Here is a 70858-nt window from a genome sequence, read left to right on the forward strand (position 1 = left end):
GAAATTCACGAACATTTTTTTGATTTAACGAACATTTTTCGAGATGCATGATCATTTTTTGAATTAGTAAACATTTTATGAATAAATAAACTATTTTGTAAGTCATGAATAGTTTTTTTATTTTTAGGATAATTTTCAATTCATAAACATTTTTTGAATTGGCGAAATTTTGTTCAATTTCATTAACATTTTTAATACACAACTTTTCTAAACAAATCATGAACATTTGTTGATTTCCCGAATATTTGTTTTCAAAATCAATAACAATTTTTATTATGCGATTATTTTCTGAATACAAAAATATTTATGAATTACTAAATGTTTTATTTCAAAATTCTCATAATTTTTAATTTTAGCAATTTTTTGAAGTCATGAATTATTTAGAAGTGAAAAAACAAAGATGGAAAAGGAAAATAAAAAATTAAAATTAAATTAAAAAACAGGCTGCCCGGACCTGGGCCGGCCCAATGAGGCACGCTGTGTCTTGTCTCAGCGCGCAGAGCGTAGTATAGAAGGTTCCTACTGCATGGGCCGGCCCGGGCGGGGATTCCCCTATGTGAAACGTTTTTTATCACTTATAGGTGGCATCGGTGGGTAATATTTTGCAATTTTGGGCGCAATATTGATGACGTACCGGCAGAAGCAGTAACCCATTTATTACTAGGGCGCTGCTACGGGTCTGCCGGCTGATCTTTTTAAAAGATCAGCCGGGTCACGGCCATCAGATACGGCATCATCAGGCAGCTATTAGCACCCTCGACCATTGCAACAAAGATAATGTTGCAGAAACCTTCGGAACGTAGGTTTTGGTGCAGAAATCTTTGCAACAGAGGTTATGTTGCCAATTTTTTGCAACAAAGACCATGTTGCAGAAAGGTCTCCAATTTGTTTTTACAACATAGGTTATGTTATTGTTCTTTTTTTGCAACATAGATCACATTGCAGAAATGTCTATAATATTTTTTTTGCAACAAAGGTCATGTTGCAGAAACTTTTTGTAACAGAAATTACGTTGGAGGATATGTTGTTGCGTCTCAGCTTGGGAAGGCGGCAGCCATGGACGCCGATGCTCCTCCTAGATGGTCGTGATGTGGAACGACGAGCGACGGCGGGCTTCAACAGCGGCGTGCCTAGATGCAGCCCACCGGCCGTGCGCGGCCGGCACGCAGCACCCAAGTGGTCGGCTTCCAGCATCTACAAATCAGCTGCTAGTGCATACTCGCAGGCCACTATACTGGCCACAGCCATGGGGTGCTACTCGTCATGGACGAGGTCAACGCTTGAATTGAGAGATGCATCTGAGCATGCAAGCTAGATGTAGACGAATGAGGATAAGAAGGGAGATGAGCGGTGATGGCTTCACCTCACATGGCGTGGCGCGTGTCTAAGGCGGCGGACGGTGCGATTGTAATCGGGCGGTTGACGAGAATATTTTTCCTTACTATTAGGTATAGATATAGATATATGAGATGTCCCTTGGGTGTCTCTAAAAGAAGTCTCTAACCCATGCTTTATTTTCTTTTGAAACTTTACATAACTTATGTCTTTTAAACTGAAATAATGTTTTATATTACCTTTCAAATTCTCTCACACAAATTGATCGAAGCAAATATCACAAGTGATAAAAAATATTCCAAAATCATTTCAGTTATTTCAGAAATATTTCAATTAATTCAGAAAAGATTTATGCTATTTCAATTATCTCAAGAGTTTTTAATTATTTTATTGTTTTTCAGCTTTTTTTGACTGAAATAAGTGAAACAGTTTTTTTAATAATAAACATAGTTCGAATCACTTTTTTGAAATAATGATTTTTTTTCATATATCACTTTTTTGAAATAGTGAAATACCTGTCAGCGGAATAATAAGAGATATTGCTATTTTAACTTTCAAGTTGTGCAATGCTCTCCAACATTAATGTGGGCGCAAAACTGAATGTGACATTGCATGGGCACTTGCAGATGTTTTGATGATGCCATGGAGGCGAAGGAGGATGCTTTTGTGGTCAGAGATGGTAAGCTACATTAAAATTAGTTCAATTTTCCCACTTTATTCTCTGTAGCTCTGCGCATTTTTTGCATACGACCTATATGAATGGTACATTCATAGGGGCATTTGATTCCTAGAAAACTGCCTCTTCAAAATGAAATATAGTCATAATTTCAACCGCAAAAAAAAATAGTCATAATTTGTACTGGTACAAACAAAGGCAGTCAGAACTCAGAACTGGCACGTTATGTTCGTCTCACTGGTTCTCCAGCAAGTAAAGTGGAGTACTTTCGATATTTTTTTGAATGAAAGAGTACTTTCGATATTTGAGACGAGAAGGCAAAATAGATATCTGAGGCGAGCCCCTCATCAAAAGAAAAAAGAAAAAGATATCTGAGACGAGAAAGCGAAAAGAATTAAAGTACCTTGCTGTGCAGAAATCTAGCTATTGCGAGACGACGGAGCTTGCCACCAGCTAGAGTCACAGGCTGCTAGCTACCTCTAGCTTGGAATAATGAACAGCTAGCCCGATCGGACTCTTCATTGAGCATGCATGTGTGCTTTGGTGCAGCTACGAATGGTAGGTCTCGGATGTGTTTACCACGCATACATACACCCATCTAGATCTAGCTACCTAGCCAAGTAGAGTAATACTAATAATGATCCACAAAGAACATGCGAACCACCGCGTCCGAAAAGCTTGGCTTTTAGCGGTTCCTTTTGAGTTTTGAGGACGTGCGAGTGCTCCCCTTCCGGGCTGTCGGTGCATTCCAGAGCGAGCTGCGTTCGTCGAGGGAGGGAAAGAAGCAGCGCCGCCGCCACCACCAACCACCACCATCGCCACCGCTCCTTGGGATTGATGCAGGTGAGCGCCGCCGGCCCCCGTCGATTTCTTGGAACGTTTTGCTTTGTTTTTTACCGGATCCGCGACTCGATTTCTCCTGCCCGCGATCCACCCTATACTGTTTACTTGGGGCGAACGGATCCACCATCGCTGCCCGCAGCCGTTCCTTGCTCTAGTTCCTCCCCTCTTATCTATCCACCTTTCTTAGCTTTCTACCGTAGATGTTCCATTTTTCAGGCTTCCTTTTCTTAAAGAAGGATTTGGAGCCGGGGAGCTCTCCCTGTTGATCTAAACAAAAAATCTAAACAAATCTAGAGAGCTCCCCGGCTGCTCTAGTAGGACTTTTTTGGAGCCGGGGAGCTCTCCCTGTTGATCTAGACAAAAAATCCTACTAGAGTAGGGAGGCGCTGGCATCTTGTGTGGGAGCAGTGTCATCTTCTACGGATTTTAACCAAAATTGTACTAGTCATACTTCTTATTACCCTCCGTCCCACGATAAAACGTTTTTGCTAACGTCTTGTGGGACGGAGGGAGTACGATAGAGGGCAACGAAACTACTCTTTTGTTTTACAAAAGATATGCAGCGAAGAAAATGAAAGCGTTCATGATTATATCAAATGCTTTAACAGTAAGACTCAAAACTTCCTTTGGGGGTTCTATAAGAAAGTATACAGAACCCAAAATCTTCTCTTCAGCTTGTTGGTTCTGTAACAATGGGATAAAATCGCAGGTGCTCCAGCTGCCTCTAATTGACACAAAATTACTGACATACACAGAGTGGTGCTGCTACTCGCCAAGCTCTATTTACCTCTATGCACGTGCAAGTTATATCCAAACTAAGTATAGCGTAACCACCAAAATAAACACCTTCAGAAGATCACTTAACTGCTAACTACAGAATTATGCTTACAAAACAAAGACGTGTAGAAGATGTATTCGTTGGAACTAGTTTCATTGGAACATTTGCTGGAAACAACTCTGAAGAAAATTACTTCAGTATTGCTAATTGCATCCACTCTTTGCTTGCAGGACGAACATAGGTGTCCACACTCCAGCCACCATGAGCTTATCTGCCATTGGGATAATTAGTGCCCTCAATGAATGTGTCACTTTGTTTCAGTGGGCCAAATCTGCCATTTCATCTTTGCACTCCCGATGGAGTGGCTCACAGGAGCAACATCTTCAGGATCGTGTATTGCAGTTGGAGAGTGGCCTGCAATGTCTCAGGGATACTCTTCCTGCAATGTACAGCCTCATTAATAAAGCAGAGTGGAGAAGCCACAACGACGGTGTGGCTAGTCTCCTTCCTAATCTCAAGGATGCAGTGTCTGAGGCCGAGGACCTTCTTGATGAATTCAGATGGTATGAGAAGAAGGTGCAAGTGGAGGGCAATGCAAGCCAATTTCCTTTCATTGACTTCTTTGATACTGTCATCCAAGGCAGCTTCAACAAACTGAATGATGTCCAGTTGAGGTTGAACCATCTTTCGAGACAGATTGACACTATGGTGCTTCATGGAGTTACACATCGCTTTGACAAATTAGTCAGGCCAGAGACCACTTCTTTGCCAAATGAAACAAAAATATTTGGTCGTGACAAGGAGCTGAAGCAGGTATTGGGTTTTCTCAATGTACCTGCAAATTCAAAACGCAGGAGAGCAACTAGTTCAGTCAATGCATCAACCAGCGCACCAGTGAGCAACCAAGTTAGTACTGAATCAAGGATATATAGTCTTCCTGTTTTGCCAATAGTTGGAATTGGTGGTGTTGGAAAAACTACTTTGGCCCAACATATATGCAATCATCAACGAGTGAAGTCTCACTTTGAGCTGATAATTTGGATTTGCGTCTCCGATGACTTTGACGTGAAGAGGTTAATTAAAGAAGTTATACAATCTTGTACTGGAAAGGTGGTAACAATTGATAATTTGGATTTTCTTCAGCGTGCTCTCTCTAACCTTGTGACCAATAAAAGGTTATTGGTAGTCCTTGATGACATGTGGGATGACGCCTTGAAGGAAAATGAGCAGTGTTGGAAGAGGTTTATTGCACCTTTTAGAAGTGTCCAAGAGGGTAGTGCGATGTTGGTCACCACTAGATGTCCAAAGGTTACCGAGGGGGTGCGCACAATGGAGCCCGTCATATTAGAAGGTCTAAAGGATGACGTCTTCTGGAATTTCTTCAAGTCATGCATATTTGGATCTGAGAATTCTGACAATGATCCTGAATTAGAGCATATTGGCAGAAGTATACTTCCTAAATTGAAGGGTTCTCCATTGGCCGCCAAAACTCTAGGACGGATGTTAAGTATGGACCTTCAAGCATCACATTGGAATTTTATACTTGAGAGTGAATTATGGGAGTTGAGACAAGAGCAGACTGACATTTTGCCTGCACTTCGGTTGAGCTACATGTATTTACCATTCTATTTGAAGCAATGCTTTGCATTCTGCGCTGTGTACCCCAAAGATTACAGATTTGAGAAGGCATGCTTAGCTGAAATTTGGGCAGCAGAAGGCTTTGTGGAACCTCAAGGTGGTGTTCCAATTCAAAATATTGGCTGTCAGTATTTTGAAGACCTTGTTGCAAGGTCCTTCTTTCAAAAGGTTAATGGTGGATATGTAATCCATGATTTGCTGCATGACATGGCACAAATGGTTTCAGAGCACCATTGCTTCATCTTAAGAAATAAGAGTGACTTTGATAAAATTCCCCAGAATGTTCGTCATCTGTATGTACTCTCTGGCAGTGAATTTGACGATTCCGACTTGTTGAGACTATGCAAGTATACGAAGTTGCGTACCTTAATTTGCAAGAAGAGTTTAGGGAGAAAAGCAAGCTTTGTAATGGACCACTGGTGTACTAAACTTCCGCGCATGCGTGTGATTTCTTGTGCCTCTGTAGATGAGTTACCAGATAGTATTGGCAACTGGAAGCATCTTCGGTACCTTGAAATCTGCAGAGCTGGTCTTCTCATGAAAAGGCTTCCTTCAACTTTGTGTTGGCTATATCATCTGCAGATTTTATATGCCAAGAAATGCAAGCTAGAAAACTTGCCCGATGACTTTGGTAAGTTGACTAGTTTGCAGAAATTCGAATCAGATGGATTAACATATTATGCTGGGGATCAAATGACTTTTGATCTAGAAAAATGTGAGGAGGGAAAACGTATAAGTTTAATAAAGAAACTTAATCAGTTTCGTGGACACTTGAAGATAGCTAATGGTGGCATGCTAAGTAAGGATCAGGCAGCAGAAGCTGAACTAAAGAATAAGAAATATCTTGATGAGTTGACACTCAATATGAATTCACAGAGGTCTCAAACCATCCAGGAGAATGTGATAGAAGTGCTTGAAGTTCTGCAACCTCCTATCAGTCTCAAGTCTCTGTTACTCCAGAATTATGCTGGTGTCTCACTCCCAAGCTGGCTTTTGCCACAAAATTTGCCAAGCTTAAAATCACTTACTTTTGCAGGTTGTTTTGAACTCAAGAGCATATCATCTCCCATGATCTCACAGGGCATAAACTTAAATGAGATACCTGCAGTTGGTATTTTCCTCTCCCTGGCAGATGTAACCATTGATGGGTGCAGGAATATATCAAGCCTCGAACAGTTTCTATGCTCAGATTATGTGCCAGCCATCAAGAAAATAAGAATTGAACATTGTGAGATGTTAGCATCAGTACCTACCGAAAAGTTTGGAGAATTTCATTTCCTTGAAGAACTAGTCATGTGTCATTGTCCAAACATCCGGCTCCAAAGATTGGTGTCGCCGTCCCTTCAGAAGCTACATCTCTGGCGTGCTGGTCTCTTTTGCAATATTGACTGCTGCTCCCTCACCTACTTTGATTTATCATGCGAGTCTGTCACGTCCATCAACCTGCAAACATGGAGTCTTCCAGCTCTGCAAGAGTTGCACGTTGCGTGCAAAAATCTTACATCTATTGGAGACTCCCCTATTTTTTCCATTTCTACAGGCACCAGCACCACTAGAGCATTCTCGTTCCTTAATGTTATATCATTTTGGATGTGTCAGAAATTGTCAGCCCTTGATGACTTCCTAACACAAGAATATGTACCTGCTGTTGAGAAAATTGAAATCAAATGTTGTAGGGAGTTAATGTCCCTGCCAGGTGAAAATTTTGGGAGTTTTCCCTATCTGAAACATTTGGTGGTTATTGAGTGTCCAAGTCTCAAGTGGCAAAGGGGATTCACGTTGCCATCATCTCTCCAAAGGCTCAACTTGGCGCAATGTGGGGATATCTCTCCATACGTTCCCAGCTGCCTACTGAACCTTACATCCCTCGTGTCACTGAGGATGATTGTGTGCCAGGGTATAACATCCATTCCAGGCGACATTTGGCGCAGTAATCTTACATCACTTGAGGAATTGAGGATTTCGGATTGTCCAGACCTAGTTTCATTTGGTGGAGCAAAGGCAGTAGTAATGATAAAGAAGGTATTGATATGCCGGTGTCCAAACTTAAGGGGAGTAAAGGAGATCAATAGAGAAGAGCACTAAGGTATTTTTTGCTAACGATTGTTTCCCGTCCAGTTTCTACTTCTATATACTGAAAAATAACTCATGTATCATGCAGTAGCAATCCAATTTACATCATTATTATTGGGGTACACTGCTTGACTGCTTGTTGATGAGTGATGCCTACATGTATTGTATGTCCTGTTTCTAGGAGTATTTGTTACTTCCAATGTTTAGCCCGTATAGAGTCATGATATGTTGAATTTCCCGAAAGAGTAGTGTGATGTTTACAGAGATTGCACACGTGTGACGGTTTGAAAAAACTTGCTAACCTGTGATGTATATGATGCTGCCGTGTTGTGTGTATTAAGACGAAGCTCTTCTTTTGTTGCCAAAATCTGTTTTACTGATCATGTTCTGTTCTTGAAGGAACTGAACCCCATAGCCGCATTACCTGGAAGTTGGAAGACCCGAAGACAACCAGACAGTGCGCGCTTCATCTCGCCGTCTCCATCTCTCCGCCCGCGCCTGCTTCTCGCTTGTTGCAGTTTTAACCAATTATTATTTCTCATATTTCTGCTGATAACTATCGGTTCCCAGTTTGGACAGTCATAATCTGTTGTAACTTGTGAAAACGACAGAGCGGCCGTGCATCTCTAAGACACATCGCACCTGTTGCATTTGTGTGTTTTGGTGCGTCTTTACGTTGGAAACATCTTTACTCTGGAATTATTGATAGGTTGTTTTCAAAGGAATTGCAGTGTATAGCAGGGCTAGCAAAGGCTGTGTGCTCTAACTCACTAATGTCGTACTCCCTCCGTCCGGAAATACTTGTCGGAGAAATGCATAAAAATGAATGTATCTAGAACTAAAATACATCTAGATACATCCATTCCTCCGACGAGTATTTCCGGACGGAGGGAGTACTATATGCATGTGAGCTGAGAGCCTGAATCCTGCTGACTACAACATCATTTTTTTAAGACGGTGGGGGTTCAGAAGTAAGGAAAACAGTTTGGCCTCTGGGGTTCAGGCTACTCTTTTGTGATTTTTTCGAACTGCAGCCAAGTGCCCAAGTTGAATGGAATGGCCCTTGTCTTGTAGGAAGAACCTGCGGTTTCAGGTTTCAGAACGTATGGCATGCACAACGGAGTGAAAAATCAGGAAAGAGAAACGGTGATGGATAAAGATTACCGCTGCTGCAGCCCACATGGGGAAGGGAGAAGTCAGGCGGCCCGGGTCAGAGAGGGACGCATACTGCTCGCTCGTCGATTGGCGTCCAGGTTCGTGGATAGCAGGCGTCTGCGGCTGCTCGTCGTTCGCTGCATGAGCAGGCTGCTGCGGCAAGGATGCGCGCGGCGGCCGGAGGTAGTGGCCGAGGGCGCGTGCCTGCTTGACTCGTGGACGCGGATCGGTGGTAGCCTAGTACTGTAGGTAGCACCCACCGGAGATACCCGACGACAAGGACGGCGCGGCTGCGGAGATGGAGAAGATGGGGAACGCGGCGCGGTTGGTCTTTGCCAACGCAGCACCGCCAGGTGGGCCCCTGGTCCAACTCAGAGCTGGCCAAACGGGCTGGCACGTCACGTTTACTAAACGGGGAGGTCCTATATGACGCTCTTTGCGTCAAGTTGCTGGTGTTTCGCACAGAGCCTCCACGTTTTCTGTTTCTACTGTTTCACGAGCGAGCGAGCGAGAACTCAGTGTCTCTGTTCGCTCCTCTTTTGCAGGGATTCGAACCCAGGACCTTACACTATACGAAAAGTGGTATTACTAGTTGAGCTATCAATCGTTAATGATTCTTCAGCAGCGCCAAGCTTAAAGAACCAAACAGGCAGCGCAGTCCAAAATATATATCTTGAATTTCAAAAGCATTTTTATTTAAAAAAATGAAGGGATCTGTGACACACAAGCAAATTGCAGATTTGCAAAAATAAAAACGAAATATTTGCAAAAATCAGGAACATTTTTTTGAAACGGGAACTTTTTAAATTCCACGGCAGAAATTGAAAACGCGAACGTATTTGAAAAATGTGAAAACAAGAACATTTTCTGAAAATTTTACACTGAACAATTTTCAAATCTCCTGAAAAAATGAAAACATGCACATTTTTTAAAATTGCGAACAATTTTGGGAAACGAGAACATTTTTGAACTGCCCAATTTTTTTTTGAAATTTGTGAACAAAAAGTTGAAACTAAACAATTTCAAAACTCCTGAAAAAATGAAAACATGCGAATTTTTTAAATTTGTGAACAAATTTTGAAAGCGGAAACATGTTTTGAACCGCCCGAACACTTTTTGAAATTTGTGAACAAAAATTTGATACTGAACGATTTTGAAACACCTGAAAAACTTAAAACATGCACATTTTTAAAATTGCGAACAATTTTTTGAAAACGGGAGCATGTTTTGAACCGCCCGAACATTTTTTGAAATTTGTGAACAAAAGTTTGGAACTCAACAATTTCGAAACTCAAAAGTGAGAGTGTGCACATTTTTCTGAATTTTTTTTGAACAATTTTCAAAAATGGGAACATTTTTTGAAATTCCTGGGCAATTTTTGAACAAATTTTGAAAGCTGAAACATATCTCTTAAACCGAATTTTTTTTAGTTTGTGAACAAAGTTTGAAAAGATGAACACTTTTTTTAAATTCTAAAAATTTACAAAATTTCTGAACAAAAAATTCAAACAGGAACATTTTTTTTGCCTAGACGAACAAAAAAATTGAAACTGCAGAAAATGATTTTGAAAAACATGAAACGTTTTTGAAGTTGTGAACAAATTATGAAACTCCGAACAAAGTTTTAAACCATGAATTTTTTTTGAATTTTTGAACAAATATTTAAAATGGGACATTTCATGAAATTATGAACATTTTTTGAAACAAAGCGAACAAATTTCGCAAGTTATGAACAAAATTTGAAAACATGAACATTTTCTGTAAAAATGAACAAAATTTGTAAAAAGCGAACCATTTTTGAAAAAAAAATCTGAGAAATAAAATGAAATAAAAAGAAAAGAAAATCAGAGAAAAAAGAAACAAGTAAAGAAAATAAACTGAAAAGGAAACAGGGAGAGAAAAGGAAAAAAAATAGAAAAAAACATAAAAGAAAGAAATCTGGTTCAGGAACCTTCTAGAAGGTTCCCAAAACCGTAAAAAATCGGCAGAAGGTTCCCAAAACCGGGAACGCTGAAAACGCGCAGACGGGCCGGCCCAAAAACTGATCGCCTGTGCGAAACAGCATCTGTTTGCCGCAAAGACTGGCGAATAGGGAATTGCTACTAAACGGCGGCACAGTAGTCTTGCGCTATGCTGTTTTTGGGGCCAGATTCGGCAGTGCCGGCCCCCGTGCCCAGCCTCAAGGCGCATGGCCCCCTGACATGCCGCATGCCGGGACGCGACCTGTTTAGCCCGTGCCATGCCATGCATGGTGCGCTACCAGGCCAACCCAGCTATCCCGGGCTGTTTGGCCAGCTTTGATCCAACTTAACAGTCAACCCTTATATTGTGTTCATATCAGTCTTTATTAAACCCATTAAGAGGCGCTAGAATGATGGCCAACCAGCTATGCCGTGTGGCGCATGCTGGTTGGTCACGATGAGAACGTTTTTTTAGAGTTTTTTAAATGGTAGGGAGACTTTCGAGAAAAAATATTCTAGGCTTTTTCTTTGTCCTTTTAAGATGGTTATGATGTCCACCTGATGCAAGAATATTTTTTATTTTTTTGATATGATGGAAAGGTGTGCATATCTTCCTCTCACCCATTAAGAGGCACTAGAATGGTGGCCAACCAGCTTCGCCATCTGGCACATGCTAGTTGGTCACGGTAAGAAAGTTTTTTTAGAGTTTTTTAAATGGTAGGGAGACTTTCATGAAAGATTTTCTAGACTTTTTCTTTGTCCTAAGAGCATCTCCAACAGACGCCCAATATCAGCGTCACGCCCAAAAAATCGCAAGTTTAGCGTGCGCAGAGTTAAAAAAAGCACTCCAACAGACGCTGCATAATAGAGCACGCTCTAAAAAATCTTCAGCGCGCCGGATGAAACCGGACTGGAAGCTGCATATTTGGGGCGTGAGCTCCAGCGCGCTAAAATTCCCACGCGCGCTGAAAAGTGCCCCGTGCGCCCTCCTCGCATGCGCCTGCCTCCAGCCTCCTCGCGTGCGCCCGCCGCCGGCCTCCTTGCGTGCGCGCGCCAGCCGGCCACGGCCACGGCCACGGGCGGCGAGCTGGGCGCGGCCACGGGCGGCGGGGCGGGGGCGCTGCCACGGCCACGAGCGGCGGGGCGAGCAAGCCGCAGCCACGGCCACGGGCTGCCAGCTGGGCGCGGCCACGGGCGGTGGGCGCGGCCACGGGCGGTGGGCGCGGCCGCGGCCACGACCACGGGCGGCGGGGTGGGGGTGCGGGTACGGCCACAGCCGCGGCGGCGAGGCGAGCAGGCCACGGCCACGGCCACGGCGGGGCGAGCAGGGAAGGAGCGCGGCCACGGCGGCGAGCAGGCCACGTGCGGCGGCGTGTGGCCATGACCATGGCGGCGAGTATGCCACGGGCGGCAAGCTGGGTACGGGCGCGTGTGGTTTATTTTGGGCGTCTGCTGGAGATGTAGCTTCGCAGTATATTTTTGGGCGTCTGCTGGAGATGTTCGGTTATCCAGCACGCTTAAACGCTATTTTGGCGCTGTAAAAAAAATTTAGCGCGCGGCGTCGTAGGGCGTCTGTTGGAGATGCTCTTAGATGGTTGTGGTGTCCATATGATGTGAGCATATTTTTATTTATTTATTTTGACTTGATGGAAAGGTGCACATATCTTTCTCTCAAGCGGTCCGCAATGGCAAGCCCCAACCACTAGTATAGTTACATGTGAAACATGCCCGGTCAAAAATGGCTAACAGCGTTATCAGTAGCATTTTTCAAAAAAAATTAAGAAATATCAATAAGTATCAGTGAAAAACATTAAAGTGATAGCGGCTGGAATCCTAATACGTATTGGACTAGTTTTTTTTTCGTATTTATTCAAAAATCTTATGAGCGTCAAATTGCAGACTTCTACCTGCCATGCTCATCTTTTGCTAGTTATTTTGCTTACCTTACTTTGCACAGGAAAGGCGCGGGTGAGGGAGAGGGTTTTCGGATGCGACCGGGCTGTCGGACACACGTGTGATAGCGGTTCAGACGCCCGTAAAGTTCACTTGGTTTGTCTCCGGTTTGCGAAAAAACGAACATTCAACCGGTCCATAAATGGATGGGTTACTGCATTGCATGGCAAAACATGCCTGAACCATCCGATCCAAATAAATGTAGGCGGTTTGAGGTTTCACGTTGAAGATGCCCTAATCAAACATAGGAACAAAATTGACTCATACTAAACATAGGAACGAGAGCAACCATGCTAGTGAAATGGGACCATAACATTCCGAGAGTTTCACTTCGTTTTGCAACCAAACACATGCTCGGTGCATTTTACATAGCTCCAGGGGAGTAATGCTACACACGTGATTTTATGGGTTGACTGTGACGTGGTAATTTGTGGTTAGGTATCAGTTGGGGAAGTGGCCCTCTCCCCCGCCACCTGAAATTAGGGGGAGGGGGTAGTATGTGAGAGACGTGGTCTGTAATTAGCCCATAGTAAACAGTTGGTTTAGCATTTTTGGCTCTCCAGGAAACGACAACTAAATTCTCCATTTCACTCGCTCAGAGCAAGTATAGGGCGAGTAAGCAGGCCATAAGACTTGCCACCACAGTTTTGTGATGATGTGGAGGGGAAAGGAGAGGTGAGAGAAGATGAGTGGGCTATAAACTTGTACTTCCTTCGTTTTTGAAAGGGTGTACTTCTAACTTTGTTGAAGGGTTTGCAAAAATATATCAATGTTGGTGAAACCCAATAGATATATAACAAAAATATATTTTATCATGAATTTAATGCTACTAATTTGATAGCATAAATGTCCGTCTATTATTATATAAATACGGTTAAACATAAAAAATTTGATTTTCCAACCAAGTTGAAAGTACATTCTTTTTAGAACTAAGCGAGTAGACAACTGCAGCACGAGCTCCAACACATTTGAGAGAAGGTGAGGTCAAACATTAATTATAGAGCCAACGCTATTATATGAATGTGCTTTTAGGTTGGATATATATGATGTGGCACAAAAGTAGAGCTAGCAGTCGGGGACACGAATTTGGTGCTTCCGGATGCCAACGCACCCTTTATATATATATATATATATATATATATATATATATATATATATATATATATATATATATGACAAATATTTCCTACAAGCAGTGGTAGTTACCACCACTTGCGTTTTGTATATTGTATGTAGTATCTGTTGAAACCGAGAGTATATACGTGTAGTATGTAGTATATAACAATGATTAGATAGTATATATACAAATTTTTAGGTACTATGTATCATTTTTTGAGTATGCTCTTTTTTACATACAAATATGTACGTATTTCACAAATATAACAAAAACTATGAGCTCACATGCAATTTTTTCATTTAACTTGTTTTGAAATATCTTAGATATAATATACAAACATATTTAATATAATAAAATAGTATATATACTACCACATGGTAGTATATGAGACATGTGGGGTAACTACCACCGGGTGATAGTATATATATATATATACTAGTTTAGTAATTTCAAAAAATTCAAACCCTTTTTTGTAATCAAATATGATCAAGTACTCGTATAAAAGTTTGGACAAGAAATGATTCCTACTGACCTTAGGGCAAAATGACAAAATTATGACGAATATATAACATAAATAGTACTTGTATATAGTGTTTCTTTGGCGAATTTTTGATCTAGGATACAATGAAAGTCATTCTCTAACTATAATACTTGATCATGTTTGATTTCAGAAGAGATTCAATTTTTTTAAAACTTTTTTAAACTGTTAAATTGTTTTTGCATATAGGGTGCGCTGGCACCCGAGAGCACCGATGTATTTCTCTAGCAGCGAACGCGAACTTGGTGCTCTCGATGGGGGAGCAGCTGAGCACACATGCTCCAAGTGAGCAGCGCACCACCCGGTCTCCAGTGCTGTCGGCTGGCCCGCCAGATCCGGTCAAACCCTAACCATCGATCCCCTTCCTCTCCGTCTGATTCTTCCGCCCGTCATGGACTCGCCGGTGCTACCAACCGCCGACCGCCGGACGCACCTCTCGCTCCTTGCGGACGATATCCTGGAGGAGATCTTCGGTCGGGCGTATGAGCGGGTTTGAGGCGCCCGACTATACATGGGAAACTCATGCTCTGGAAGTGGATCCTCTAACATGAAGGAGGGAAATCATCTAAGTTACAGTTCCCTAACGTCCCCCTTCACTTTCACATGATTAAGTCTAAAATGACTTGAATTAATTTATAAATTAAAATTTTAGTTTATACATTTACAGAATTTACATACAAACAAAATTATGGTGCAACAATTAATTTAAAAATTATTTATATGAACATTAACTATGTACTTTGTTAAAAAAAAACATTAACTATGTACTCACAATACTTGCTACAGTAGATAACAATGTTGGCTTATTTCTCTTCTTTTACACTAGCGTGCCCTGCTTCATGTCAGAGGATTCACTCAGGCTTTGTACAATGAGAGATGCTTAGAGCGATGCTTAGAAAATAAATCAGGTTTTTCTGAAGCACCGGTGCCTATTTTTACGAAAAGACGCTTAGTTAAGCGTATATCCTGTACAAATAAGCACCGGTGCTTAAAAAAAAGACTGGTTTATTTCTGTAAGCATCTTCTCTAAGGCCTCGTGCTCTGGGCAGCAGCTTCCTCTCCGCTCCAAGTGAGCAGCACCGCAGCAGCACACGACCCCCTCTCCACTCTTCAGCGCTGCCGGCCGGCCCGCCAAATCTGGTCAAACCCTAACCACCGATCCCCTTCCTCTCCGCCGGGACCTGCCGCCCGATTCCTCCGCCCGCCATGGACTCGCCGGTGCTACCAACCAGCGACCGCGGGACGCACCTCTCGCTCCTAGCGGACGAGATCCTGGAGGAGATCTTCCTCCGCCTGCCCACCCCGGAGGCGCTCGCGTGCGCGTCCGCCGCCTGCGCCACCTTCCGCCGCGTCATCACCGACCGCCCCTTCCTCCGCCGCTTCCGCAAGCTCCACCCGCCTCCCCTCCTCGGCCTCATCAACGACAGGGGCGGCGGCTTCCACCCCGCCCAGGCGCCGCACCCCTCCGCTAGGCTCGCCCGCGCCCTCCTCGACGCCGCCGACTTCACCTACTCCTTCGTGCCCAAGCCCAAGGAGGGGTGGCTCAGCCCCTGGCATCCCCGCGACGTCCGCGACGGCCGCGTCCTCCTCGACTGCAGGGTCCCGGGGAGAACCTTCAAATCCGCCCTCGCCGTGTGCGACCCCTTGTCGCGGCGCTACGTGCTGCTGCCACCGGTACCCGAGGACGACATAACCGCCCAGGAAGGACGCCCTGCTGAATTGGCGCCAGTCCTCGCCCCGGTCGGTGACGATGAGGATGAGACGTCGTTCAGGGTGATATGCATGGCGCACTACAGAACCAAGGTTGTCGCGTTCGTCTTCTCGTCCGTTACTCGGCAATGGTGTATACCTGCTTCTCCCAGCTGGAGTTCTTTGGGCACAGACAGCCCCCATGGGCTGCAGAACAGTTCTGATTCGGGAGGATGCCGTGGCTTGTCAAGTTTCGACCATGTGCGTGGCTGCTTCTACTCGGCGTCACCTTGGCTGGACAAATTTCTTGTTCTGGATACACGGAGAATGGAGTTTTCCACTATCAGCGATCACAGTGGCTTCCATGAGCTGCTCAGACGTCTGCCTGGCCAGGCACTTGCAGAACACGGTATGCATCACCGAACTCGGCCTGGCCAGACCAGAAGTCTGCCTGGCTTTGTAGTTGGTAGAGAAGGATCCCTTGAGTTGTTGTCTCTTGTTGGTGATCACAGTCCAAATGGATCGTTTCGTCTTGTTTGTACCACTCAAAATAACAGCGAATCTCCCAAGGAATGGCGGCTGGAGAATGTTATATCCTTGCCTGGCCAATATGACTATTTCACCGTTGGCGCAGCTGAGGGATTCTTATTTCTCGGAGGCACTACAGAATCTCAGCAGGACTGTCATGAAACTGAATGGGTGGATACTTGGGATATAGATTATTTTTCAGTGGAGGTCCAGACTTCAGAGCTTAAGAAAATCTGTAGGATGACAAAGCCATGCTTCAACCACGAACGTGTCCACCCATACTTCGGCTTCCCACCATCGTTGTCAAGACCGACTATATGAAGTTGTAAGCTTGTTCTCATACCAAGTGCTTGCTTATTTTCTGTAGATTCTCTCCTGTGAAATGGTAAATCTTATTCTGTTTTTGTTTGTGGTGTTTCGCTGTCCTAATTGTGCATGTAGGACGTTATTGGTTGGTTCAGTTTCTGTTGGGAGAATTTGTCAAAGTAAGGAAGATGGTCATGGTTTGTTTCTGACGTGTCCAACAATGTCAAGTGACTGGGCAAGTAACGAAAAAATTCGTACCAGGAAAGGCATTTATCCCACTAAATTTGCATAACCTGAAAAGCATTTTTGTACACAATATATTACCTTTGAAAAACAGGGGAACTGGCTTGGTTTTCCTGGGTACACTGCACCTCTGGTCCTCTGGTGGTAACCAGACCCAGACTGGTTTAATCATTTGGATCTTAACTTTTTGCTGTTCAACTGTTGGTCCATGCTGTGTTTGATTTTGCTAGTTTGAATTCCACCAATTGAGCCTATCCACGCCAAATCTCAGATGTGAAATCTTGATTGTGGTTTACCAGTTTTGATGTTATATAAAAACCAAGACTATCTATTGGAATGGTAGTGCATGTTATAGGGCTTAGTATTTACATATCTTTCACTGGAAATGTTGATTCTCGAAAGAAGAATGTTGCTTGAGGGCCTTGAAGCTTTTATCTAGCATTGAAATGTTGTGTTTCTATTAATCTATAGTAGCATGTTTCAGAACTAGGATTACATGTCCCTGGTGCTCCTGAAACACGAATGAGCACCTTATGTGCCGTTTACTCTTTACTTTCCAGTTTTGCATAGCTGGTCTAATTTTTTATATTGCTCCCAAAATGTCATAAGATGGCCCTGGGATTAATCTGAGAGCACAGCGGAAATAACTATTTTTATTGCACCCACATCGGTTTTCTTCTTTGTTGTAACTAACTAACTATTGATATCTGCAGGAATGAACCCATTTTGCTTTCGAGGTATGTTATCTAGGCCATGCGTCTGCTGCGGATATATGGAACACGGTACTGCGAAAATGTCAGCTCGATGTAGTAATATTTGTTTGAAAATAGTGTTATTTTTTTGTTTTGCGGGAGATGGAAATAGTGTTATGTTCAATGTATTTAAGCAAAGACATGCTGTGGCTTTGTCTAGCATTAATATGTGCATATACTGTTGTTGTGCTGGGACAATGGGCTTCACCACTGCGGTGACCTCGTGTATACCACTAGTAAGAGACATGTTGTGTTGAGACTTGAGAGAATCACTACTTATTATTGTATTTAATCTTCTCAACAAGTTTATCATCTATAGCTTCTATGCTCTAGGGCCCCATTTGCCTTTGGAGTGTTGTAGGAACTCTGTGATTTTCCATGAGGAATAGCTTGAGATATATGAATTTTTGAGAAATTCAGACATAAATTTGACCTTATAGAAAATCCATGTGTGTCCTACATGTTCATTATTTCTCAAATTCTCAAAAACAATCTTGTGAATATCTAAAGAAATCTTGTTGCTTAGTACGTGTCATTTCTATTTTATTCTTATGCTTGCAGTTTTTGACTTGTGTGTGCTATGGTACATGCTTGTCACCCCATACAATTTTTGTGGGAACTTAACAACGAAAATAGAAGCCACAAAGGAGTAATTACAACTAGAGATGATACCCCGGGTGTTGCCGTGGGAATTGGTTGCAATTATCTAAATGAGATTTGGTTGTATGAAACAATTTAGATTAACAATATGAGATTCTAAACTAAAATACTTATAAGCTACTGATTATTGTATAGTTGTAAAATATATATTGAACACGAGTATCATGCATGATGCACGTTAAAGGTGGATCTTTTTCGTGAATTGTTGCATGGTGAGTTGGCATAGTTGCATTAAAAATGCATTTTTTTCACGCATTTTAGCATAGTGAGTTGACAAACATGGTTGTATGGTAAAAGAATTTGGAGTTAGTGAGGACCAACTATTTAGCTTGTCGACATATTTGCATGTACAAGGTGGAATTTACTCTAAAATGAAATAAAAGGCAGAGCACTCCTATGACGTATATTACCCTTATTAAAAAACTCGCTAGTGAATCATACTATGCTACCAAAAGAGAGAGAGAGGAGAGAGAGAAAAGAAAGTTGCTGTCGCTAGTGCATGAATCTGAAGTATTTGGCGACGATGGCGTCGACGAGGATCTGGTAGCCCCTCTCGGTGGGGTGGTAGCTGTCCCAGAACAAGTACTTGGAGGGGTCCTTGCAGAGCGGGCTGGCGAAGTTGCAGAGCACGGCGGCGGCCAGCCCGAGGTAGCCGCAGCAGGCGTCGTGGGTGTTGGTCAACCCGTACGCCTCGGGCCGGTGGACCACGTCGGCGAAGATGATGTAGATGTCGACGTTCACCAGCGTGACCCCGGGGAGCCTCGCGCGCAGCTTCGCCATCTCCTGCCCCACCCTGTGGTTGAAGAGCAGGGCCAGCTGGTTGCGGTCCGTGGCGCACTGCTTCCGGAGCCCGCCGGCGATCATGCGCTGCGACGGCAGGCACCCCACCGGCGGCGCCCCCACCAGCGCGATCCGCTTCGCGCCCAGGTCCGCCAGCGACTGCACGTAGGCGATGGCGCGGCTCACCATGTTCTCGGCGTACCCGGGCTCCGTGATGCCGTCCGCGAAGGTGAAGTGCTCCACGATGTCGTTGGTGCCCGTGACGATGAAGTAGAGCGTCTTGTCCGGGATGCTGCCCCCGACCTTCTCCTTGTACTCCTGGAACAGCTGCAGCTGCCGCTCCATCGTCAGCGCCGACATGGTCCGGCACGTGGCGTTGTCGAAGCCGTTGCCCGCGGAGGCGAAGCTCACGCCGGTCTGGAGCTCCTCCATGGAGAGGCCCTTCTTCAGGTACGGCGGCAGCAGCTCCTTCACGCCCAGCGCCGACGCTGCACGCACGCACGCATTTCCAAAACAAACTGATCCTTGGCTGTTTGGGAAATTATACCGTGAAAAATACATTTTCATGGCAAAAGTAGTAGTGGGTAATGGTGGTGGGTACATACCTAGGAGGTCGACGCTGATCTTGCCGTTGGAGAAGCGGCCGGTGTGCTTGTGGCCGGGGAAGTCCTTGCCGTAGGGCGGGAAGTTGGCCCGGATGAACGTCCGGAGGTGGTTGTTGTTGCCCGTGTCGGCCACCGAGTCGCCGAACGCGAGGATCGCCGGGAACTTAGGCGGCCCGGCCGGCAACGGAGGCGCCTTGGGCGGCCCCACCGGCACCGGAGGTGGCCCTCCCGCCGCAGGAGGAGGCTCCGCCGTGACCACGACTCCGGCGAGAACCAGCAGGGCGGAGATCACGCCAGACACGGTGGCGACCGCCATGTGAGTGGCAGCGAGAGGTGTGAGCCGGAACCACCGTGGACGTACACCGCCCGAGATTTGTGATGCGGTGTGCATAAATAGGCCGCGCAGCTGCTCGTTTCACCAAGTGACTTCGTCTAAAGGAAAACGGCAGTTGCATGCGAGATCATGAAGAAGACCCGGTGTGCTCGCATGCATGCATGTCCTTCGCAGGGTTACATTTGTGCAAGGATGCGATACATGCTCTCTGTCTCTCTGGGTTTTCTTCTTCTTCGTCTCTGGATGAAGGCTAAATTTGCCCAAGTCTAGGCCGGGTCAGGGCAAGATGGAATGACGAGTAATTGACAAAAAACTATCACATTTCACGTTACCATCCCACAGAACTACCACATCTTGAAAACTGACCAAAAACTTCAGTTTAGTGCTGATTTCGTGACAAAAAACTATCAGGTCGAGTTGATGACAGATTGAACCGTTTTAAACGCCTTTTTGACAGATCTGGCCCACCAGTCAGGACGGCGGCCGCGCTAACAGCTAGCGGCGCTCACCTGCCGCCCGTTAGCCGCGCGCGTCTGTCGGGCCCGGTCGGACCAGGACTAACCTGGCCGACCGGCTCGCTCGTCGTCCTCCCCCCTCACTCTCCCCCGAGCTCACTATCCTAGCCCTAGCTGTCTTCGTTCATGGCGGCGGCGGATCCAAACTCCGACGCCGAATCGCTTGGAGGAGCGCCCCCCGACGTGCTGGGCGGCGGGGATGCTGTCTTCGTTGAGGTTGATAACTGGCTAGGCAGCATTAGCTTTGCGGTCGAAAACCAATCCCAGCCTCAATCTCAGCTGTCCCAGACGATTGTGAGGCGGAGTGTAGCAGCAGCGTCGAAGAGAAGAAGCGCAGCTCGAGGCCGGCGCAAGCTTCCTTGTCCTGCTGGCGGCGCGAGGTAATGCAACAGATCTGTAATTGTTTTTCTGAAATGGTTTATTTTGTTAGGAATCATGATATATAGGCTAGTTGCATAGTTAGATTTACATTAGAACCATGTTTGGGCAGAACGGGAATTGAAATCTGTTGGAAACATTAACAATTTGTTTTTAAATCTACTGCTCCTTTCAATCCTTTCAATCAAGGGGATTTTAAGGTATGAAATTTCCAAATATTCTAGGAAGCATCAACAGTTTTTAAAATTCTGAACAGCTTTTTAAAAATTATGTTCACTTTCGAAAAACCGCGAACAAAAATATGAAAGGGAACATCTTCTAAAATTCACAAATATTTTATGAAAACACCAACTTTTTTTTTATAAAAACATGACAACATCTTTTAAAATTCACAAATATTTTATGAAAACACCAACTTTTTTTATAAAAACATGACAGCATCTTTTAAAATTCACAAATATTTTATGAAAACACCAAATTTTTTTACAAAAACATGACAACATTTTTTTAAACGGGAACATGTGTTGAAAATTCATAAGATTTTTAGAAAAGGTGTATCTTTTATACAACAGTATTATTTTTAGTTTTGAAAATTTCACTAAAACATGAATATTTTTCAAATTTGGAGCATTTTTACAAATGCCGCTTTCTTTTTAGAAATTCCGAACTATTTTGAAAAACAATATTTTTTTAAAAAAAGGGCAACTTTTTCAAGCGAATATTTATCAAAATATCAAAAAAATGGAATTATGAACATTTTCCAGGATTTGTTTTTTAATTCTGAACTTTTTTGAGATTTTTTTATTTATTAAATTCTAAAAGAAAAATAAACTTGAAAGGGGAAAGGAGAATAAAAATAGAAGTAAAACACGGAAAAATAAAAAAATTGGCCAGCCAATTATTGGTTGTCCTATGCGAAACTCCGACTATTTGTCGCCTACTGTGGAAATAGAATTTTCTCAGCTGTGTGGACAGAAAAGTAAGTGGGCTGGCTTCGCTGGGCCACAGCGCGCGGCCCACGTACAAAAATTCTTTTTTGTAACAGACAAACGCATAAGAATTTAGTACCACCTTGAGTAGAAAAAAATTCTTTTGGGCGATGAATGGATGAAAAAATTGGCGAAGCGCACCTTGCTTTATTAGTAGGGGTATCCCAAAGTTAACATTAACCCAAATTCATTTAATCGGTAACAGTGTTGAGATCTCCAGATAATCCAAATTCCAGTTGCTCAAATTGTCCGTAATCGGGGACACGGCTAATCGATTAGTTTAACACTCTACACAGAGTTTTACGCACTTTTCCCCACAAGACCCGATCGCCTCTGTTATAGTCCTTGCACTGGCTAGTGTTTAAGATCTGGATGATCAAGTCATAGTTTTTTCGTAGAGGTCCCCTTAACCATGGGCAGTACCCACCCCGGCTATAACCCCCTCCTTTGGCAGTACCACTCAGTAAGTTTTGCTATAACTTACTCAACTATGACAGAGCCCATAATGGCTTGTGGCTGCACATGTAAGCTTCTAGTCTTGAAAGATCCATGTTCTCTTTGAGCCTGGATGGCATTTCATAGGGTGATCACAGGTAGACACCCGGATCCCCTGGGCAAATCCTAATAGACATTAGGTGCCCCGACAAATCCTGAGAGAAATCAAGTGCCCGCAACCAATCCACACATAGGTGTGTTGAAATTGTTGCCACCTTAAGGTTAACCCAATTTATTACTCACAACTTTCGTAAAAATCACTCATGCCAACCCCGTCTACTGAAGCATAGCAGCATAACTAATTCATCGGTTCTCGGGGCTTGGTAACAAAGGTATTGGGTTCCTACCTCATGATACTACTCTAGGGCACAATTTCCATATACCTACTTGATGCAAGTTTAAGGGTGGATCTAATGCAATAAAAAATAGGTAGTAAAAGTATGATCAAAGTGACTTGACTGGTACTTGTTGGTGAAGTTCATCGCACTCATAATTCCTTATAATTCTACTCGTCACACTCCCAGAAATCTATTGTAACCCAACAATTGCATACATATAAACAATCACCCCAAAACCGAAAGAAAGCATAAAGAAACATAAAGAAAACTAAAAGAAACTATGAAGAACTTAGGGAAAAACTCAAGAACATCAAACAAAAACAAATAAGGCTCTCTGATCTAGAAATAAAATTTTAACAGAAAGGAAAAATATAAACTTGTTAGTTTAACAGAAAGTATTTTGCTCAAAGTTTAATTTGCAAAAAGAATCAAATTAAAAGCCTTTCTAAAACAAAAATTATGGCCTAATCAAGTTGAAATATCTGTTCCAAAACAATTTTAAATGGTTTAAATTTTTTACTTTTATTGATCTACTGGATAGGTATATAACATATATAAACAGTAGGAAAAATAATTACTCAAAAATATTTTTTTATATAAAAGTTAGGCCAAATTTAGTGTTTAGATCAAATCTGATCAAATTCAAATTTAAAACTCTCATACATATACACTTTCTGTTCCACTGGAAGGATGACAAACTTTTGGAGATGTGGGCTTTGGAATCACTCAATCTGGATTTAGTATGAAAAAGTTGTGGCTATATTAAAAACAGAACTTATGTGAGAACGGGATTTTACTAGGGGTCTGACCAGGGAAACGTGTCACATTTTGGTTGGCTGAAATAGTATTTGCTCGGGAGTACCTAGTGGATGGTCGACACTTAAGAAATCTGAAGTTAGTTGACTAAATCCCAAATCGGTTTAGATCTACAGTGAACCGGCCGGTTAACCAACATAAAGAAACGAAGAAGAACAAAGGGAGTACAGAGAATAGGGAGGAGGAGGGACGTGCTCACCGTGGGGAGCATGGCCTAGCAGGGAAGATGGCAACAGCGTGGCGGCGGCTCCGGCAAGCAACGACGGCCAGCGAGGAGGGGGTTGGGGGTGGCGCGTCGAGGGAGTTGGTCCTCGGGGACGTCGGTGCAGAGCGGGGGGTGCTCATTTCTTTGGTGAACTCACGTGCTCCAGTGTCGACGTACGAGCTCGGGTAGGCTGTTGTGGTGATTTTTTCATTTTCCAGTGTGAAATCTTCTCTCAATCCCCCAGTCTTTTCTTTCCTAGGCACAGGCTTACCTGGTTGTTCTGTTGTGGAATCGAACCATAGAGCTAGCGCAATTGGGATTTAGAGTCCCATGTGTGAAACTAAAAAGGATTTTCAGTCCTCTGTTCTACCAGTCAGAACCTAAAAGGACACTTCACACTCGATTTGACACAGCTAGACTGGAATCACTGTTTGTCAAGAGCACGGACCCCAGGAGCGACAAGTGGATGTCAAATGGGTGAGTTGTGACGAACGAAGTTGATTGGCAGAAGAAGAATGCCTAGGGTGGCTTACCAGCGTCGGGAACGGCTAGTGAACTTCGATGAACTACAGCGAAATCCAACTCGTTCTTGCGGTTGATATGAGAGGGTTTGGGCGAAGGGTTTTGGGGAAATCGGTCGAGGGGAGGCTCGGCTATTTATAGGACATCTTATTAGAAGGAAAGAATGATTTGAAGACCGAATTCAACAAAGAACGAGATCCGGTTTGTGTACCTAATGAAAGAACAGATAAAGAAAGAAGGACGAAGAAAGGAAACAAAAAATAAAGGGAAGGAAGGGCGATGGGCTCCGCCAGGAGGGAAAAAAGGGGGAGGGACGGCTGGAAATAAATAGCAATCGAACTCAGGAAAAATTGAAATTTTGCACAAGAATACTAGAGGATATGTAGATCCCTGTGAATTATTATTTTTTCAAAATAAAATATATAAATATTTGTAAAAAAATTGCAGAAGCAATCTAGTGCTAAAAATAAATTCAAAACGACTTTTTGAAAATATCAAATGTCTCCAAAAAAATTCAACTATTTCTCTCATGGGGGGAGTCATTTTACCCCTGCCCGTATTTAATATCTTTTAGGGGAAAATATTTTGAATAAAACCCAAATAAACGAATATTCAATAAATCAAGAAATAGCTATGCAAATGATTTCAATTTTTTTTTCAAATTTGATTTGTTTGTTTCATAATTCATTTTCCCAATATTCTTACTGATGTTTGAAGGAGTCATATTTCATTCTCTCTTTATTTTATTTGAATAAATAAAAATGATTTTGAAACTCACATGGGAGAACTCCAAAGGAATTTTTTTTAAAAGGTGTTCCAAATGAACTATCAAAATGATCCCTTTAAACTTCCAACTCTCTTTCACTTATGTTTGAAGAAGTCCTTTTATCTTCTCTCATGAAATCATTGAATTGCGTAAAGTTTCTAGGGTGAACTATTTTCAAATGGAATTCAAATCCCTTTTTCATTTCTTTAACGGAAGAAGTCATATTATCTTCACTCCACGGTTTTGTGTTGAAATTAATTTGAATTATTGTAAAGATACAGAATGCAAGAATGAATAATAGGAAAAGTCCTTTTATTCCCTCTCATTTAACGTTCAAAAATTTTTAAATTTCCACTCAATTTCAAACAACAACCACACAAGCAATCATTATTATTTGATTAATATAACATTTGAAAATTTAGAATTTTGTGATGTTACACTAGGTTAGCACATTTACCGAGAGTAGCACTCGAAAAAGATAGCAGTGCTGAGCAAAGATTAATACTCAACATCATTAAATTCCTCTTTTTCATGTAATCCTATAGCAGAAACAGATATTATAATAATAAAATTATCTCAAAAATTGCAGACCGGTAATTTCTAGGGTGCTGAAACCCTAACAGTGCAATAAATGTCTCAAATATTGCATTCGGGTCCGAAAAATGCGGGGGCTTCGGACGTGTCATGCGATAGCCTCCTTTGAGAGCACGAGAAATTTCGAGGCCAACGGAGCAACAGTAGTCACACTTCCTTTATAAACGGACATGTTCCCTCTCGATACCCAAAGATTAGCTTAGAGATGTTGTAGTTTCCAAGCGGCCTCAGGTGAACCTTATTCGAAACGCGTCCAAACTTTTATGAAGGAAAAGATGTACGCAATGTGATGCGTTGATCAAACAACGTTATGCCCATACGCGTGACGGTGCGAGAGGTGTTTCCAATCGGATAACCGACGTTGCCCTTCCACAGATAGCTTCCGGAACATACAACATGACACATGTGGTAAGCAAATCCAAATTATTAAAAAAAAGAACGAAAGCTTCGGGAACATTTTGAAATGGGCCGCCTGAAATTGTGGAATTATAACCCGCTGGCTCACCTCGCACAGCCCCCCAACACACACCAAGCTGAGTCCCCCAACCTAATCCCCTTCCTCTCCACCCGGCGGCGGTCGATCGGCCGCCCACCATGGCACCGCCGGCGCCGTACATCGTCGACGAGATCCTGGAGGAGATCTTCCTTTGCCTACCCACCCCGGCCGCGCTCGTCCGCGCCTCAACCGCCAGCCCCCGCTTCCGCCGCATCATCACGGCGCGCTCCTTCCTCCGCCGCTTCCGCGCTCTCCATCCGCCTCCACTCGTGGGATTCGCCCTTGAGAAACGTGGCTTCCACCACGCCCAAGAACCCCATCCCTCGGCCCCGCTTGCCCGCGCCCTTGCCGACCGCGCATATTTCACCTACTCCTTCGTCCCCAAGCCCGATGATGATTGGCTCACCGGCCTCAGCCCCTGGTGCCACCGCGACGTTCGCGACGGCCGCGTCCTCCTCGAGTGCAGCTACCTGTGGGACATCAAGCCAGTCTTTACAAACCTGGCGGTGTGCGACCCCTGGTCACGGAGATCCACGCTGCTCTTTCCCATACCAGAGGAGATGACCGCCCAGCAAGAGCGCCTTATCGAGTTCGAGCCAATGCTTGCTCCCATTGGCGAGGATGAGGACGAGGTTGAGGATGAGACCTCGTTCAAGGTGATCTGCACGGCGCGCTACGAAACCAAGCTGGTCACGTTTGTCTACTCTTCCGTCGCCGTTGAATGGTGTATAGCTGCATCTCCCAGCTGGAACTCTTTGGGCACAGATGAGCCCCCTGGGAAAGGCTTTTCCCATTTCAGTTATTTGCGTGGCTGCTTCTACTGGAGCTCTCTTTGGAAAGACAAGCTTCTCGTGCTCGACACACGCACAATGGAGTTCTCCACTGTCAACATTCTCACCGGCTACCATGTGCAGCTTATAAACCAGCCTGGTCAGAGTGTGTGCATGTCTACCATTGTTGATGGTACAAAAGGAGCCCTTGAGATGTTTACTCTTGTTGGTCATTGCAAGCCTACCTCGTTTTATATTTATCATACAAGTCAGCAAAACAATGGCGGACCTTCCAACGGGTGGCAGCTGAAAAATGTTATAGCATTGCCTCCCCGATGTCTCTATTATACCGTGGGTGCAGCTGAGGGATTCTTATTCCTTCGAGGTGTTCGAGAAGCTCGGTGGGGTGACAATGGGGTCTTTCCTGTTGATGATATCGATTTTTTCTCTCTGGATGTCAAGACTTCAGAACTTAAGAAGGTCTGCAGCTGCAGGGAAACAATCTTTAATCATCCCAATCGTGCTCGCCCATTATTTGGCTTCCCGCCATCATTGTCGAAACCGACCCTATGAACTACAAAGCGGTAAGCCTGTTTTCATGGTATTGCTTATACTTTTGTAGGTTTTCTCTTGTAAAGTTGTAGATTAACGGCAAGCTTATTCTGTTCGTCCTTATGAATTATGGACCTTTGCTGTCCTAATTTAGAATGTACTCCCTCCGTCCCAAAATAACTGTCTCAACTTTGTACTATCTCTAGTACAAATTTGTACTAAGCTCAAGACACTTATTTTGGGACGGAGGGAGTAGAAAGTTAACGGTTCATGTGATTGTTAGAACTTGTCAAACCAGGAAAGGTTACGGAATATCTGACCAATCTATGATAACACTCTTCGAGTGCATAGTTTTAGCTAAGACCTTTGAAGAACAAGAGTAGAAACTAGACAAACATACATCCGCAGTGAAATAATATGGTAACACATGCAAGTTTTCAGTCACATCTTTATCCCACAACCAATACCCATCAGCTTTGCAAATTTACTCAGGTTGAGTTAAAACCCGCTCAGGTTGGCTGGATTTTCCCGTCCCAGCCCTCTGAAGTAAATCAGGTCATTTTGGTCCTTGCATTTGAGTTTCTCTGTGCAACTGTTTGACCAAGCTGGATCTGATGACGCTGCTCTCAGTGCCACAATTGATCCTATTCAAGCTAATCTCATGCTTGATTACAACCTCTAGGAATTTGTCAAATTATATGTAACCATGTTGTCGAACAGGTGAAAAACTAGTTTGTTGGAGCCAATCTCAATCTTGTTGGGTATATGAGTCTTGCTCAATATCGTGCTGATAAGATTGTTGATGAAAACTTCATAATTCTGGCCTTAGGAGTTAATACTCTCATCGTGTGTCTTGTTGAAAGTTAGCTACATATGGTTTAATTTATGGAAATAACACAATAGGCGTCTTTTCATAGATGGATTCCTTGAAGAGGATCAGGTGGTTTTCCTCTCTGATGAGCGATTGCACTGGGCAGCGCCAAGCAACAATCAATGGTCCTACCTAGTTGTGTCACCGGTAGCAAGTGATCTATGTTATGCACTTTGTGAGGAAGTGGTGCCCCCACTGTCCTAATTAAAGGGTTCATCTGTACATTAAAACTCTTCTCCTCTGAATCTACTATCCACTGTATATCTAATACTCTTCTATCTACGGACGAGGATTTGCGGCACGCAAGTGCGGAGGCACTCAGGGCCCTGGTGCCAACTTTTTATTTTGGCTTCCGATTTTCAAAGTTCTATATCTTTTAAACAAAAAATCCCAATTAAGTTATGTTTTCATATTCGTGTTTCTCGTGACCAGCGCTTTGAAATAAGATCCATTTTGAATATATTTTGATGACTTATAAAAAAATGTTAAGTTTTGAATGTTGAAACTTAGTACGAGCGACCGATAAAAATCAATTATTTTGTGTCTACAACTGACAGAAAAAATTGCTTAAAATATTATTTCTGAAACTTGTTGAAACTTTGCATTTTTAGATGCAAAAACCGTAAGTTTCATCGTTGAAACTTAAAGCTTTTTGAGGGATTTTCTTTTTTAGTGTGCACTTGTGCGGGATTCAACTACTTCGCGAATCGCGAGGCAAATCGAGCGGGCGAGAGGGCTTGGCAGGTGAGTGCTCCTGCACTTACGTACCCCTGCGAATTTCCGTATACTATCTACTATCTATCTACTACTACTACTACTACTACTACTACTACTACTTATAAAAGCATGAGTTTGGTGAATCAAAATGATATCAGCCATTCAACCACATATATCCAACATCTCATGCTGGTCCGATGATGTATCCATCACATCATCCATAATATGGAAACATTAATTGTATTAATCATAATTTCGAAATGGCATTAATTAATTGTATCAATCTTGGAGTAAATGTAGCTAATCTTTGAAATAATATTACTATCGAACTGGATGTGTGTTGCACATGGACGGTTACTAGTGAATCGATGTTCTCCTGCTGGTTCTTGGTTTTTATTGTGCTATGCATAATACAGATCTTTGGAAATTTATAATACTTAGTTTCTATATGTTTTACTCCAAAACTGTTATAAGCTGGCTGTGAGACTTCTCCAATCATGAATTAGTTTGCTTGTCATTTTGTGCCATCTGTACTGATCAATTACGGTTAGTGGGTCTTATTCTAAAACCGCAGAAGCAAAGATTTTACATCCACATCGGCTTTCTAACTAAATATATCTGCAGGGGTGAATCTCACTTGCTTTCGGGATCTCTTACCTGGGCCACGCATCTGGCGATATCGAGTAGAGACGGAGGATGCTTAAGATGATGCGGTGCGACCAATATGCTGGCTGGATTTAGTACTGGAGTGTTGGCAATGTTACTTTTGTTTAGCACTAATATGTAAGAGACGTGCTGTTTTCCTGTGACCTATTATTACGGTTGTGTGCATTGTCACTCTCTGCTTGTTATTGTATGGATCTCATTGTCACTCTCTGCAGTGTTCAGCTTGTTTACGATCTACTCCGTCCCATAATGTAAGACCTTTTTTGACACTGCACTAGTGTCAAAAAACATCTTCCATCATGGGACGGAGGTTGTAACTTTTGTGGCTTGGAGCCCCTTTGAAAGTTAGGATTTTTCAAAGGAATTTTGCAGTGTTTCTATCCATATGAATTACTTTCTTTATGAAGATGTAGTCGTGTGAATTCTGTAAGATACCCATGGAGCGGCTGAATCCATAAATATTTGGAGGAATTTAATTTAACACGATAATATGGAGGAATTCTCACAAAAAGTTTGAACTCACAGACTAAGTTTTTCTTTATTTTGTATCTAGCTCTCCCAACCTTTTCCTTTTGAAATTGTTAAGCTGTCATTTTTTCTGTCTGATCAGTAGACGCATACAAAATCTAACAGACTCCTATGGTCACACCCATTGTGTCATAATGCGAAGACACTGTGAATTGTATTATGCAACTTTTGAAACACATAAATGCATTTAGAAAAAGCAAGACTTACATGGCCATATTTTGGGCACCCACTAATATAAAATGAATGGGCAAATATGATTGCTTTTTTGTTTCCATATATATTGTTGGAATTTTCATTTTCGATTTCTTATGTTTTAGATGTTGGATCGTGTTCTTAATGACATTTAATTGAGAATAAATGTGTGCTCTCTTGTAGAGTAAAGTTGTGCTCCACGCGATGAATCACTACCAACCCGAAGAGGAAAAGGGTAGGTGTTATCATGTGAGAATCACTCATGTGCTCACATAGACAACACATGTGTGCTCCATGTGTGTTCAGCACATCAAACCCAAAAACGAGAATAAGGTGTACTCCCGCACGAAGCACATATGTGCTCCCACATATAGCACAAGTGTGCTCCCATGGTTTGAGCTCATCGAAACCACAAAAGGGAAAAAAGGCATGTGCTTCTACACGAAGCACACATGTGTTCTCTCTGAAAGCACGGGTGTGCTCCCCTACGGTGGAGCACAATCAATCTAGAAAGGAAAAAGGAAAAAAAGATATGCGACAAAATCTTTTTGTCACATGTCAAACGCGAAGTGCACCCTGATCGTGTTTCGTCACACCACTTGTCATGTTGGGCAGTGATGTATGGTGACCTTCGCGAAGGGTATCCCATAACTAATAATTTCGAAGAAAGAATTGTTCTATGCTAGCATCTTTTTGTAAGAGAGAACGCAGGGTCTTGCTAGAAACCCTGTAGAATTGCATCGATCAAGAAATCTTGTTTTTTTAGCAACATCGAGAAACCTTGTAGAATTGCAATGTATGGTATGAAATTAGCCCATATATAGAATAAAATGGGAAGCTGGGAATCGGTCGCTTCAGATTCACAAAAATAGGAAGCTGGAAATCGGTCTCTTCGAAACAATGAACCACAGCCCATCATGGCTTCCTGGATTTCAACTTCGTGAAGCTATACCACCATTCGGGCTGGCTTCGGGCAGATTTTATTTTTGAGGGATCGGGCAGAATTTTTAGAAGTGTGGAGTAGGAGAACATCAGAACGGGCCCTAAGTAGTGGCATCGTTCCTTTGGCCCAAAAAGAATTTTGCGTGCCAAAAACTCAAAACACCCGGACGCTCATTCCCCCGCCCGCCGGTAATTCCGACCAGAACCTAACCCTGACGATCCACTTCCTCCCCCGCCCCGGCGGTGCCCCCCGCCATGGCCCAGGTAGCGCCGCACCTCGTCGAAGAGATCCTGGAGGAGATCTTCCTCCGCCTTCCCACACCGACCGTGCTCGCCCGCGCCTCCACCGCCTATGCCTCCTTCCGTCGCATCATCACCGCGCGCTCATTCCTCCTCCGGTGCCGCGCCCTCCACCCGCCGCCACTCCTCGGGTTCGCCATCGAAGAAGGTGGTTTCCGCCCGGCCGCCTTCCTTGGGGCGCCCTAGTGCCGTGGAGGATTCCCCAAATTGACCACGAGCTAGGGTTCGCCGCCGCAAGATTCTACCACCATTACTTGTCTGGGTTAGGAAGGATCTATTCCTTCATGAAGAGTTCACTGTCGAGGACTACTATCCTGTAGGTAGTGCTGATCACCTTCCTGTTCCCAAGCAATTCAGCTTCTTTAGAGATTGTTGGGCCCCAAGCAATTCAGCTTATCTAGAGATTGTTAGGCTAGGAGGATTGGGAAAATCCCCTTTGCTGCTATTGTTAAAGGTATGGCTGGAGGTGGGAGAGATCAGAGCTCGCGTGAAGGGGCAGATATGCCGCAGGTAGAGGCTACAATGAAACTGGTAGGCCTACTGCTCCCAATCCCAATACTCAGGTGTGTTCTAACAATCAGAATCAGCCGGTTCGCCCCCCAGATCCCTCAAGCACTGCCGATTTCTATCTACTCAAAGCCTCCAATTGTACCTATAGTGCATCCTACTCCCATGGTGCCTCCTAGACAGATGTTTGCTAGTTATCCGCCTGGTGGATGGAATAATCCGTACCAACCCATGGGGTAGTCGCCACAACAACCTCAGTTCCCTTATCAGTTCTTGCCTGCTCCACAACAATCGTCGTAAACTTCAGACGGGAGGGAAGAGGATAGAATGAAGATAGGATTTTGAACGAGTTGTTCTATCAGTAGGAGGCCTGCTACGCCAAAAGCGAGAAAAACTCCATCCCTTTCCTTTTGACATCCCCATACCATCACAACCGGGGGGAGGGGGGCATGAGGACACCAACAAAGGAATCCTATCACTATCAACTATTTTGTTACGACCTAGGATAATAAGCTCATGAGCTTGGTCTTACTACACCCTAAATGAAAGAGATTTGTTCGGGCTCTGTTTCGGCCCGCTCAAATGGAATCTCAGCCGTTCTAGCAAAATTGTAGCAACCACTAAGCCATTAGTGATATTTCGTGTAGCGATCTCCCGTAGTGGTAGATCACGAAAAAAATGAGGATTGCGTCGTGTGGAGACTCTCCGGCCATGATAGTGCTAATTTTGCCTGCAATTTTAATATTTGAATACAATAGAGAAAGTTGACATGCATCTCCAACAATTTGTCATCCTACGACATTACAAATTGCCATGCTATCACTAGTAGAAAAGAGGGCTTTGGATTAGGCCGGGTCAGCCCATTAGTCTAGGTTCAGTCCAGAACCGAGACCCATGGGGGCATTGGTCCCGGTTCGTGAGCCCAAGGGGCTGGCCGGGCCACGTGGGCCATTGGTCCTAGTTCGTCTAGACCTTTTGGTCCCAGTTGGTGGGACGAACCGGGACCAATGGGCCTGGCTCTTGGCCCACCACCATTGGTCCCGGTTGGTGGCTTGAACCGGGACAACAGGCTGCCCTTTAGTCCCGGTTCGTGCCATGAACCGGGACCATTGAGGTGCCTATATATACCCCTCGCCCGCGAGCACAGCACTCCACTGCTCTGTTTTTCTCTGGCCGGGAAGGGGAGGGCTTTGTGGTGCTCTAGCTCACCTCCTATGCACATGAGGTGTTCGATGAAATGCCCGAACCACACTAGTTAAGCTTTCTCCTCTCGAAGCACGGTCTCCGAACTCTATTTTTCGCGAGATTTGTCTATGATCGCATTTGTTTTCGCATTGAAATGTTTTACATAGTTTCAATGTATGGTTTAATTAATTTAGATGCTCTGGAGAGCTTTATGTTGTTAGATGAGAACTATTTATGTACTTTGGTTTTAATGTGATGATGAACTTCTATTAATTTGGTCACTTAATTATCTATTCATGATGTTCTGTAATGGTTTTTGACACACTTAATTATATATAATGCACGCAGATGAACCGGCAATGGATGTACGATGACAGACACACCTTCGAGTACATTAAGGGCGTGCATGATTTTCTCGAAGTGGCTGAGGCAAACAAGCAGAATGGTTTTATGTGTTGTCCATGCCCTAAATGTGGGAATATGAATTCTTACTCTGACCGGAAAATCCTTCACACCCACCTGCTTTACAATGGTTTCATGCCACACTATAATGTTTGGACGAGGCACGGAGAAATAGGGGTTATGATGGAAGACGGCGAAGAAGAAGAGGACGATGACAACTATGTGCCCCCTGAATACGGTGATGCTGCAACGGGGGAAGCTGCTGAAGATCAAGAGGAACCAGATGATGTGCCCAATGATGCTGCAACGGGGGAAGTTGTTGAAGATCAAGAGGAACCAGACGATGTGCCTGATGATGATGATCTCCGCCGGGTCATTGTCGATGCAAGGACGCAATGCGAAAGTCAAAAGGAGAAGCTGAAGTTCGATCGCATTTTAGAGGATCACAAAAAAGGGTTGTACCCCAATTGCGAAGATGGCAACACAAAGCTCGGTACCGTACTGGAATTGCTGCAGTGGAAGGTAGAGAATGCTGTGCCTGACAAAGGATTTGAGAAGCTACTGAAAATATTAAAGAACAAGCTTCCAAAGGATAACGAATTGCCCGACAGTACATACGCAACAAAGAAGGTCGTATGCCCTCTAGGATTGGAGGTGCAGAAGATACATGCATGCCCTAATGACTGCATCCTCTACCGCGGTGCGTACAAGGATTTGAACGCATGCCCGGTATGTGGTTTATTGCGGTATAAGATCAGACGAGATGACCCTGGTGATGTTGACGGCGAGCTCCCCAGGAAGAGGGTTCCTGCGAAGGTGATGTGGTATGCTCCTATAATACCACGGTTGAAACGTCTGTTCAGAAACAAAGAGCATGCCAAGTTGATGCGATGGCATAGTGAGGACCGTAAGAAAGACGGGAAGTTGAGAGCACCCGCTGACGGGTCGCGGTGGAGAAAAATCGAGAGAAAGTACTGGACTGAGTTTGCAGGTGACCCAAGTAACGTATGGTTTGGTTTAAGCGCGGATGGCATTAATCCTTTCGGGGAGCAAAGCAGCAATCACAACACCTGGCCCGTGACTCTATGTATGTATAACCTTCCTCCTTGGATGTGCATGAAGCGGAAGTTCAATATGATGCCAGTTCTCATCCAAGGCCCTAAGCAACCCGGCAACGACATTGATGTGTACCTAAGGCCATTAGTTGAAGAACTTTTACAACTGTGGAATGGAAACGTTGTACGTATTTGGGATGAGCACAAACAAGATGAATTTAACCTGCGCGCGTTGCTGTTTGTAACCATCAATGATTGGCCCGCTCTCAGTAATCTTTCAGGACAGACAAACAAGGGATACCATGCATGCACACACTATTTAGATGACAATGAAAGTATATACCTAGACAAATGCAGGAAGAATGTGTACCTGGGCCATCGTCGATTTCTTCTAACCAACCATCAATGTCGAAAGAAAGGCAAGCATTTCAAACGTGAGGCAGATCACCGGAAGAAGCCCGCCATGCGTACCGGTGATCACGTACTTGCTATGGTCAATGATTTACACGTAATCTTTGGAAAAGGTCCCGGCAGACTAGCTGTTCCGAATGACGCTGAGGGACACACACCCATGTGGAAGAAGAAATCTATATTTTGGGACCTACCCTACTGGAAAGACCTAGAGGTCCGCTCTTCAATCGACGTGATGCACGTGACGAAGAACCTTTGCGTGAACCTGCTAGGCTTCTTGGGCATATATGGGAAGACAAAAGATACACCTGAGGCACGGGAGGACCTGCAACGCTTGCACGAAAAAGACGGCATGCCTCCGAAGCAGTATGAAGGTCCTGCCAGCTACACTCCTACGAAAGAAGAGAAAGAAATCTTCTTTGAATGCCTGCTCAGTATGAAGGTCCCGACTGGCTTCTCGTCGAATATAAAGGGAATAATAAATATGCTAGAGAAAAGGTTCCAGAACCTAAAGTCTCATGACTGCCACGTGATTATGACACAACTGCTTCCGGTTGCATTGAGGGGGCTTCTATCGGAAAACGTCCGATTAGCCATTGTGAAGCTATGTGCATTCCTCAATGCAATATCTCAGAAGGTGATCGATCCAGAAATCGTACCAAGGCTAAGGAGTGATGTGGTGCAATGTCTTGTCAGTTTCGATCTGGTGTTCCCACCATCCTTCTTCAATATCATGATGCACGTCCTAGTTCATCTAGTCGACGAGATTGTCATTCTGGGGCCCGTATTTCTATACAATATGTTCCCCTTTGAGAGGTTCATGGGAGTCCTAAAGAAATATGTCCGTAACCGTGCTAGGCCAGAAGGAAGCATCTCCATGGGCCATCAAACAGAGGATGTCATTGGGTTTTGTGTTGACTTCATTCCTGACCTTAAGAAGATAGGTCTACCTAAATCGCGGTATGAGGGGAGACTGACTGGAAAAGGCATGCTTGGAGGGGACTCAATAATATGCAGGGACGGATATTCTTGGTCTCAAGCACACTACACAGTTCTACAGAACTCTACCTTGGTGACCCCGTATGTCGATGAACACAAGAACAGTCTGCGCTCCAAACACCCGGAGCAGTGCGACGACTGGATTACATGTGAACACATCAGGACTTTCAGCAGTTGGTTGGAAACACGTCTCAGAGGAGTACCTTGAGTTCTTCAATCAAAAGGCCCTCGATAAATTAACGGTCTTTTGCTACTGCCTGTAAGTACTATTTCTATCATTAAGTCTCTATATATAGCTCAGCTCTTTCATTGCATGTATTTATAATTAATTATCCTCACTATATTATGCAGATTGAAGATCGTCGAGTGCAGAAAACAAGAAATGTATGATATTGGGTTCATTAACACAAATATCATAGATGAATTTCTGGTTACAAAGAACGCCGAAGAGGCCGAGGCCAACTTGCTACAATCGTTGATCAAAAATCAAAACAAAGATTTAATACTCTTTCCTTACAACTTCGACTGAGTGTTACTGTCGTGTGCATATTCGGTTTCCCTTATTACTCGAGCGAGGTTATAGTAATTAATTGATGAGTTATGCATGCGTGCACAGCTTCCACTATGTTCTTCTGGAGATTAAGCTTGAGCAGGGACTAGTAACCGTCTTAGACTCGAGACGAAAAGATCCCGAAACCTATGCGGACATGACTAAAATGCTCAACAAGTAAGTTCAATCGATCATTATCACACCATATCGGCAACTTTTTGTTTATTTCCTGATATCTCAAGTAATAATTATTATTTTCTTTGTCTTACAGGGTTTGGAAACAGTTCACCGCAGAAGCTCCGGGACTGTTGAAGGAGCTGCGATATACATACCCGAAAGTAAGTACTACTAGCTAGCTAGTTGCGCGCATCTCCCGTTGATTCTATAGCTATACTTTCATCAATGCCATTTATAATGCTTCATTATCAGTTTGATTGACCTCTGTTTCTCGTAAAGTGCTCGTGGCAGGAATAAGAGAATGATTACTGTGGATACTACGTGTGCGAGTTCATCTACAACGCGACTAACAAAAATAAGCGGGGCTACTCTAAAAGACAATATGAAGTGCGTAAGCAATAATATTCACAATTTCATTTTATTACACCATCATTTCTGTTGATTTTCATTCATATATATGTATTAACCCCCTTCTTCAAATTAGACGTGGCAGATGCGGAATGAACTCCTACCACAAGATCGCATGAAAGCAATTCAAGAGGAATTGGCGGGATTCTTTCTTGACCACGTCATCAATAAAGTCGGAGAATACCATGTGGAAGTTGATTTCAATTGCTAGGGGATTGTAAGAAATCTTACATATTGTATATGTATGTAGCCAGTAGCGTCAGATAGATAATACGAAAACTTGTTGTTCAACCAATCTCTCGGAGAAGAAGAGGTCGATCGATCACTTCTCTCGGTATGCATGACGAACTTCTGTACTTAATGGCTTCCTTCATTTTCTTACTAGCTAGCGTGTCGAGGGCCTCTCTATGTATAATACGTAGCGTCGATCAAGTACAGACATAAGAGATGCCACCAACCGGGACCAAAGGCCCTCTTGTCTGGGCTCGGTGCATCGGCCACGTGGAGGCCCATCTGTCCCGGTTCGTGTTCGAACCGGGACTAAAGATCTAGGGCATTAGAAACGACCCTTTAGTCCCGGTTCAATAACCGGGACAAAAGGCCCTTACCAATCGGGGCGAATGGGGCTTTTTCTACTAGTATATGCAAATAGGTTACCATGTTTTTAGTAATTGTCATGCTACATCATACATCATAAGTGAGTGTCATGTCATGCTACACATGGGGCCGTTCTCCCGGGAGGATGGATGAGAGGGAACGTTTGCGTTGTTCGATTGGAATGGTCAATGGGAGTGAACCGTGCGCCCACGGGGATTATCACAATCAAGGTTACATGTACCATAGAGTGTTCCCTAAAAACGTTAATAGAAATGTCAGCTTCATAACATTTTTGTTAATTAAATATGAAAATTAAAAAAAAATATAGAAAAACTAGGCAAGGGTACTCATGGTGTTTCGTTCCTACCATTTTCCCCATTGATTTTGATAATAAACAAGTATATTTTGTTTGTATAAAATGTCTTCACTTCAAAAGTTTCCAAACCACAAGGATTTATTTATATCACGACGTTTCAAAAAGTACCTCATGTGGTCCGCTAGATCAAGATCAAACGGTCCGCGTCCTTTCTTGTTCCCGCTTCATCTTCTTCCTTCGGCGCACCCATGACTTGCTCAATATGGCTACGCTGGTGCTCTCTATCCCTTCCGCCTTTAGCTTAAATAAAGCATTCCCTCTAAACGCCTTGGATTATAACGGACACCCACCCTACCATCCCTAATCATAACCACTCACTCGCGTGAGCTTTTCATCTCCTCTCTCACGTTCACCACCGCGCTCTGCAGGTAACCGGCGGTTCTGCCTCAATCCAGACTCGCCTTGATCACTGCTGATGCGGCTGCCGCGCTAGCGGTGATGCTACCTTTAAATACCCATTTCTTTTGGTTATGCAACTTTTTTCGAGGAGTTCTATGATCGATTGTGTGCAACTATGCATACACTTGTAGTGTTAAATTAGACAAGATTATGCATAATCTATTGTCGCCGCTCGCTCAGTCACATCACAGGCTCACAGCACCCCAAGCTCACTGCTCCCTTCGAGTCGAAGGAAAAAAGAAACTCACTCCCCTGCCGACCAAAACCTAACCACCGATCCCCACCCTCTCCACCCTGCCGGCGGCCGAACGGCTGCCCGTCATGTCCTCGCCGGCGCCGCCAATTGCCCCGGCCATGGCCTCGCCGACGCCGCCAGTCGCCGAATGTCCGACACCGTCCTCGCTCCTGGCCCTTCCGGATGTGAACCTGGAGGATATATTCCTCCGCCTGCCCACACCGGCGGCGCTCGCCCGCGCCTCCCTCGCCTGCGCCGCCTTCCGCCGCATCATCACCGAGCGCTCTTTCCTCCGCCGCTTCCGCAAACTCCACCCGCCTCCCCTCCTCGGCATCATCGACGACGAAGGTGTCTTCGTGCCCACCGAGGCGCCCCACCCTTCCGCCCCGCTCTCCCGTGCTCTTGTCCAAGGGGCTGATTTCACCTACTCCTTCGTCCCAAAGCCACTCGGTAAAAATCACACAATCTGGTCTCCCTGCGACGTCCGCGACGGCCGCGTCCTCCTCGAGCACCGCCGGTCTGGAGCTCACACTTTCTTCACAGACCTGGCGGTGTGCGACCCCCTGTCGCGGAGGTACCTGCTGCTCCCACCCATTCCTGAGGATATGACGATCGAGCAAGAGCGCCTCGATGAATTGCGGCATTTCCTCATTCCCATTCGCGAGAATGAAGATGAGACATCGCTCAAGGTGATCTGTCTGGCATATTACAGAAGCAAGTTGGTCACATTCATCTTCTCTTCTGTCACGGGACAATGGTGTATAGCTGCGACTACCAGCTGGAGTTCTTTGGGCGTAGTTGACCCCTTCAGGAGATTGTTCTCCTGTTTTAACTACTTTCGCGGCTGCTTCTACTGGTCCTTGGATTGGGAGCACAAGCTGCTTGTGCTGGACACACACAGGATGGCGTTTTCCACTCTCAGTATTCATCATCCTGCCTACTATATGAAGTTTATAGGTCAGCCTGAACACATCAGATGCATGCCTACTGTTGTCGAGGATAGAAAAGGAGCCCTTGAAGTGTTTAATCTTGTCGGTGATCCTTTTGAATCTACCCCGTTTGATCTCACCGGTGGTCCTTACAATCTTACCCCATTTTACATCTATCATACCTTTCGACAAAAAGGAGAATCTTCCAGTGAATGGCAGCTGTTAAATGTTATGGAGTTGCCTCGCGGATATTGTTATTATACTGTGGGTGCAGCTGAGGGGTTCTTATTCCTTGGAGCTGGAGGGATTGGGAAAACTCAGCCGGATGATTGGGGTGCAGATGTTTTTTCGCTGGAGGTCAAGACTTCTCAACTTAAGAAGGTCTGTAGAGCAACAAACGTCACTGTCTTTTGTTTTCAGTCTTACTTCGGCTTCCCACCATCATTGTCAACACCGAGTCTATGAACTACAAAGCGGTAAGCCTGCTGTCACACTTTTTATTCTGTTGGGGATTCTCTCATGTGAAATGGGAAGTGATAGGCTTAGTATTTATGAATTATGGTGCCTTGCTGTCCTAAGTTGTAATGTAGGAAGTTAATCACTCTATGCTTCTAGAAGTACTTTTCAAACTATGGAAGGTAGTCATGGTTTGTTTCTGTCCTGATTAACATTTCCATGTATCTGTACACGTAAAGAAAATAACTCACGTACTAGGAAAGTCATTTATCCTTGGTACTATTCTGGAATGTCCCACCATTCTATAAGTTTCAGCTATAATATTATCTTTGAAAACAAGAATAAAACTGGACATAATCTGGTAAGAGACATGCAACTGTTTAGTCATGTGTGGCGTTTTGGATACCGGGCTCCAGTGAGCCTGAATTTTCTTTAAAGGAAATGTCTTTTAAATATTATATGAATACATATACTTGTTCTCTATGGATCTGCAAAGTTTTATTAAGTAATACGATAATTTGTAGGATACAAAAAAAAAGACAAACTCCGGACCAAATACAACAAGAAAAAGACCTATGTTGATCTATGTATTCTTCTTGTTTATAAACCACATATAAAGATATATTTTGATGAAATTTGTGTGTACATACCACACACATATATATACACTTTTTTTCAGAATTTTTTGAGGTGCAGAAATAATGTTTTCCATATAAAAATATAAAGGGCACCCATTTTTTGGTGTTTAGTCCCACTTTTATCCGACAATGAGTGCCCATCACCATCAGCTGTGCAAAGTCTACTTAGGCTGTTTTAAAATCTGTCTTGCCTGGGTTTTCCCATCCAGATCCCCTGAGGTAAGCCAATTCATTTTGGTCCTTCCATTTGAGCTCCTCTGGTCAAGTGCTGGACCAAACTGGGTCTAATATTGCTGATCTTGGTGTCCAATTCAGCCTATTGAAGCTAATCTCATCCTTGATTAGAGCCTCTAGTCAATTCACCTTTTCTATAACATTAAGGTGACAACGGCCGCGGCGGCGGTTCTGCTGCTTGTGCTGGACACACACAGGATGGAGTTTTCCATTCTCAGTATTCATCCTGGCTACTAATGTTATAGAAAAGGCAATGTTCAGGATATCGGTAACTTGTAGCTGCTCGGTCGGGTGAGGAGTAGGGATTAATCAGGGAATCAGCCTATTAACTGAATTTATCGGTAACCCATTTATTCGTAGGTTAATTGGGGGCTATATCTATGTATCTTAGCTACAAAGGAACATGCAATGTACTAAATGCCCAAATATGCTATTGTACACAGGTGAATATCACCCTTTGTAAGTCATCAGGATCATACAAGACTCCAAACTCCCACCCTCATATCATCGAATTTCGCTTCAAAGATGGAGCATTTGCAGCACTAGAAGCAGCCACAGATTGCCACATATCAACAAACAGTCAAATACCCCACATTAGACAATAAGCAGCAGCAGCAGAATATAAGAAGCAGTAGTAGTAGCAGCAGCATATAGCACAGAGCAGGAGAAGGAGGGGCGGAGAGTTTGAGAAGACTCGGTGCGGCTGCTGCTTGGAGAGTGGGGTGGCGGCGGCTGCTCCAGCCTCCTCCAACGAGGGTTACTACTACGGGAGGGGAGGGGAGAGCGAGGAAGGAGGGAACAAGCTGTGACCTAAACACCCAGTTTTGGGGTAAAGGAGGGAATGAGCCAAAGTTTTGTGCCCAAATTTCTCTCTCCAGTTAATCGGCCCAGTGGGATAAATCGGCCTTATAGCCGATTAATCGGCCTGACAGCCAGTTAATTCGCTAGACCAGTTAACGCGAAGGATATGCTGTTATCGCATCCGTGACCTATGGAATCAGGATTAACTGGCCTATTAACTTAAATATCGGCTGATATTTTGAACAGTGAGAAAAGGTGAATTGGACACCCAAGACAACACCTTCATGAAGGGGACAACGGCGGCGTCACAGCGGGCGCCCTCTTCGTGAAGGTTTTGTCTTGGGTGGTCGCGGAAGTCCCCGGTGTTGAATGTGATGTTGGACGTTGTACTTGGTCTTTGGATGCTCCCCAGGGTGTGGGCATCCAGGGCTCAATGTATGACATCGCCCGCTTCCTCCAGGCCTTTCTCCTCCGTCCTTCGGCACGGTCGGGTCCGGCATCCCGCTTGCCTTCGGTCTGTGATGGAGTGGTGGCTGCGCGACGGAGGTTCCTTGTGTTGGTCGTGACACGGTCTGCGTGCCTTATGTCCCTTCTCTTTGCCTTTCGTTGCTTCAGTTTGGGCTAGGCGATTCTTTGGGATTTGTTGCCTGTGGTGTGGTGCCCCCTCCCCCTCTCTCTTCTTTGTTGTAACAGTTCTCTCCTACATATCAATGAAATGATACACAATTCTTTGCCTATTAAAAAATGTATCATGAAATATGAAATCTGATTCTTGAACTCAGTTTCCACTCCATTTTCAATGGAAGACTTGAGTTTCTGGTATTGTATTAACTTGAGAGCTGCCGCAAGTCATCAACTTTCTGAAATAGATGTGTGAAGAAATGCATTGGATGTCCTCCATTATAATAGGTGTATATGAAATTCCAACTTCATTGTATGTGCTTTATGCACATCATTAACCAGCAGAGCATATGCATATAAAATGTAGCATTGATATCAAGTTAGTTTTGTGATATTCTATTTCTTTAGGTGGATAGTCAATGGTCTAAGATTCTTGATGATTGCCCAGCCTATTAATTACACACATCCTCGAATTTTGCTTATATCCTTATTTCGTAATAATATTTTGATGACTAACTCCTAGTATTTGACTACATGAAACCTGTAAAGCATCTTTGTAGTTGTCAACGCTTGAACAAATTCTTGCACAAATAATGGATGGAGACTAGTCTAGATACCTATGTGGTCATAATATTACTTGTTACTGAGCTAAAATCTTAGTTCCTCTATATTTTACTCCGTCTTAGGCATTTATTTCTACCCAATGCCGTGATTCCAAGTTATTAGTCGTGGGCTTGATTTATTGGCTTGGTATGTTGTGGAGGAGACTTCTAATTTTGGCTTCACAAGTTTGAAATCTCATAGTGTGGCTGCTTAAAAATTGGCTATGTCTAGTACATATCTTTGGAAAGATATAGGAGGGGAAATGTCTTGGGCTTAGGCTTATGGTACAATTTTAGGTCTTAGTATTTTACACAATTCTTGAAGTGTAACATGTGCATCAGTTATTTATTGTTCTTAGCATTTTACACAATTCATGAAGCATAACATGTGCATCAGTTATTTATTGTTTGAGGGCATTGAGGCTCTATATTTACCATTCAAATGCTATGTAATTTTTTTTGTTCACTTTCTTCAAAACTGTACTTACATGTCCCTGAGACGATCCTGGAGCATGAATGGGAGTAGCTCATGTTGCCTTTTACTCTTAAGATGTACCATATTTCTCAATTTTGCACCTACTTTTTGATATTGTTCTCTTCCTAAACACTTGTAAAATGGCTCTGACACTTTCCAAGCAGGAATGAACAGCTTATGTCCCTCTAGTCTTATATCTTTACTGTACTTATCAATTTTGTGCAGATTCTTATCTTGAAACCGCAGAATCAAAGATTTTTTATAGCATTGTTGTAACTAAATACATATGCAGGGATGAGCTCACTTCGGTTTTGGAGGCTTTTATCTGGGCCATGCATCTGGGAATTGAAGGATGGTCAAGATGGTGCTGTGGATATGCTGGCTGGTTGTGCCATACTATTTATCAGAAAATAGTAATCTGTTAAGCGTATTTAAGCAGACACTTTCTATAACACTAGTGTGTAAGAGACATACTGTTGTGCCGGGAGAGTAGTCATTACCAATTGTGGTGGCTTTGTCTAGCAATAATTTGTCAGAGACACATTCTTGTTGTGCTGGGAGAATCGCCGCTTGTTGTTGTACTTAATCTGCTCAATAAGTTATGCCCTAGGGCATTTGGCCTGCTGTATGCTTTCTTTTTCCTTGGGCTGGTTGCCCACTGAGCCGTCTGCTGATTCAACATCCTGAAACAGCTAGTAGTTGTGTGTAGTCCAGTCTGTAATGTTAGGCTTTACTTTTGTTGTGGTCGTCTTACTTTTGTTATGATCTTACCCCGTTCTACATCTATCATACCTTTCAACAAAAGGGTAAAACCTTCCAGTGAATGGCACCTAGCTGTTAAGTGTTACAGGGTTGCATCACAGATACAGCTGACCATGTGTGCAGCTGAGGGATTCTTATTGCTTGCAGGGATTTGAGGAATTCAGTGGGACAAAAATGCAGCATAGGGGTTGCCTGATGATTGGGGTGCAGATGATTTTTTTCACTGGAGGTCAAGATTTCTGAGCTTAAGAAGGAATGCATTATCTTTGAAGAACAAGAGTTAAAACTAGACAAACAAAAATCAACAGGGAACCAATATGGTAAGGCATGCAGATGTTTTTTGTGTGTAAATTGCTTCAAACCTGTAATTACATGTCCCTGAGACTCTCCTGAAGCATGAGTGAGAGCAGCTCATGTGCCACTTACTCTCAAGCTATACGCAGTGATAAGCTCACTTCGCTTTTGGAGTCTCTTATTCGGGCCATGCATCTGATGCCTTTGAGGAGAATTGGAGGATGGTATAATGTGTCAAGTGTGTGTAGTGATGATCTATTTAGCGTTACGATCTTCTGAAATTTTCTCTTTTGTATACTCACTAATTACATAAATTAATTAGATCTCGTTTTTGAGCGTTGCCGTTGCCCTTTTTATGCTATAACCTCACCGACTTCGCTTCACATCCTTACCTCGAGCTTTCCTCATCATCTCCCTTGATGGTTCCCGTCCCTAACTAAAGCGGAGACTTAGCTAAGCATGGCATGCTCTGAACAAGGTCACTTTCTATAGCACTAATATGTAGGAGACATGTTGTTGTTTGTACTGGGAGATTGACCAATTGTGGTGACTTTGTCTAGCAATAATATGTTAGGTGTTACTTATGTTCCTTCTGGCCGGCTTTGGAACCTCTTTGTTCCTTGTGGTCGGCATTACTTTTGTATGATCTTACCCTGTTTTACATCTGTCATACCTTTCAACAAATGGGTGAACCTTCCATTTGTTTATGGGGCGCAGAGGTTAAGTGTTTGGGGTTGCCTCACGGATATTGCTTTTTAACTGGGGGTGCAGCAGAGGGATTCTTATTGCTCGGGGATTTAAGAAACTCAGTGGAATAAAAATGCACCAGAGCAGAGGGGTTGCCTGATGATCAGGGTGCAGGTGTTTTTTCATTGGAGGTCAAGACTTCTGAACTTAAGAAGGAATGCATTGCAGCCTGTTTCCGGTTGTACTTTGGCTTCACACCATCATTGTCAAAACCAAGTCTATGAACTACAAAGTGGTAAGATTGTTGTCATTGTATTTCTAATTCTGTTGGGGGTTCTTTCCTGTGCAGTGGGAAGTGGCAGACTTATATAGTTTGTTTTGATGAATTATTATGGTGCTTTGCTGTCTTCATTTGTAATGCAGAAAGTTAATCGCTCTATGCTACTGGAAGTGCTTGTCAAACTATAGATGGTAATGGAAGAGCCTATATGAATTTATCAAATTGTATGTTGGAGGAGAGTATGTGTTTATTGGAGCCACTCTCATAGAAAAGGTGAAAAAACTAGTTCATTGCATCCACTCTTAATCTTGTTGGGCATATGGGGCTTGCGCAATGCTAAACTGCTAGACAAATGCACCAGAGCATATGGAATACCACTCCTCCTCTATTCCCCTCCAGCCAGCACTTGCTCCAAAATGATGCCCCCAGGAGGGTGAACGACACCAAAGGCGCCGTCATCGTTCGATCTGGGAGACCCAAATCTAGGGTTTCCCCCAGAGCATACGAAGCCTGATGATGCAAACTGCAACGACGATGCCTCAACAAGGAAACGACATCGGAGTCGCCGCCATCATCTGCCATGACCGAAGTCGATGCGGTTTTCATCGGCACTCAAGCCACCAGTCCGTACGCCACTGGCATACCTAGTCCCTTCCACCTGAGCAAACTCCAAAGACGATGTCCTCAAAAGGACTACGATACAAAAGCACCGTCATCGGTCGATCCCAATGAGGCCTAGGGTTTCCCCTGGAGTTTCCCGCGGTGTCAAGGACCCAGACCAGGGTTGAATCCCGCGTGATCATAAGAACCCGTCGAGATCCGCTCAGTTGTCAACGGGCCGTACCCGCCACCACACCGTCTGCAACACAGTGACCATGTCAGTCACTGGACATCACAAACGCATCTAGCCACCAGCCACGCCCAGATCTGGCCGAGGCCAGCGACCCCAACCAGCGATCTACGCTGATACGTCTCCAACGTATCTTTTATGAAGTATTCATGTTGTTATATTATCATTCTTGAATGTTTTACAATTATTTTATAGCAAATTTATATCATTTTTTGGGACTAACTTATTGACTCAGTGCCTAGTGCCAATTGCTGTTTTTTGCTTGTTTTTTACATTGCAGGAAATCAATATCAAACAGAGTCCAAACACCGCGAAACTTTTTGTGGATTTTTTATGGACCAGAAGACATCCAAAGGGCCAAAGCAGCACTTGGAGGGTACCTCGAGGGGGGCACAACCCACCAGGACGCGCCTTTGGGCCTAGGCGCGCCCAGGTGGGTTGTGCCCACCTCGGTGGCCTCCCGCACCCCTTCTTCGCCCTATAAATTCCCAAATATTCCAAAAACCCTCGGGGTAACCCTAGATCAGAAATTCCGCCGCCGCAAGCCTCTTTATCCACGAAAACCAATCTAGACCCTGTTTCGGCACCCTGTCGAAGGGGGGAATCATCGCTGGTGGCCATCTTCATCATCCCGGCGGCCACCATGACGAGGAGGGAGTAGTTGTTGGGGAACTTAGTAATTTCAAAAAATTTCCTACGCACACGCAAGATCATGGTGATGGCATAGCAACGAGAGGGGAGAGTGTTCGTCCACGTACCCTCGTAGACCGTAAGCGGAAGTGTTAGCACAACGCAGTTGATGTAGTCGTACGTCTTCACGATCCGACCGATCCAAGCACCGAACGTACGGAGCCTCCGAGTTCAGCACACGTTCAGCTCGATGACGATCTCCGCCTCCGATCCAGCCGAGCTCCGGAGATGAGTTCCGTCAGCACGACGGCGTGGTGACGATGATGATGTTCTACCGGCGCAGGGCTTCGCCTAAACTCCGCGACGATATGACCGAGGTGGAATATGGTGGAGGGGGGCACCGCACACGGCTAAGGAACGATCCGTAGATCAACTTGTGTGTCTATGGGGTGCCCCCTTGCCCCCGTATATAAAGGAGCAAGGGGGGGAGGCCGGCCGGCCCTTGGGGCGCGCCAAGGAGGGGGGGAGTCCTCCTCCTAGTGGGAGTAGGACTCCCCTTTCCTAGTCCAACTAGGAAGGAGGAAGGGGGAAGGAAAGAGGGGGAGAGGGAGAGGGAAAGAGGGGCCGCGCCCCCCTCCCCTAGTCCAAGTCGGACTCCCCTTGGGAGGGGGCGCGCCACCTCCTGGGCTGCTGCCCTCTCTCTCCCCTCAGGCCCACTAAGGCCCAATACTTCCCCGGGGGGTTCCGGTAACCCCTCCGGCACTTCGGTTTTCTCCGAAATGACCCGGAACACTTCCGGTGTCCGAATATAGTCGTCCAATATATCAATCTTTATGTCTCGACCATTTCGAGACTTCTCGTCATGTCCATGATCACATCCGGGACTCCGAACAAACTTCAGTACATCAAAACTTATAAACTCATAATAAAACTGTCATCGTAACGTTAAGCGTGCGGACCCTACGGGTTCGAGAACTATGTAGACATGACCTAGAACCATTCTCGGTCAATAACCAATAGCGGGACCTGGATGCCCATATTGGTTCCTACATATTCTACGAAGACCTTTATCGGTCAAACCGCATAACAACATACGTTGTTCCCTTTGTCATCGGTATGTTACTTGCCCGAGATTTGATCGTCGGTATCCAATACCTAGTTCAATCTCGTTACTGGCAAGTCTCTTTACTCGTTCTGTAATACATCATCTTATAACTAACTCATTAGTTACAATGCTTGCAAGGCTTAGGTGATGAGTATTACCGAGAGGGCCCAGAGATACCTCTCCGACAATCGGAGTGACAAAACCTAATCTCGAATTATGCCAACCCAACATGTACCTTCGGAAACACCTGTAGAGCACCTTTATAATCACCCAGTTACGTTGTGACGTTTGGTAGCACACAAAGTGTTCTTCCGGTAAACGGGAGTTGCATAATCTCATAGTTGCAGAACTTTGTATAAGTCATGAAGAAAGCAATAGCAATATACTAAACGATCAAGTGCTAGGCTAACGGAATGGGTCATGTCAATCACATCATTCTCCTAATGATGTGATCCCTTAATCAAATGACAACACATGTCTATGGTTAGGAAACATAACCATCTTTGATTAATGAGCTAGTCAAGTAGAGGCATACTAGTGACTTATGTTTGTCTATGTATTCACACATGTATCATGTTTCCGGTTAATACAATTCTAGCATGAATAATAAACATTTACCATGATATGAGGAAATAAATAATAACTTTATTATTGCCTCTAGGGCATATTTCCTTCAGTCTCCCACTTGCACTAGAGTCAATAATCTAGATTACATAGTAATGATTCTAACACCCATGGAGTCTTGGTGCTGATCATGTTTTGCTCGTGAGAGAGGCTTAGTCAACGGGTCTGCAACATTCAGATCCGTATGTATCTTGCAAATCTCTATGTCTCCCACTTGGACTTGGTCCCGAATGGAATTGAAGCGTCTCTTGATGTGTTTGGTCCTCTTGTGAAATCTGGATTCCTTTGCCAAGGCAATTGCACCAGTATTGTCACAGAAGATCTTCATTGGTCCCGATGCACTAGGTATGACACCTAGATCGGAAATGAACTCCTTCATCCAGACTCCTTCATTTGCTGCTTCTGAAGCAGCTATGTACTCCGCTTCACATGTTGATCCCGCTACGATGCTTTGTTTAGAACTGCACCAACTTACAGCTCCACCGTTTAATAAAAACACGTATCCGGTTTGCAATTTAGAATCGTCCGGATCAGTGTCAAAGCTTGCATCGACGTAACCGTTTACGACTAGCTCTTTGTCACCTCCATATACGAGAAACATATCCGTAGTCCTTTTCAGGTATTTCAGGATGTTCTTGACCGCTGTCCAGTGATCCACTCCTGGATTACTTTGGTACCTTCCTGCCAAGCTTACTGCTAAGCATACGTCAGGTCTGGTACACAACATTGCATACATGATAGAGCCTATGGCTGAAGCATAGGGAACATTTTTCATTTTCTCTCTATCTTCTGCTGTGGTCGGGCATTGAGTTTGACTCAACTTCACACCTTGTAGCACAGGCAAGAATCCTTTCTTTGCCTGATCCATTTTGAACTTTTTCAAAATTTTGTCAAGGTATGCGCTTTGTGAAAGTCCTATTAAGCGTCTTGATCTATCTCTATAGATCTTGATGCCCAATATGTAAGCAGCTTCACCGAGGTCTTTCATTGAAAAACTTTTATTCAAGTATCCCTTTATGCTATCTAGAAATTCTATATCATTTCCAATTAATAATATGTCATCTACATATAAAATTAGAAATGCTACAGAGCTCCCACTCACTTTCTTGTAAATACAGGCTTCTCCAAAAGTCTGTATAAAACCATATGCTTTGATCACACTATCAAAGCGTTTATTCCAACTCCGAGGTGCTTGCACCAGTCCATAAATGGAACGCTGGAGCTTGCACACTTTGTCAGCACCTTTTGGATCAACAAAACCTTCCGGCTGCATCATATACAACTCTTCTTCTAGAAATCCATTCAAGAATGCAGTTCTTGACATCCATTTGCCAAATTTCATAATCATGAAATGCAGCAATAGCTAACATGATTCGGACGGACTTAAGCATCGCTACGGGTGAGAAAGTCTCATCGTAGTCAACCCCTTGAACTTGTCGAAAACCTTTTGCAACAAGTTGAGCTTTATAGACAGTTATATTACCATCAGCGTCAGTCTTCTTCTTAAAGATCCATTTATTCTCAATGGCTTGCCGATCATCGGGCAAGTCAACCAAAGTCCATACTTTGTTTTCATACATGGATCCCATCTCAGATTTCATGGCTTCTAGCCATTTTGCGGAATCTGGGCTCATCATCGCTTCCTCATAGTTCGTAGGTTCATCATGGTCAAGTAACATGACTTCCAGAATAGGATTACCGTACCACTCTAGTGCAGATCTTACTCTGGTAGACCTACGAGGTTCAGTAGAAACTTGATCTGAAGTTTCATGATCATTATCATTAGCTTCCTCACTAGTTGGTGTAGTTTTCACAGGAACCGGTTCTCGTGATGAACTAATTTCCAATAAGGGAGTAGATACAGTTATCTCATCAAGTTCTACTTTCCTCCCACTCACTTCTTTCGAGAGAAACTCCTTCTCTAGAAAGGATCCATTCTTAGCAACGAATGTCTTGCCTTCGGATCTGTGATAGAAGGTGTACCCAATAGTCTCTTTTGGGTATCCTATGAAGACACATTTCTCCGATTTAGGTTCGAGCTTATCTGGTTGAAGTTTCTTCATATAAGCATCGCAGCCCCAAACTTTAAGAAACGACAAATTTGGTTTCTTGCCAAACCACAGTTCATAAGGCGTCGTCTCAACGGATTTTGATGGTGCCCTATTTAACGTGAATGCGGCCGTCTCTAAAGCATAACCCCAAAACGATAGCGGTAAATCAGTAAGAGACATCATAGATCGCACCATATCAAGTAAAGTACGATTACGACGTTCGGACACACCATTTCGTTGTGGTGTTCCAGGTGGCGTGAGTTGCGAAACTATTCCACATTGTTTCAAGTGTAGGCCAAACTCGTAACTCAAATATTCTCCTCCACGATCAGATCGTAGGAACTTTATTTTCTTGTTACGATGATTTTCCACTTCACTCTGAAATTCTTTGAACTTTTCAAATGTTTCAGACTTGTGTTTCATCAAGTAGATATACCCATATCTGCTCAAATCATCTGTGAAGGTGAGAAAATAACGATACCCGCCGCGAGCCTCAACATTCATTGGGCCACAAACATCAGTATGTATGATTTCCAACAAATCAGTTGCTCGCTCCATAGTTCCGGAGAACGGCGTTTTAGTCATCTTGCCCATAAGGCACGGTTCGCAAGTACCAAGTGATTCATAATCAAGTGATTCCAAAAGTCCATCAGTATGGAGTTTCTTCATGCGCTTTACACCGATATGACCCAAACGGCAGTGCCACAAATAAGTTGCACTATCATTATCAACTCTGCATCTTTTGGTTTCAACACTATGAATATGTGTATCACTACTATCGAGATTTAATAAAAATAGACCACTCTTCAAGGGTGCATGACCATAAAAGATATTACTCATATAAATAGAACAACCATTATTCTCTGATTTAAATGAATAACCGTCTCGCATCAAACAAGATCCAGATATAATGTTCATGCTCAACGCTGGCACCAAATAACAATTATTCAGGTCTAAAACTAATCCCGAAGGTAGATGTAGAGGTAGCGTGCCGACCGCGATCACATCGACTTTGGAACCGTTTCCCACGCGCATCGTCACCTCGTCCTTGGCCAGTGCTCGCTTATTCCGTAGTCCCTGTTTCGAGTTGCAAATATTAGCAACAGAACCAGTATCAAATACCCAGGTGCTACTACGAGCTCTAGTTAGGTACACATCAATAACATGTATATCACATATACCTTTGTTCACTTTGCCATCCTTCTTATCCGCCAAATACTTGGGGCAGTTCCGCTTCCAGTGACCAGTCTGCTTGCAGTAGAAGCACTCAGTTTCAGGCTTAGGTCCAGACTTGGGTTTCTTCTCTTGAGCAGCAACTTGCTTGCCGTTCTTTTTGAAGTTCCCCTTCTTCTTCCCTTTGCCCTTTTTCTTGAAACTAGTGGTCTTGTTGACCATCAACACTTGATGCTCCTTCTTGATTTCTACCTCCGCAGCTTTTAGCATTGCGAAGAGCTCGGGAATAGTCTTGTTCATCCCTTGCATATTATAGTTCATCACAAAGCTCTTGTAGCTTGGTGGCAGTGATTGGAGAATTCTGTCAATGACGCTATCATCCAGAAGATTAACTCCCAGTTGAATCAAGTGATTATTATACCCAGACATTTTGAGTATATGCTCACTGACAGAACTATTCTCCTCCATCTTGCAGCTGTAGAACTTATTGGAGACTTCATATCTCTCAATCCGGGCATTTGCTTGAAATATTAACTTCAACTCCTGGAACATCTCATATGCTCCATGACGTTCAAAACGTCGTTGAAGGCCCGGTTCTAAGCCGTAAAGCATGGCACACTGAACTATAGAGTAGTCATCAGCTTTGCTCTGCCAGACGTTCTTAACGTCGTCAGTTGCATCAGCAGCAGGCCTGGCACCCAGCGGTGCTTCCAGGACGTAACTTTTCTGTGCAGCAATGAGGATAATCCTCAGGTTACGGACCCAGTCCGTGTAATTGCTACCATCATCTTTCAACTTTGCTTTCTCAAGGAACGCATTAAAATTCAACGGAACAACAGCACGAGCCATCTATCTACAAACAAACATAGACAAGCAAAATACTATCAGGTACTAAGTTCATGATAAATTTAAGTTCAATTAATCATATTACTTAAGAACTCCCACTTAGACAGACATCTCTCTAGTCATCTAAGTGATCACGTGATCCAAATCAACTAAACCATAACCGATCATCACGTGAGATGGAGTAGTTTCAATGGTGAACATCACTATGTTGATCATATCTACTATATGATTCACGCTCGACCTTTCGGTCTCCGTGTTCCGAGGCCATATCTGCATATGCTAGGCTCGTCAAGTTTAACCTGAGTATTCCGCGTGTGCAAAACTGGCTTGCACCCGTTGTAGATGGACGTAGAGCTTATCACACCCGATCATCACGTGGTGTCTGGGCACGACGAACTTTGGCAACGGTGCATACTCAGGGAGAACACTTCTTGATAATTTTAGTGAGAGATCATCTTAAAATGCTACCGTCAATCAAAGCAAGATAAGATGCATAAAGGATAAACATCACATGCAATCAATATAAGTGATATGATATGGCCATCATCATCTTGTGCTTGTGATCTCCATCTCCGAAGCACCGTCGTGATCACCATCGTCACCGGCGCGACACCTTGATCTCCATCGTAGCATCATTGTCGTTACGCCATCTATTGCTTCTACGACTATCGCTACCGCTTAGTGATAAAGTAAAGCAATTACAGGGCGTTTGCATTTCATACAATAAAGCGACAACCATATGGCTCCTGCCAGTTGCCGATAACTTCGGTTACAAAACATGATCATCTCATACAATAAAATATAGCATCACGTCTTGACCATATCACATCACAACATGCCCTGCAAAAACAAGTTAGACGTCCTCTACTTTGTTGTTGCAAATTTTACGTGGCTGCTACGGGCTTAGCAAGAACCGTTCTTACCTACGCATCAAAAACCACAACGATAGTTCGTCAAGTTGGTGCTGTTTTAACCTTCGCAAGGACCGGGCGTAGCCACACTCGATTCAGCTAAAGTGAGAGAGACAGACACCCGCCAGCCACCTTTAAGCACGAGTGCTCGTAACGGTGAAACCAGTCTCGCGTAAGCGTACGCGTAATGTCGGTCCGGGCCGCTTCATCTCACAATACCGCCGAACCAAAGTATGACATGCTGGTAAGCAGTATGACTTGTATCGCCCACAACTCACTTGTGTTCTACTCGTGCATATAACATCAACGCATAAAACCTAGGCTCTGATGCCACTGTTGGGGAACATAGTAATTTCAAAAAATTTCCTACGCACACGCAAGATCATGGTGATGGCATAGCAACGAGAGGGGAGAGTGTTCATCCACGTACCCTCGTAGACCGTAAACGGAAGCGTTAGCACAACGCGGTTGATGTAGTCGTACGTCTTCACGATCCGACCGATCCAAGCACCGAACGTACGGAGCCTCCAAGTTCAGCACACGTTCAGCTCGATGACGATCTCCAGCCTCCGATCCAGCCGAGCTCCGGAGATGAGTTCCGTCAGCACGACGGCGTGGTGACGATGATGATGTTCTACCGGCGCAGGGCTTCGCCTAAACTCCGCGACGATATGACCGAGGTGGAATATGGTGGAGGGGGGCACTGCACACGGCTAAGGAACGATCCGTAGATCAACTTGTGTGTCTATGGGGTGCCCCCTTGCCCCTGTATATAAAGGAGCAAGGGGGAGGCCGGCCGGCCCTTGGGGCGTGCTAAGGAGGGGGGAGTCCTCCTCCTAGTGGGAGTAGGACTCCCCTTTCCTAGTCTAACTAGGAAGGAGGAAGGGGGAAGGAAAGAGGGGGAGAGGGAGAGGGAAAGAGGGGCCGCGCCCCCCTCCCCTAGTCCAATTCGGACTCCCCTTGGGAGGGGGCGCGCCACCTCCTGGGCTGCTGCCCTCTCTCTCCCCTCAGGCCCACTAAGGCCCAATACTTCCCCGGGGGGTTCCGGTAAACCCTCCGGCACTCCGGTTTTCTCCGAAATCACCCGGAACACTTCCGGTGTCCGAATATAGTCGTCCAATATATCAGTCTTTATGTCTCGACCATTTCGAGACTCCTCGTCATGTCCATGATCACATACGGGACTCCGGACAAACTTTGGTACATCAAAAGTTATAAACTCATAATAAAACTGTCATCGTAACGTTAAGCGTGCGGACCCTACGGGTTCGAGAACTATGTAGACATGACCTAGAACCATTCTCGGTCAATAACCAATAGCGGGACCTGGATGCCCATATTGGTTCCTACATATTCTACGAAGATCTTTATCGGTCAAACCGCATAACAACATACATTGTTCCCTTTGTCATCGGTATGTTACTTGCCCGAGATTTGATCGTCGGTATCCAATACCTAGTTCAATATCGTTACTGGCAAGTCTCTTTACTCGTTCTGTAATACATCATGTTATAACGAACTCATTAGTTACAATGCTTGCAAGGCTTAGGTGATGAGTATTACCGAGAGGGCCCAGAGATACCTCTCCGACAATCGGAGTGACAAAACCTAATCTCGAATTATGCCAACCCAACATGTACCTTCGGAAACACCTGTAGAGCACCTTTATAATCACCCAGTTACGTTGTGACGTTTGGTAGCACACAAAGTGTTCTTCCGGTAAACGGGAGTTGCATAATCTCATAGTTGCAGGAACTTTGTATAAGTCATGAAGAAAGCAATAGCAATATACTAAACGATCAAGTGCTAGGCTAACGGAATGGGTCATGTCAATCACATCATTCTCCTAATGATGTGATCCCTTTAATCAAATGACAACACATGTCTATGGTTAGGAAACATAACCATCTTTGATTAATGAGCTAGTCAAGTAGAGGCATACTAGTGACTTTATGTTTGTCTATATATTCACACATGTATCATGTTTCCGGTTAATACAATTCTAGCATGAATAATACACGTTTATCATGATATGAGGAAATAAATAATAACTTTATTATTGCCTCTAGGGCATATTTCCTTTAGTAGTCCACCCTCAGGGCTGAGGGTTTGTACTAGTAGCTATGTGTTTAATCTCCCTCTCCCTCTCTCTCTCTCTCTCTCTCTCTCTCTCTCTCTCTCTTGTTCTTGATGGCACGATCTTGATGTATCGGGGGCTTTGTTAATATAGTTGGATCTATGGTGTTCCCCCCTTTCTATCTTGTTGTGATGAATTGAGTTTTCCCTTTTGAGATTTCGTTCGTATCGGATTGAATACTTTTATGGATTTGAGAGCACTTGATATATGTCTTGCATATGAATACTCGTGGTGACAATGGGGTATCATATTGATCCACTTGATATATGTTTGTCGGTGGGAAACGACACCTATGGGATCACGAGGATCCCTTCTGTGATTGCGGGGTGCGGGATTGTGAGAAGAGCAGGATTAGTAACCAGCACAAGGATCGTTTACCCAGGTTCAGGCCACGAGGAATGCGTAAAACCCTAGTCCTGCTTTGGTGGATGTATTGAGTGTTTCTGAGCTCTTGAACTAGCTACAGTGGCTGCGTGGTTCAAAAGAGCCGAATCCCTCGCCGGTACGTCCTGGGCCTCCTTTTATAGTCGAAAGGGGCTGCCACAGTGGCACACATGAGGTGGAAAAGCCTACAGTGCTATGAGCTTATCGCTCGTATTACAGGACAAGGCGCATTTAATGCGTAGCTTAGGTGTCCTCTTGCTTTATCGGGGACGGGAGCGAGGCCTGTCCCGTTCGTCGCCGCTCCCCCTCGCTTCAAAACGCGCCCTGGACAGCGATGCATGTGGCGCCATGTAGGCAGGCAAGCAACTGAGGTAGCGCGGTGGTGGAGACTCCACGAAGATCTGCATGCCGCCACGCAGGCGTGTGCTGAGTTGGCCTGGAAGCTGCATGTTGCCACGCAGGTGCCTGCTCAGCTGGTTGGGCTGGCAGCTGCATGTGAACGACGGTGGAGACTTGGTTGGTGCAGGCCTGGCTGTGGCCCCCTGACGCCCTTGGCAAGGGTCTTGCCAAGTGGCCCGACAATGGTCTTGTCGGGTGGCATGGCAAGGGTCTTACCGTGGCGCACTGTCATCCCCGGCAAGGATCTTGCCGGGGGTCTTGTGGATTTCCTCGGTAAGAGTCTTATCGAGGATTGTTGCCTTCCAATCCTCATCTGATCTTGAATATTCTTTGTCTTCACACAGATCTGCATGCCACCATGGAGGTGCCTCCCGAGCCCTGGCCCAACATAGTTGATGGTGTTGGAGTCTGTGGGTTCGAGGGTGGCTCACTCTGCTGGTGTGGGTGAGCCGCCCAGGCAAGGGCCTTGCTGGGGCTGCTGAGGTTGCCCCGGCAAGGGTCTTTCCGGGGAAACCTTCTTCGTCCATCTGCTCTCTGTGGTCTTGGTCTTTGGTGTTGCGCTGATTGTTTTGTGCCTTCGGCTTCTCTCCGGCTCCCCTCCTTTGCCCTGCTATGTGCGGCCGTGGCGCGTGGCTCTGACTGCCCGTGCACAAGTAAAGGGGTCAAAAGGAGAGCCCCTACTTTTGTACACCGACAGGAGCCCCCGGGCCTGGGCCACACATAAGTGTGACACGTTGTTGGGCCAGGCCCAGAACGGTGCGCGGGCAAGCGGGGCGGATTTTACCGTGACAACTATTTCGTCCGTTGCGCTTCTCCACGACCTGCGTTGAACGAGCGTCGTGGAGGAGTGGGCGTGACGTGGGGGGCATGCGTGGGGTGGTTCCCGCATGCATGCGTCGTATCGTGCTACAGGGGCGGCTCGCGCCTTCCCCATGAAGAGGGAAGGGCGCAAAGGCGTGACCCATTTACTGAGTGGGGCCTGGTCACGGTTTTCAAGGCGTCCACACCCCATGATCACGGGGCGGGGAAAGGCCGCTTCACCCGTCCCCTCGATTCTGCATGTTCGCCACGCGTCCTCCATGCGCTTGGGGTGGCAAGCGGTGGAGGTGGGAAACCGGGCCGTCGCTGGTTGGGGCAGCGAGTCAGTCCCGATTCCCTGCGCCCTTGGTGGCTGGATTGGCCGAGTGGGGCCGAGCCTCGACCCCGCCCTTTTATACAGAGAGGGAGGGGGAATGGCATCCAGCACTCTTCTATCTTCTATCTTTTCCTACTTCTGCTTCTTCCTCTCGTCCTCCATGGAGAAGGGGAACCCTGGTCCTTCAACGATGGCAGCGAGGGTCGCTGCTCGACAGCGCATCCCTCCTCCCCAAGAGCCTGTGGTGGTGGAGCCAGCCGCGAGGGGAAGGGGGAGGGGGCGAGGCCGTGGACGAGGCCGTGGTTGTCGTGGTGTCCGGGGAAGAGGAGGGCAGGACGGAGGGCCACGTCAGGGACAACCCATACGAGTTCTTCCTCAGGCTACGCCAGCCGCCGCACCGTCGTCTTTGTCTCCCGACCCCATTTGCACGGGAGATGGAGCTGGACCCGCTGCAGGCATTGCGGCTGCATATGAGGGGCTTTGGGAACAGCGGTACATGGGCCGACGTCGAGTTCCCCGCCACTCACGTCATGTATCTTCGCTAAGGGTGGAAGACCTTTTCCCGTATCCACAGCCTGATGGAGGGGCTCACTCTCCATTTCAAGTTAATGGAGAGCGGCCTCCTCTCCGTCAAGGTCTTTGGGCGCTTCGGGACTCGCGTAAGGTGCTGCGTGGAGAGCTCCTTTGACGACGAAAACTGTTCCTCAAGCGAGAGTGACGAGGAGGACAGCGGGGCAGATGCGGGGATGAGTCCGACTAGGCGTCGGACGCCCCGCGCGTGGGCAAGTGCGGCAGCAGCAGCATCTGCACCTGGCCGCTCCTTCAGCGGAATCTGCCGGGGAAGGGGCCAGCTCCTTGAACTTCTCGGGGTTGTCTCCTTGGGAGGCTGGCATTGGGAGGCTGCATAAGAGGAAGAGGGCGGGCGGGAAGGTCGTCAAGTCAGAGTACGCGGGCGCCGACGCCTTCATCGCGTATTGACATCCTGCCGCCTCGTCTTCGAGCCCTTCCCCCGGTGCCGTCATCACTAGCCAGCCTTCGGACGGCCACCGTGATGTTCTCTTGGTGCTTTCTGCTGCTCGTAGCTCGCCTAGGCGCCCCTTTGCCCCTTTTCGCTTCCTTGACCTGCCTCCTGAGGAGAGGGACAAGAAAGGGATTTCGGGCATCTTATCTCTTTTTAGTCTGTAAGCCTTCGGGCCTTCGTTAAATTTAGAACTGGTAATCCCCTTGCTCATGTTTTTCACTCCGTATGAACTGTACCTATACGGGATGTTTTTAATGAAAAAGGGATGTTTGCCGGGTTTTGCGTTCATGGTGAAACCCGCGACAAGGAGCGAATCCTCGTTATTATTTAAGATAAACGTTTTTCGCCCGGCAACAGGCCTTGCCGTCCCCCCAGTTTGCTCAACCTTTCTTGCGCCCTTGGCGGAGGCAGGGATGAAGCGGGCTTAGGCTCCCCGTTCCATTTCCTTGCTATCGCGACTACAACCAAATCCGTACCCAGGAGATAATCCTTGGGTACAGGAAAAGGGGGAGCACGGTAGCCTAGAAATAAGACGAGGTTTCACATATCCCAGTTCCATATCGAAATGCATGATAGAGGATAAAAAACTTATCTGGATCTGCAGCCTCCGGCAACCTTGGCTTGCCGCGGTTGGATCCTTGTACTCATAGCCCCCGGCAACTTTGGTTTGCCGGGGTCGGGAAGCCGTCTGTTCCCTTTCTTCCTGATAGCTCGGCAGAAGTACTCATGTGCCCTGCGAACCAAAGAGGACAGAAAAGAACAGAGGGACGCACACTTGACCTCTAAGCTAGGGGTGTTGGGGAACGTAACAGAAATTCAAAATTTTCTACGCATCGCCAAGATCAATCTATGGAGATTCTAGCAACAAGAGAGGGAGAGGATGAGCATCTTCATACCCTTGAATATCGCTAAGCGGAAGTGTTACAAGAACGCGGTTGGTGGAGCCGTACACGCAGCGATTCAGATCGCGGTCGATTCCGATCTAAGCGCCGAACGGACGGCGCCTCCGCGTTCAACACACGTACAGCCCATGGACGTCTCCTCCTTCTTGATCCAGCAAGGGGAGAGGAGAAGTTGCTGGAGAACTCCGACAGCACGACGGCGTGGTGGTGGTGGAGCTCGTGGTTCTCCAGCAGGGCTTCGCCAAGCACTACGGAGGAGGAGGAGGTGTTGGAGGAGGGAGAGGGCTGCGCAAGGGGAGAGGTGCGGCTGCCCTCCCACCCCTTAACTATATATAGGGGCAAGGGGAGAGGGGGTGGCGCCCTAGGGTTTCCCCTAGGGGGCGGCGGCCAAGCAGATTGGATCTCCCTAGGGAAAATCCTAGGGAGACTTGCCCCCCAAGCCAAGTAGGTGGAGGATTGCCTACCAAGCTAGGTGGAGGCGCCCCACCTCCCCAACTAACATGGGAAAGGGTGTGGGGGGCGCACCACCCCTTAGTGGGCTGGTTTTCCCCTTCCCCTTTGGCCCATGAGGCCCTCCAACACTTGCCGGGGCTCCCGAAACACCTTTCGGTCATGCTGGCCATAGCCTGGTACCCCCGGAACACTTCCGGACTCCAATACCCTTCGTCCAATATATCGATCTTCACCGCCGGACCATTCCGGAACTCCTCGTGATGTCCGGGTTCACATCCGGGAATCTGAACTACCTTCGGTAACCACATACTATTTCCCATAACAACTCTAGCGTCACCGAACCTTAAGTGTGTAGACCCTACGGGTTCGGGAATCATGTAGACATGACCGAGACATCTCTCCGGCCAATAACCAACAGCGGGATCTGGATACCCATGTTGGCTCCCACATGTTCCACGATGATCTCATCGGATGAACCACGATGTTGGGGATTCAAGCAATCCCATATGCAATTCCCTTTGTCAATCGGTACATTACTTGCCCGAGATTCGATCGTCGGTATCCCAATACCTCGTTCAATCTCATTACCGACAATTCACTTTACTCGTTCCATAATGCATGATCCCGTGACTAACTACTTAGTCACATTGAGCTCATTATGATGATGCATTACCGAGTGGGCCCAGAGATACCTCTTCGTCATACGGAGTGACAAATCCCAGTCTAGATTCGTGCCAACCCAACAGACACTTTCGGAGATACCTGTAGTGCACCTTTATAGCCACCCAGTTACGTTGTGACTTTTGGTACACCCAAAGCATTCCTACGGTATCCGGGAGTTGCACAATCTCATGGTCTAAGGAAATGATACTTGACATTGGAAAAGCTTTAGCAAACGAACTACACGATCTTGTGCTATGCTTAGGATTGGGTCTTGTCCATCACATCATTCTCCTAATGATGTGATCCCGTTATCAATGACATCCTATGTCCATGGTCAGGAAACCATAACCATCTATTGATCAATGAGCTAGTCAACTAGAGGCTCACTAGGGACATGTTGTGGTCTATGTATTCACACATGTATTATGGTTTCCAGTTAATACAATTATAGCATGAACAATAGACAATTATCATGAACAAGGAAATATAATAATAACCATTTTATTATTGCCTCTAGGGCATATTTCCAACAGTCTCCCACTTACACTAGAGTCAATAATCTAGTTCACATCACTATGTGATTGTAATGAATCCAACACCCATTGGGTTTGATCATATCTCGCTTGTGAGAGAGGTTATTAGTCAACGGGTCTGAATCTTTCAGATCCGTGTGTGCTTTACAAATCTCTATGTCATATCCTAGATGCAGCTACCACGCGCTATTTGGAACTATTCCAAATAACCGCTCTACTATATGAATCCGGTTTACTACTCAGAGTCATCCGGATTAGTGTCAAAGTTTGCATTGGCGTAACCCTTTACGATGAACTCTTTTACCACCTCCATTATCGATAAAATTCCTTAGTCCACTAGTTACTAAGGATAACCTTGACTGCTGTGCTGTGATCCATTCCTGGATCACACTTGTACCCCTTGACTGACTCATGGCAAGGCACACTTCAGGTGCGGTACACATCATAGCATATTGTGGAACCTATGTCTAAAGCATAGGGGACGACCTTCGTCCTTTCTCTCTCTTCTACCGTGGTCAGGTCTTGAGTCTTACTCAATACTCACACCTTACAGCCAAGAACTCCTTCTTTGCCGATCTATTTTGAACTCCTTCAAAATCTTCTCATGGTATGTGTTCATTTGAAAGTACTACTAAGCGTTTTGATCTATCCTTATAGATCTTGATGCTCAATGTTCAAGTAGCTTAATCCAGGTTTTCCATTGAAAATCACTTTTCAAATAACCCTATATGCTTTCCAGAAATTCTATATCATTTCCGATCAACAATATGTCAACAACATATACTCATCAGAAATTCTATAGTGCTCCCACTCACTTCTTTGGAAATACAAGTTTCTCATAAACTTTGTATAAACCCAAAATCTTTGATCATATCATCAAAGTGTATATTCCAACTCCGAGACACTTACTCCAGTCCTTAGAAGGATTGCTGGAGCTTTGCATCCTTGTTAGCATCTTTCAGGATTGTCAAGACCTTCTGGTTGTATCACATACAACCTTTCCTCAAGAAAATCATCGAGGAAACAATGTTTTGACATCCTATCTGCAAGATTTCATAAATAATGCAGTAACTGCTAATATAATTCCAACAGAATCTTAGCATTTCTACGAGTGAGAAAGTTTCATCGTAGTCAACTCCTTGAACTTGTCGGAAAACATCTTAGCGACAAGTCGAGCTATCTTAATGGTGACACTTACCATCATTGTCCGTCTTCCTTTTAAAATCCATCTGTACTCAACAGCCTTACGACCATCGAGTAGTTATTCCAAAGTCTATACTTTGTTTTCATACATGGATCCTCTCTCGGATTTTATGGCCTCGAGCCATTCGTCGGAATCTGGGCCCACCATCGCTTCTCTATAGCTCGTAGGTTCATTGTTCTCTAGCAACATGACCTCCAAGATAGGATTACGTACCACACTGAAGTAGTACATATCCTTGTCAACCTACTAGTTTTGGTAGTGACTTGATCCGAAGTTTCATGATCAATATCATCAGTTTCCACTTCAATTGGTGTAGGCGCCATAGGAACAACTTCCTGTGCCCTTCTACACACTAGTTGAAGTGACAGTTCAATAACCTCATCAAGTGTCCACCATCCTCCCACTCATCTCTTTCGAGAGAAACTTTTCCTCGAGAAAGGACCCGATTCTAGAAACAATCCCTTTTTCTTCTGAAACTGAGACATGAGGTATACCCAACTGTTTTTGGGTGTCCTATGAAGATGCATTTATCCGCTTTGGGTTCGAGCTTATCAGGCAAAAACTTTTGAGATAAGCGTCGCAGCCCCAAACTTTTAAGAAATGACAACTTAGGTTTCTCTAAACCATAGTTCATACGGTGTCATCTCAACGGAATTACATGGTGCCCTATTTAAAGTGAATGCGGTTATCTCTAATGCCTAACCCATAAACGATAGTGGTAACTCAATAAGAGACATCATGGTATGCACCATATCCAATAGGGTGCAGCTATGATGTTCGGACACACCATCACACTATGGTGTTCGAGGCGGTATTAGTCGTGAAACAATTTCCACAATGTCTTAATTTTGTACCAAACTTGTAACTCAGATATTTATCTCTGTGATCATATCATAGACATTTTATCCTCTTGTCACGATGATCTTCAACTTCACTCTAAAATTATTTGAACCTTTCAATATTTCAGACTTGTGTTTCATCAAGTAAATATACTAATAATCTACTCAAATCATCTATGAAGTAAGAGCATAACGATATTACTGCGTGCCTCAACACTCATTGGATTGCACACATCAAATGTATTACTTCCAACAAGTTGCTCTCTTGTTCCATCTTGCCCATGTGGTATGATTTGCATGACTCAAGTGATTCAAAAACAAGTGAGTCCAAACGATCCATCTGCATGGAGTTTCTTCATGCGTATATACCAATAGACGTGGTTCGCATGTCTCAATCTTTTCAAAAACGAGTGAGTCAAGATCCATCAATATGGAGCTTCTTCATGCATTTTATACCAATATGACTTAAGTGGCAGTGCCACAAGTATGTGGTACTATCATTACTATCTTATATCTTTTGGCACGAACATGTGTATCACTATGATCGAGATTCAGTAAACCATTCATTTTAGGTGGAAGACCGTTGAAGGTATTATTCAAATAAACAGAGTAACCATTATTCTCCTTAGATGAATAACCGTATTGCGATAAACATAATCCAATCATGTTTACGCTCAACGCAAACACCAAATAATAATTATTTTGGTTTAACACCAATCTCGATGGTAGAGGGAACAGGCGATGCTTGATCACATCAACCTTGGAAACACTTCCAACACACATCGTCATCTCACCTTTAGCTAGTCTCCGTTTATTCCGTAGCTCTTTTATTTCGAGTTACTAACACTTAGCAACCGAACCGGTATCTTAATACCCTGGTGCTACTAGGAGTACTAGTAAAGTACACATTTAATACAATGTATATCCAATATACTTCTGTCAACCTAGCCAGCCTTCTCATCTACCAAGTATCTAGGGTAGTTCTGCTTCAGTGACCGTTCCCTCATTACAGAAGCACTTAGTCTCGGGTTTGGGTTCAACCCTGGGTTTCTTCACTAGAGCAGCAACTGATTTGTCGTCTCATGAAGTATCCCTTCTTGCCCTTGCCCTTCTTGAAACTAGTGGTTTTACTAACCATCAATAATTGATGCTCCTACTCGATTTCTACTTTCGCGGTGTCAAACATCGCGAATTGCTCAAGGATCATCATGTCTATCCCTGATATGTTATAGTTCATCACGAAGCTCTAATAGCTTGGTGGCAGTGACTATGGAGAACCATCACTATCTCATCTGGAAGATTAACTCCCACTCGATTCAAGTGATTGTAGTACTCAGACAATCTGAGCACATGCTCAATGATTGAGCTTTTCTCCCTTAGTTTTCAGGTTAAGAAACTTGTCGGAGGTCTCATACCTCTTGACGTGGGCACGAGCCTGAAATCCTAATTTCAGCTCTTGGAACATCTCATATGTTCTGCGACGTTTCAAAAAATGTCTTCGCTGCCTCAATCTAAACCGTTTAACATTACGCACTGAACTATCACATAGTCATCAAAACGTGTATGTCAGATGTTAGCAACATCCAAAAACGACGCTCGAGGTTCAGCACACCGAGCGGTGCATTAAGGACATAAGCCTTCTGTGCAGCAATGAGGACAATCCTCAGTATACGGACCCAGTCCGCATAATTGCTACTATCAACTTTCAACTAAAATTTTCTCTAGGAACATATCTTAAACAGTAGAACTAAAGCGCAAGCTACAACATAATTTGCAAAGTCCTTTTGACTATGTTCATGATAATTAAGTTCATCTAATGAACTCCCACTCAGATAGACATCCCTCTAGTCATCTAAGTGATACATGATCCGAGTCAACTAGGCCGTATCCGATCATCACATGAGACGGACTAGTCATCATCGGTGAACATCTCCATGTTGATCGTATCTACTATACAACTCATGTTCGACCTTTCGGTCTCTTGTGTTCCGAGGCCATGTCTGTACATGCTAGGCTCATCAAGTCAACCTAAGTGTTTTGTGTGTATAAATCTGGCTTACACCCGTTGTATGTGAACGATAGAATCTATCACACCCGATCATCACATGGTGCTTCGAAACAACGAACTTTCACAACGGTGCACAGTTAGGGGGAACACTTTCTTGAAATTTTAATGAGGGATCATCTTATTTATGCTACCGTCGTTCTAAGCAAATAAGATGTAAACATGAAAAACATCACATGCAAATCATAAAGTGACATGATATGCCCAATATCATCTTGCGCCTTTGATCTCCATCTTGAGGCACGACATGATCACCTTCGTCACCGGCATGACACCATGATCTCCATCATCATGATCTCCATCATCGTGTCTTCATGAAGTTGTCTCGCCAACTATTACTTCTACTACTATGGCTAACAGTTTAGCAATAAAGTAAAGTAATTACATGGCGTTTTCAATGACACGCATGTCATACAATAAATTAAGACAACTCCTATGGCTCCTGCCGGTTGTCATACTCATCGACATGCAAGTCGTGATTCCTATTACAAGAACATGATCAATCTCATACATCGCATATATCATTCATCACATTCTTTTGGCCATATCACATCACATAGCATACCCTGCAAAAACAAGTTAGACGTCCTCTAATTGTTGTTGCATGTTTTACGTGGCTGCTACGGGTTTCTAGCAAGAACGTTTCTTACCTACGCAAAGCCACAACGGTGATATGCCAATTTCTATTTACCCTTCATAAGGACCCTGTTCATCGAATCCGATCCGACTAAAGTGAGAGAGACTGGCACCCGCTAGCCACCTTATGCAACAAGTGCATGTCAGTCGGTGGAACCTGTCTCACGTAAGCGTACGTGTAAGGTCGGTACGGGCCGCTTCATCCCACAATGCCGCCGAATCAAGATAGGACTAGTAACGCTAAGCAAATTGTACAAACCATCGCCCACAACTACTTGTGTTCTACTCGTGCATAGAATCTACGCAATAGACCTAGCTCATGATGCCACTGTTGGGGAACATAGCAGAAATTCAAAATTTTCTACGCATCGTCAAGATCAATCTATGGAGATTCTAGCAACAAGAGATGGAGAGGATGAGCATCTTCATACCCTTGAAGATCGCTAAGCGGAAGCGTTACAAGAACGTGGTTGGTGGAGTCGTACATGCAGCGATTCAGACCGCGGTCGATTCCGATCTAAGCGCCGAATGGACGGCGCCTCCGCGTTCAACACACGTACAGCCCGGGGACGTCTCCTCCTTCTTGATCCAACAAGGGGAGAGGAGAAGTTGATGGAGAACTCCGACAGCACGACGGCGTGGTGGTGGTGGAGCTCGTGGTTCTCCAGCAGGGCTTCGCCAAGCACTACGGAGGAGGAGGAGGTGTTGGAGGAGGGAGAGGGCTGCGCCAGGGGAGAGGTGCGGCTGCCCTCCCACCCCTCCACTATATATAGGGGCAAGGGGAGAGGGGGAGGTGCCCTAGGGTTTCCCCTAGGGGGCAGCGGCCAAGCAGATTGGATCTCCCTAGGGAAAATCCTAGGGAGACTTGCCCCCCAAGCCAAGCAGGTCGAGGATTGCCTCCCAAGCTAGGTGGAGGCGCCCCACCTCCCCAACTAACATGGGAAAGGGTGTGGGGGGCGCACCACCCCTTAGTGGGCTGGTTTGCCCCTTCCCCTTTGGCCCATGAGGCCCTCCAACACTTGCCGGGGCTCCTGAAACACCTTTGGGTCATGCTGGCCATAGCCTGGTTCCCCTGGAACACTTCTGGACTCCAATACCATTCGTCCAATATATCGATCTTCACCGCCGGACCATTCCGGAACTCCTCGTGATGTCCGGTATCACATCCGGGACTCCGAACTACCTTCGGTAACCACATACTATTTCCCATACCAACTCTAGCGTCACCGAACCTTAAGTGTGTAGACCGTACGGGTTCAGGAATCATGCAGACATGACCGAGACATCTCTCCGGCCAATAACCAACAGCGGTATATGGATACCCATGTTGGCTCCCACATGTTCCACGATGATCTCATCGGATGAACCACGATGTCGGGGATTCAAGCAATCCCGTCTGCAATTCCCTTTGTCAATCGGTACGTTACTTGCCCGAGATTCGATCGTCGGTATCCCAATACCTCATTCAATCTCGTTACCGGCAAGTCACTTTACTCGTTCCGTAATGCACGATCCCGTGACTAACTACTTAGTCACATTGAGCTCATTATGATGATGCATTACCGAGTGGGCCCAGAGATACCTCTCCGTCATACGGAGTGACAAATCCCAGTGTCAATTCATGCCAACCCAACAAACACTTTCGGAGATACCTGTAGTGCACCTTTATAGCCACCCAGTTACGTTGTGATGTTTGGTACACCCAAAGCATTCCTACGGTACCCGGGAGTTGCACAATCTCATGGTCTAAGGAAATGATACTTGACATTAGAAAAGCTTTAGTAAACGAACTACACGATCTTGTGCTATGCTTAGGATTGGGTCTTGTCCATCACATCATTCTCCTAATGATGTGATCCCGTTATCAATGACATCCTATGTCCATGGTCAGGAAACCATAACCATCTATTGATCAACGAGCTAGTCAACTAGATGCTCACTAGGGACATGTTGTGGTCTATGTATTCACACATGTATTACGGTTTCCAGTTAATACAATTATAGCATGAACAATAGACAATTATCATGAACAAGGAAATATAATAATAACCATTTTATTATTGCCTCTAGGGCATATTTCCAACAAGGGGTTAGCCGCCGCTAAGCACTATCAACCCTAGCCGAGGAAGAGACTCGACCTAGCATGCATGCTATAACTTAGGGCGCCAGCGCTTCGTTTATTTATGCTCAGGGTCTGCGCCTGGCTTTGTTCAAAGGGTTACATGCCTTGCCGGCAAGGCTTGTACAAAAGGTAGCTTGCTGGGAGGCCTGGCAGCCGCACCTTATGGGTAAAACTTGCGAAGATGCTCGATGTTCCAGGAATTGCTCACTAGAATGGCATCTTCGGTCTCCAGGCAGACTGCGCCGGGCCTGGTGACTCGTGTTACCCGATAAGGGCCTTCCCACTTTGGCGTCAACTTGTTGGAATTCTTGGCCGACTGAACGTGCCGAAGAACAAGGTCGCCTTCCTCAAAGCTCCGGACATGAACCTTGCGGCTATGGTAGTGGCGCAAGGCTTGCTGGTAGCATGCTGCTCTCATAGCCGCCCGGAGATGATCTTTCTCAAGGAGCGTTGCGTCATCTTGCCGCAGTCGCTCTTGCTCAAGCTCATCATAAGCGAGCACTCGAGGTGACCTGTATATGAGTTCCATGGGGAGAACTGCTTCTGCCCCATAGACCAGGGCAAAGGGTGTCTGCCGGTGGCTCGATTTGGCGTCGTTCTAATCAACCAAAGAACCGCTGGCAACTCATCAAGCCAGCGCCTTCCACTCTTGTGCGGCCTCTCGAAAGTCTTCGTTCTTAAGCCTCGCAAAACTTCAGCATTTGCTCTCTCTGCTTGGCCGTTGCTTCATGGGTGTGCCACGGAAGCAAAACAGACCTTGCTGCTGAGATCCTCATGTACTGCATGAAGGCGTGGCTTGTGAACTGTGTGCCATTGTCATTGATGATCCTGTTGGGTACCCCAAAACAGCAAACTAGCCCCTTGAAGAACTTGATGGTTGATTGCGTTGTCACCTTCCTCACCCCTTCCACCTTTGGACACTTTGTGAACTTGTCGATTGCAGCGTACAAGTACTCAAAGCCCCCGACGGCACGAGGGAAAGGGCCCAATATGTCGAGCCCCCAGACCGAGAAGGGCCAGGAGAGAAGGATGGTTTGAATGGCTTGAACTGGTTGATGGAGCTTCTTTGAATGGAACTCGCATGCTTCACACTTGGTTACTAGTGCCGTCGCATCCTGGAGGGCGGTGGGCCAGAAGAAACCTTGCAGGAAAGCCTTGCTGGCAAGGGCCCTCGATTTGGGAGCCACATATGCCTCCATGTATCTCTGCCAACTTCTCTAGTCCTTCCTCCCGGGAGATGCACTTCAATTTCACCCCATTTGGTCTTTTTCTGTACAATACGTTGTCAATGAACTGGTACAGAGAAGACCGGTGGGCTACTTTCTCTGCCTCTTCCTGCTTCTCAGGAAGCTCTCCTTTTTGGACAAATAGAACAGTGTGCTACGCCCATGCCGGAGTCTGTGGCTCGACGACAAGGACCAAAGGCATCTCTTCTGCTACGGGAGCAGCCGTCTCCACGGCCATGGCCTGAGACCCTGCCGGAGCCGGCTGCCCCACGGTAGGATCGGCATCCACGGCAACACCTTCGCCACCGGCTCCGGGAGCTCGGTGGGGAAGTACTTGCAGGGGCCCAGCTTCCTCCGCTTGTTCTGCCCAGTTGATGGTTCGATGGATGGTTGAGTTAAACAAAGCACAAAAGTACCTGGTTCCACAAGTAGCTTGAGGGCAGCGCGTTTTCACAGGTAGTTGGCGATGTCATTTTCCGTCCGAGGGACATGCTCTGCACGTATACCGTCAAACGCTCCTCTAGTTTCCTCACTTCATCCATGTAAGCTTCTATCAACGGGCTATGATAATCTTTGTTGATCTGCCTGACGGCAAGCTGCGAATCACCCCTAACGATGAGCTTTTTGACTCCGAGGTCCGCCGTGATCCGGAGACCGGCAAGCAAGCCCTCGTACTCGGCGGTATTGTTAGTTGACATCTCCAGGGGAAAGTGAATTTGGATAACATACTTGAGGTGCTCTCCGGTGGGTGCGACAAGCAACACACCAGCAGCCGGCGCCTTGCAGCGAAAAAGCCCCATCAAAGTACATGATCCAGTTGCGGCTCGTTTCTTTGCCGGGGAGAGTGGTCTCATGTACCTCTTCGTCGAGCGTCGAGGTCCATTCTGCAACAAACTCCGCCAAGACTCTGCTCTGAATCGCCGAGGTGCTTTTGAACTTTAAATCGAAACTTGAAAGCTCCAGGGCCCATTCCACGATCCTCCCCGTTGCATCTGGGTTATGCAGTATCCATTGCAACGGGAGGCGGGTGACCACGGTGATCTCATGTGCTTGGAAGTAATGACGCAACTTCCTTGAGGCCATGAGGAGGCCAAAGAGCAACTTTTGCACACCTGAGTACCTCGACCTAGCCCCCTGCAAGAGGGAACTGACGAAGTAGACTGGGTGTTGCACCATTTTCTTCTTTTGCGTTACCCAGTCGCATGAGCCCTGTCGTGCTGGCGTCAGCCTCTGCCAGGGACTCAGTCTTAACG

General features: G+C 45.2%; 5 protein-coding genes across 12 annotated transcripts; 4 read left to right on the top strand and 1 right to left on the bottom strand.

Moving 5' to 3' along the window:
- The first annotated feature begins 3893 nt into the window (after nucleotides 1–3893).
- Nucleotides 3894–8862, top strand: LOC123136166 (disease resistance protein RGA2). 2 transcript variants are annotated; one of them, XM_044555481.1, is made up of 2 exons: nucleotides 3894–7292; nucleotides 8418–8862. In XM_044555481.1, the coding sequence occupies exons 1-2, from the start codon at nucleotides 3894–3896 to the stop codon at nucleotides 8745–8747; spliced, it is 3729 nt and encodes a 1242-aa protein (XP_044411416.1). In that variant the 3' UTR covers nucleotides 8748–8862. The 2 variants fall into 2 exon arrangements, with proteins under 2 accessions (XP_044411416.1, XP_044411415.1); XM_044555480.1 differs by lacking the exon at nucleotides 8418–8862 and adding an exon at nucleotides 7743–8042 and having other exon boundaries at nucleotides 3894–7356.
- Nucleotides 8863–15114: 6252 nt separating this feature from the next.
- Nucleotides 15115–17877, top strand: LOC123136167 (uncharacterized). Of its 3 annotated transcripts, XR_006466621.1 has the most exons (3): nucleotides 15115–16609; nucleotides 16726–16851; nucleotides 17547–17877. XR_006466621.1 is itself a non-coding variant. In XM_044555482.1 (2 exons), exon 1 carries the CDS (start codon nucleotides 15274–15276, stop codon nucleotides 16603–16605), a length of 1332 nt encoding a protein of 443 aa, XP_044411417.1. In that variant the 5' UTR covers nucleotides 15115–15273; the 3' UTR covers nucleotides 16606–16609; nucleotides 17547–17877. The 3 variants fall into 3 exon arrangements, 2 of the variants coding, with proteins under 2 accessions (XP_044411417.1, XP_044411419.1); XM_044555482.1 differs by lacking the exon at nucleotides 16726–16851; XM_044555484.1 differs by lacking the exon at nucleotides 17547–17877 and having other exon boundaries at nucleotides 16726–17459.
- Nucleotides 17878–18617: 740 nt separating this feature from the next.
- LOC123136169 (GDSL esterase/lipase At1g20120) lies at nucleotides 18618–20010 on the bottom strand. The gene is made up of 2 exons (XM_044555485.1): nucleotides 19631–20010; nucleotides 18618–19513 (listed from the first exon to the last, which is right to left on the bottom strand). The coding sequence occupies exons 1-2, from the start codon at nucleotides 19944–19946 to the stop codon at nucleotides 18738–18740; spliced, it is 1092 nt and encodes a 363-aa protein (XP_044411420.1). The 5' UTR covers nucleotides 19947–20010; the 3' UTR covers nucleotides 18618–18737.
- A 6066-nt stretch (nucleotides 20011–26076) lies between these two features.
- On the top strand, nucleotides 26077–29862 carry LOC123136170 (uncharacterized). 3 transcript variants are annotated; one of them, XR_006466622.1, is made up of 3 exons: nucleotides 26077–27432; nucleotides 28945–29015; nucleotides 29613–29862. XR_006466622.1 is itself a non-coding variant. In XM_044555488.1 (2 exons), the coding sequence occupies exon 1, from the start codon at nucleotides 26177–26179 to the stop codon at nucleotides 27419–27421; it is 1245 nt and encodes a 414-aa protein (XP_044411423.1). In that variant the 5' UTR covers nucleotides 26077–26176; the 3' UTR covers nucleotides 27422–27432; nucleotides 28318–28938. The 3 variants fall into 3 exon arrangements, 2 of the variants coding, with proteins under 2 accessions (XP_044411423.1, XP_044411421.1); XM_044555488.1 differs by lacking the exons at nucleotides 28945–29015; nucleotides 29613–29862 and adding an exon at nucleotides 28318–28938; XM_044555486.1 differs by lacking the exon at nucleotides 28945–29015 and having other exon boundaries at nucleotides 26079–27432.
- Nucleotides 29863–38848: 8986 nt separating this feature from the next.
- On the top strand, nucleotides 38849–44297 carry LOC123136171 (uncharacterized). Of its 3 annotated transcripts, none has more exons than XM_044555491.1 (2): nucleotides 38849–40227; nucleotides 43966–44297. In XM_044555491.1, exons 1-2 carry the CDS (start codon nucleotides 39004–39006, stop codon nucleotides 43969–43971), a joined length of 1230 nt encoding a protein of 409 aa, XP_044411426.1. In that variant the 5' UTR covers nucleotides 38849–39003; the 3' UTR covers nucleotides 43972–44297. The 3 variants fall into 3 exon arrangements, with proteins under 3 accessions (XP_044411426.1, XP_044411425.1, XP_044411424.1); XM_044555490.1 differs by lacking the exon at nucleotides 43966–44297 and adding an exon at nucleotides 41618–43959 and having other exon boundaries at nucleotides 38850–40322; XM_044555489.1 differs by having other exon boundaries at nucleotides 38852–40322.
- Nucleotides 44298–70858: the final 26561 nt, after the last annotated feature.

The sequence above is a fragment of the Triticum aestivum genome, chromosome 6B, assembly GCF_018294505.1.
Source record: "Triticum aestivum cultivar Chinese Spring chromosome 6B, IWGSC CS RefSeq v2.1, whole genome shotgun sequence".
NCBI lineage: Eukaryota > Viridiplantae > Streptophyta > Magnoliopsida > Poales > Poaceae > Triticum > Triticum aestivum.

Bases quoted from the DNA above. Each gene is read 5' to 3' on its own strand.
- LOC123136166 (XM_044555481.1), top strand. From the start codon at position 3,894: ATGAGCTTATCTGCCATTGGGATAATTAGTGCCCTCAATGAATGTGTC. The intron at 7,293-8,417 runs GTATTGATATGC...CTTGTCTTGTAG, and splicing joins CAGTAGTAATGATAAAGAAG to GAAGAACCTGCGGTTTCAGG.
- LOC123136167 (XM_044555482.1), top strand. From the start codon at position 15,274: ATGGACTCGCCGGTGCTACCAACCAGCGACCGCGGGACGCACCTCTCG.
- LOC123136169 (XM_044555485.1), bottom strand. From the start codon at position 19,946: ATGGCGGTCGCCACCGTGTCTGGCGTGATCTCCGCCCTGCTGGTTCTC. The intron at 19,514-19,630 runs GTATGTACCCAC...GCGTGCGTGCAG, and splicing joins GATCAGCGTCGACCTCCTAG to CGTCGGCGCTGGGCGTGAAG.
- LOC123136170 (XM_044555488.1), top strand. From the start codon at position 26,177: ATGGCACCGCCGGCGCCGTACATCGTCGACGAGATCCTGGAGGAGATC.
- LOC123136171 (XM_044555490.1), top strand. From the start codon at position 39,004: ATGTCCTCGCCGGCGCCGCCAATTGCCCCGGCCATGGCCTCGCCGACG.